This window comes from Cannabis sativa, chromosome 4, assembly GCF_029168945.1.
Source record: "Cannabis sativa cultivar Pink pepper isolate KNU-18-1 chromosome 4, ASM2916894v1, whole genome shotgun sequence".
NCBI classification, from domain to species: domain Eukaryota; kingdom Viridiplantae; phylum Streptophyta; class Magnoliopsida; order Rosales; family Cannabaceae; genus Cannabis; species Cannabis sativa.
The window spans coordinates 13,061,011-13,128,013 of NC_083604.1; the positions used below are offsets into that span (position 1 = coordinate 13,061,011).

At 32.4% G+C, this 67,003-nt stretch overlaps 4 protein-coding genes across 7 annotated transcripts; 3 read left to right on the plus strand and 1 right to left on the minus strand.

Moving 5' to 3' along the window:
* Positions 1–19,175: 19,175 nt before the first annotated feature.
* Positions 19,176–20,284, minus strand: LOC115712380 (uncharacterized). Its single transcript, XM_030640652.2, has 2 exons — positions 19,937–20,284; positions 19,176–19,856 (listed from the first exon to the last, which is right to left on the minus strand). The coding sequence occupies exons 1-2, from the start codon at positions 20,236–20,238 to the stop codon at positions 19,439–19,441; spliced, it is 720 nt and encodes a 239-aa protein (XP_030496512.2). The 5' UTR covers positions 20,239–20,284; the 3' UTR covers positions 19,176–19,438.
* A 123-nt stretch (positions 20,285–20,407) lies between these two features.
* On the plus strand, positions 20,408–23,997 carry LOC115712378 (calnexin homolog). 2 transcript variants are annotated; one of them, XM_030640646.2, is made up of 7 exons: positions 20,408–20,606; positions 20,688–20,775; positions 20,856–20,925; positions 22,015–23,144; positions 23,251–23,322; positions 23,417–23,533; positions 23,628–23,997. In XM_030640646.2, the coding sequence occupies exons 2-7, from the start codon at positions 20,698–20,700 to the stop codon at positions 23,766–23,768; spliced, it is 1,608 nt and encodes a 535-aa protein (XP_030496506.1). In that variant the 5' UTR covers positions 20,408–20,606; positions 20,688–20,697; the 3' UTR covers positions 23,769–23,997. The 2 variants fall into 2 exon arrangements, with proteins under 2 accessions (XP_030496506.1, XP_060969277.1); XM_061113294.1 differs by having other exon boundaries at positions 20,591–20,609; positions 20,686–20,775; positions 23,417–23,997.
* An 87-nt stretch (positions 23,998–24,084) lies between these two features.
* LOC115712379 (probable protein S-acyltransferase 7) lies at positions 24,085–27,349 on the plus strand. Of its 3 annotated transcripts, none has more exons than XM_030640648.2 (6): positions 24,085–25,264; positions 25,411–25,586; positions 25,676–25,855; positions 25,947–26,252; positions 26,340–26,573; positions 26,678–27,349. In XM_030640648.2, the coding sequence occupies exons 2-6, from the start codon at positions 25,491–25,493 to the stop codon at positions 27,104–27,106; spliced, it is 1,245 nt and encodes a 414-aa protein (XP_030496508.2). In that variant the 5' UTR covers positions 24,085–25,264; positions 25,411–25,490; the 3' UTR covers positions 27,107–27,349. The 3 variants fall into 3 exon arrangements, with proteins under 3 accessions (XP_030496508.2, XP_060969278.1, XP_030496511.2); XM_061113295.1 differs by having other exon boundaries at positions 25,446–25,586; XM_030640651.2 differs by having other exon boundaries at positions 24,086–25,264; positions 25,502–25,586.
* Positions 27,350–27,474: 125 nt separating this feature from the next.
* On the plus strand, positions 27,475–30,073 carry LOC115712377 (pentatricopeptide repeat-containing protein DOT4, chloroplastic). Its single transcript, XM_030640644.2, has one exon. The coding sequence runs from the start codon at positions 27,779–27,781 to the stop codon at positions 29,732–29,734; it is 1,956 nt and encodes a 651-aa protein (XP_030496504.2). The 5' UTR covers positions 27,475–27,778; the 3' UTR covers positions 29,735–30,073.
* The last annotated feature ends 36,930 nt before the right edge of the window (positions 30,074–67,003 follow it).

The window sequence follows — 67,003 nt, forward strand, 5'->3', positions numbered from 1 at the left end:
CAGTAAAATTATTCCATGGGGGTTTCTAGTATACCTGTTGTGGAAATAAGATGTATGAGGTGTTGGGTTTTATGCCCTAAATAAAACTCATTTCAATATAATCAGATTTACTTATTAATATAGATCAGAAATAACATTTAATGTTGCATGGTTCACATGATTTATTTCATGATTATATGTATATAATGTATGAATTCATCTGAAACCCTTTTCACATTGGAAAATAAACATGACTATGTGAATAAAGTTTCCTAGATTTATCAAACATAGGGTTTTACTAATATGATAATCTACAACAGAGTTTACTTGCATTTGGAGAAGTGCTATGTTCTTTCCAGAGCATTGGTTAAAGTAAAGCTCAGGTTGGATGCATGGAGTATGCATCGGAAGGGACCGATATTGAACTTTGACTTAGATTTATTAAACTTACCGTAATATCTATTCAAGTCAATATCGCCTAGTTGATCCTAGATCAAATGATCTTAATCCTGTTATGATTAGGCTCAATCTTGAGAGGCTATTCGTGTTCTTTGATTTGTTAGTTAAGCCTACTTTTAGGTCAGGGTGATACGTACATTTTGGGAACACGGTAGTGCAATTGAGTGGGAGCGCTAACATAAACATGGAATCTATAGCTTCTATCTGGCGAATAGTAAGTAAAGGATGATCTCCTTCGAGCTTGACCAAACGAAAATAAATGGTGGAGATCTCATTTCACATAAGCTGAAATATCATTTATACGGGGTTAAGTGTTTTAAGGATTAAATGTTGGGTTTTATGCCCTAAATAAAACTCATTTCAATATAATCAGATTTACTTATTAATATAGATCAGAAATAACATTTAATGTTGCATGGTTCACATGATTTATTTCATGATTGTATGTACATAATGTATAAATTCATCTGAAACCCTTTTCACATACTTGATCCTGTTTATTGTGCCGTCAACACATTGGAAAGTAAACATGACTATGTGAATAAAGTTTCCTAGATTTATCAGACATAGGGTTTTACTGATATGATAATCTACAACAGAGTTTACTTGCATTTGGAGAAGTGCTATGTTCTTTCCAGAGCATTGGTTAAAGTAAAGCTCAGGTTGGATGCATGGAGTATGCATCGGAAGGGACCGATATTGAACTTTGACTTAGATTTAATTAAACTTACCGTAAAATCTATTCAAGTCAATATCGCCTAGTTGATCCTAGATCAAATGATCTTAATCCTGTTATGATTAGGCTCAATCTTGAAAGGCTATTCGTGTTCCTTGAATTGTTAGTTAAGCCTACTTTTAGGTCAGGGCGATACGTACTTTTTGGGAACACGGTAGTGCAATTGAGTGGGAGCGCTAGCATAAACATGGAATCTATAGCTTCTATCTGGCGAATAGTAAGAAAAGGATGATCACCTTCGAGCTTGACCAAACGAAAATAAATGGTGGAGATCTCATTTCACATAAGCTGAAATATCATTTATACGAGGTCAAGTGTTTTAAGGATAAAATACATAGTAGGGTGTTACGGTAATTTAATTCCTTTACTGTGTAGATCATTCATATAGAGGATAATTGATCAAATTAGGATTATAACAATGGATAACTAATGATGTGTCTATATGGTGGAACATATAGAGCATTCTATATACTGAGAGTGCAATTCTAAGTTCTATGCGTGGATTCAACGAAGAATTAATAAGTTAGTGAATTTTAGTGCTAAATTCTTGATCTACTTATTGGAAGCTCGGTTATATAGACCCATGGTCCCCCCACTAGTTGAGATAATATTGCTTGTAAGACTCATGTAATTGGTTTTGATTAATCAATTATAATTCTCAAATTAGACTATGTCTATTTGTGAATTTTTCACTAAGTAAGGGCGAAATTGTAAAGAAAGAGTTTTAGGGGCATATTTGTTAATTATGATACTTTGTATGGTTCAATTAATTAATAAATATGATAAATGACAATATTATTTAATAATTATTTATAGTTATTAAATAGTTAGAATTGGCATTTAAATGGTTGACTTAGAAAATTGGCGTTTTTGAGAAAATCAGATGCAGAAAAGGTAAAACTGCAAAATTGTAAAAAGTGAGGCCCAAATCCACTAGTATAGGGCCAGCCACTTTTGTAGGTAATTTAAACTGATTTTTTCATTATTTTAATGCCAAATAATTCAAACCTAACCCTAGTGGAATGCTATAAATAGATAGTAAAAGCTTCAGGAAATTCACACTAAAATTTACACACTTAAATTTTCTATTTTTCCTTCAGAGAAAAACCTGAGCCTTTCTCTCTTCCTATCTTTAGCTGCCACTTCTTCTTTCTCTTCCCTCTTGAATTTCGAAATCCTTAGTGATTAGAGTAGTGCCCACACACATCAAGCAATACCTCAATCATAGTGAGGAAGATCGTGAAGAAAGATCATCAGCAAAGGAGTTTCAGCATCAAAGATTCAGAGAAAGAGATCCAGGTTCAGATATTGATAATGCTCGCTACGTAAAGGAATCAAGTGGCTAGATATACCGAACGGAAGGAGTCATTATATTCCGCTGCACCCAATGTAAGGTTTCTTAAACTTTATATGTGTTTAATTTATCGTTTTAGAAAGTTCTTATTTAGGATGTTAATAAACATACTTGTGAGTAGATCTAAGATCCTGGTAAAATAATTTCCAACATTAAATACATTGTAGGGTGTAACGGTAATTTAATCCCATTACAGTGTAGATCATTCATATAGAGGATCATTGATCAAATTAGGATTATAACAATGGATAACTAATGATGTGTCTATATGGTGGAACATATAGAGCATTCTATATACTGAGAGTGCAATTCTAAGTTCTATGCGTGGATTCAACGAAGAATTAATAAGTTAGTGAATTTTAGTAATAAATTCTTGATCTGCTTATTGGAAACTCGGTTATATAGACCCATGGTCCCCGCACTAGTTGAGACAATATTGCTTGTAAGACTGATGTAATTGGTTTTGATTAATCAATTATAATTCTTAAATTAGACTATGTCTATTTGTGAATTTTTCACTAAGGGCGAAATTGTAAAGAAAGAGTTTATAGGGGCATATTTGTTAATTATGATACTTTGTATGGTTCAATTAATAAATATGATAAATGACAATATTATTTAATAATTATTTATAGTTATTAAATAGTTAGAATTGACATTTAAATGGTTGAATTTGAAAATTGGCGTTTTTGAGAAAATCAGATGCAGAAAAGATAAAACTGCAAAATTGCAAAAAGTGAGGCTCAAATCCACATGGCATGGCCGGCCACTTTTGTAGGATTTTCCCTCTGATATTTTCATTATTTTAATGCGAAATAATTCAAACCTAACCCTAGTGGAATGCTATAAATAGATAGTGAAGGCTTTAGGAAATTTACACTAAATTTTCTACACTTCTGATTCAGAAAAAACTGAGCCTCTCTCTCTCTCCCTATCTTTAGCCGCCACTTCCCTCTTCTTTTCTTCTTCAATATTTCGAAATTCTTAGTGTGAGAATAGTGCCCACACACAGCAAGTGATACCTCAACCATAGTGAGGAAGATCGTGAAAAAAGACTTTCAGCAAGAAGGAGTTTTAACATCAAAGATTCAGAGAAAGAGATCCAGGTTCAGATATTGATAATGCTCTACTACAGAAAGGAATCAAGGGCTAGATATCTGAACGGAAGGAGTCATATTATTCCGCTGCACCCAATGTAAGGTTTCCTAAACTTTATATGTGTTTATTTCATCGTTTTAGAAAGTTCATATTTAGGGTGTTAATCAACATACTTGTGAGTAGATCTAAGATCCTGGTAAAATAATTTCCAACATGAGGGTGGTCGAATTGTATATTTTGATCACTATGGGTTTGAAGGGTTCAACAGACTGCATTTGGAAGAAATGGCTCTGAAATTGGGATACCAATTCCTATTTGGATTTCTTTTTAAGCCTAAAGGGAAACACCTAATATGGGATAATTTGTGTAAATAAATGATAAGAGTTCTATATTTGTAATAAAAGAAGTTTTCTGATATTTTTTAATTGATTATGTGATAATGATACCCATCTTTAGCATTGAAAAAATTAATTAAACAATAATAATTTATCTTCAAAAGGATTGTTAAAAACAAAAAATACTTTCAAAATTGAAAAAATAATGATAATTGTTGTGAAAATTACTTACGCAAGTGTACACAATCGTCAACAAGTAATAAAGTGATAAATCGAGTATCGTCTCCACATGGATTGAAAATTAGAAATTAATTTATAAAACTAATTACTCACAAATTGGTTTCAACAAAATAAAATAAAGTGATGAGAATATTTAAAAATTAACAAACACAAATTATGAGAAGAAAACAAGCTAGAATTATTAAATTGGCCTAAAATTACAAAGTTGATATAATAGTGTAAATGAGTATTATTGAAAATTGATAATGACAACTAGGAATTTAAAATATCATAATCTTTTTTCCAAAGTATTTATGATTTTATTCTCTAATTAATGAACATATTTCTATGCCCAATTAATTTTAAGAATACTAATTTAAGCACAATTCTTTCAAGGCATACAAGGTAAATAACATATTCCTATGCCATTTACAAATCACATTTTTCCAAAGTAATATTCATGCATCATTTAAGCAATTCTACTAATCTTATTTTTTCCAAAATCAAGATTAGTTATTACTTACTAGTCATGATCAAGCAAAAGTAAGCAATTTGCACAATAAACACTCTTGAATGAACAATATCAATTCACTAAACATAACAACAAAATACCAAATCACAATTTTTAGCCAACAAAATAATACTAGCAAAGAGGAAATTAACTCATAATAAATAGTGCAAAAATTACAAAGTTCCAAATAAAAGAAAGATGAAAAAAAAACCCCATATTGGAGTTGTTACAATACTCCAAGTTTTCTTTGTAAAAATCTCCTTTTTCTTCCTCTTAATTTTTGTCAATCTTCTCACATAAACTCTCTTTTTTCTTTTGTTTTTCTTCATTTTCCTTCTTTCTTTCTTTTTTTTTTTTTTGCTTGCTATAGGCGGCAGGAGTAGCAGCCTCTTCTTTTGCTTCTTGTTATTTCACGCATCTCCTCTCTTCTTTTTCCAATTCAAGCCTATTGGTGATATTTTATATAAAAAAAAAAAAGCCTATTGATGATATATATAGGGAAACTTACAAAAATACTATTTTTTTATCAAATGTTTTCAAAAATACTGGGACACGGCAAACTTTACATTTTCACTGTCTAAGTCCGTTTTTATTTCTTTTATACTGCCCAGGCCCAATATATTTACTTTTATACTGTAAACAGTAACAAAACATATACGACACCTCTCCTTCGTGGTTGGGGACGGACAAATCAACACCGGAATCATAGAAACACCAGGAAAAAACCATAAAATCTAGCAAAGAGAAAAATTTACTAAATCAACAACAAATCAAGAACGAACAACAATATTTACAGCAGAAAGAAACAACAGAGATAAACACACCTAAACCCACATTATTTTAAATTTTAAAAAACTAGAAAAAACACACCAAAATTTAGATCTGAACATTAAAAAAACTTAAAACAATATAATCTAAATTTGTTTAATTATACATGGCATTTTAAAAAAAAAATATTCACATATATCGTTCCTAAGAAACGATTAATAATGAACAATATAAAATCAAGATTGTTTTAAAGTTATTTTTATCTTAGTAACAGAAATTTATTGCTAATTATAGGGATAAGCCCAACAATAAAAAAAACACCAGAAAATAATTTGTGTGCATTGTTTTGTAGTGTTATTTTACTGCTGTTTTAATATGAAAAAAAAGGCCACATAAATGAAATATTGTGAAAAATGACAGGTTATGGAATCTATACCAGTTCTCATAAAGAGCAATGGACAATGGGAAAAAGAACATAATAATTTCAAGAGAAGGTGACAATGCTCGAAAACAACACAACAATACTTGAAAACAACACAGCAACAACAGAATCATACACATTGGAACACCAATTAAAAGAAGGAGGAGAGTCAAAAACAAGAGAATTTAAAAACGACAAATTCGACATAGTTGACTATGCGAATCCGGTTGCTAAAAAAATGGTAGAAAAACTTGAAATCAACTGTAAAAAACTAGATCCAGAAATCGACATCAACAACGCGAAGCTAATAACAGACAAACACCACCCAGAAGTTGAAAAAGGTCAGGCATACAAAGACAAGGAAACACTGAAGAAAGTTTACAGCTACTACGCAATCAAAAACAACTTCCAATACAGTTTTTGAAAACATATTTAATTGGGTTTCAGTAATTTTTTTTTTTTAATATCTTCAATAACAAAGTAATAATCAGAGTTTATAACTCTGGAATGGTAGTATTCCGATCGGGTATACTTAGATTTTTAATCCTATAAAAAAACATAAGAAAACACCACTAAAAAAAAAAAAAACATAAAAACAAGCATAAAAAAACTCTGGAATGGTAGTATTCCGATCGGGTGTACTTCGATTCCCAATCCTATAAAAAAATATAAGAAAACACTGCTAAAACAAAACTAAAACAAATACTAATAATAATAATAAAGAACATCAAAACACAAGCATAAAAAAACATTAAAACTAAAATAATGAAATGACACACCTCAACAACCTTTTTCCCAATTATGTCTTCAAACAGATCAGTTGATTGAACAATCTTCACTTGGTATTTACCCTTTCCCTAAGAGTTAACAAAATAAAACCAAAACAACAATAAGACACAAAGTCAAACAAACAGAAAACTATAAAATAGGACTAACAAAAAAAAAACATGCAAAAAAAAAAAAAAGAGAAATTAGAAACATAATCAACTTGAAAAAAACCCTAAAACAACACAAGATCAATAGAAAAAAACCTTATCAGATTTGGGAGACTTTGGAACTTTGGCTCAAACTCAAAATCAGAGTTGGAGTTCTCCAACACAGATTGAGGGTATTTTGATTTAGTGTTCTTCAAAGTACCAGAACCTAGTTTTCTTTTAGCAGGAACTGGGGAAGTATGGCTAGGAGGATTATCTTTCATACTCTTCTTGTCCATTGATGCTCGTACGTGTTTTATTTTTCTAGGGTTGTTTTGGGGACTTTTTGGCAACAGGGAAGGAAGATCGGTTAACAACCATTGTTAAAGAGGAAAACCAATATTTATAGAAGAATTCCAACAAAAAAAAAGTGGGAAATGTATAGGGAAGTTTAAGATGAAAAATAAAAAAACTCTACAAATTTGAAAAAAATAAAATAGAAACCACCCACTTCACAATAAGTGCCTAAAAAAAAAAACTAGAAGAAGAAGATGAATAGTAGAACATGGGGGGTTGGATTTATTTAAAAAACTAGAAGATGAAGATGAAAAAGAAGATGAATAGTGGGACATGGGGGTGGCACACGTCCCATTAGTATTTTAATCAAAAGATAATATAATAATTATTAAATATTAAAAATAATAAATAATAATTTTTAAATCCATTAAAATTAAAAACAATAAAGAACTTGTCACTTTTGTGATAGCCCACATCCCAATCAGTCAAAAAAAAAAAAAAAATTGTGTACACAAAAGGCAGTATACTGCCGAAAAAAAAAGTAAAAAAGTTAATATCCGAGTGTCACAGTATAATTGTAAGAAAATAGAAAAAAGTTAGTAATCTATGTAAATTTTCCTATATATATGTATATAAATATACTAGATAGATGTTACCTATGTTAATTTTATTTAAGTTTTTAGTTTTTTATAATATTATAATTTTAAAATTAATAATATTAAATGTAGTAATAATCATTGAAATTTGAAAGTATAATAGTGATTTAAATCAAAACAAAAATTACTATTATACTTTGTAATAGTAATTAAAAAAAAGATTATTATTCGTCCTAAATTATTTTCAGAATTAATGAAAATGCTCATCTAGTCAAATTGAATTTAAAATAATATTTAAAATTAAACTAATTCTAAATATCAAAATTTGAAAATAATTTTTAATAAAAAAATAAACAGAACAAATTTATTATTAATTGCAACACTTTAGGTGGATTAATTATATTTAGGTTTAACTAACTACCTGACCCTTTACGTGACAACATCTAATAATTTGTTATTTTTTTTAATTTTCTTAAAAAAGTCACTCAATAGTTTCTCATAAACCAAGAATTTTATTATATAAACACATTTGATATAAAATAGATATCATATGAGTAATAGTGTAATACCCTTGCAATGTCAGGTGGCCCAATTTTTTTTATTCATTCTTTGTTTTTTTATTTCTTTTAGTGAGCCCAATTCTCATTTTTTTTTTGTACAAAAGTCCAATGAAAATCATAATTAAGTCCATAAAAATACACAACATTGAAATTAACACTTATAAAATAAAAAACTAAATTAAATTAATAAAATATTACAAAATTAATTAAAATTAATCTATAAACACTAAAATTTATATTTATGTAAAACTAAATAATACCAAATAAAAGTCACTAAAATAAACTAAAAATACTTAAGAACAAAACTAATATTTAATTTCTAACATAGAGTTATCAATAATATATAAAGAGGTGATATGATACTTTATTTTCTAACATCTTATTTTTCATAATTTATGGTAATTTTAATATTTAATTTCACATTATAAATAATATGTAAATAATTGATTTGTCTTAAAATAATAACAATTTTTTTTTGATAAAAAATAATATTAATACTTTATTTAAGTAAAAAGTGAAGTTACATGATCATTTAACTTATCATAATTATTTAAAAATAGATGCAACAATATATAATATGATAATAATTCTCAAAATAATAATAATAATAATAATAATAATAATAATAATCAAAGAGGTAGCAGTATATTCTTCTTTCTCTAATCTCTCTATTTTGTGGCAATTTTAATTTTTAATCATAGATTATGAATAATGTTAATTAATTAATTTATTTAAACACTAATTAATTAAAAAATTGTATAGTAATAATTGATTTTAATATAATTACATATTGAAAGTTCAAATAAAAAATTGTGTATATTATTAGTGACTATTAATTTCTTTTTGAAAAATAGTGACTATCAATTTCTAAGAAAAAAAATACACCTCAACAACCTTTCTTAAAAGATATTTTAATAAATTAATTGCTAATTGTTAAAAAAAAAATCAATATATTTAAGACTAAGAATGATAAGATGAATCATATTTTTTTTTTCAATGCATTTTTATTATTATTATTATTTTTTTTTATGATCTAATTTTGTAAAATTTTTACATTTAAAAAATATTATAGTTTTTTATATATAAATTGTAAATAAAGTTTTTATTTGTTTAATAATTAAGTAGTTTTTCTTATACAAATTTAACATTCGTTAAAAACGTAAACTTTTTTTATTAATGTATATAGTTTAGAATTTTTTAAGACCATGCAACACCCGACTTTTATTTCCTAGTTGATTAGCAATACCGAAGAAGTTCTTCACTAGTATACATTGTAGGAAATTTAAGATAGAAATTTACTATCTTGTCCCTACACCAACAAAACAAACCAATCAGTATTTAAGGTCAATTTCGACCTTTCCCTGTTCACTTTGACTTTTCAAAGTTACCCCCCAAAACGACCTTGTTTTGTCTTTGAACAAAACTAAGGAAGGAATCGAGAACCTTCTCATTCACTCCGTCACTCTCTGAATACCCCGAAACCCTAGCAGAGAGTTTCTCTCTAAGAAACTCGAAGCTAGATTTCAATCAACCCAGAAAACTCAGATTAAACACAAATCAGAGATCAGATCTAGAATGATCTGATCTAAACACATCCACACACACAAAAACAGAAAGATTAGGTTTAGAAAACACCAAATTTTTCCGAAGTTCACCAACGAATTGGCTACGTCTCCGTTTGAGCTGCTCCTCGAATTTGAGAGCTCGATTCCACTATCAAGAGGTTTCAAACATACAACAATGAAGATTCCAAGTCACAGGTAACAATTTCAGACTGGTAATCTCTTTTTAATACATGTATTTAGTGTTTAATCCCTCTCTCTCTCTAGATCTAACTCTCTGTGTGTTTCTGTGCATGTACGAGCTTGGATTCTTCCTTCTTCAAGTCTTCTCACCCTGGATCTTGAAGAACTCACTCAACCACACAGATCTGGTTGTTGCTTGAGGTATATATAGATCTAGGGTTTTTGATTTTGCTTCTGAATGTATTAGTTAGGTAGTTACAGAAAGTAGTTAGGTGTGGATTTAACCAAATCCACTCTAACTAATTTCTGTTAGGGTTATTAGAGACCGAAGGTCAACTTAGGGATTTTGCATGTATTTCCTTTTCTGTCCTTTGTATCAAGTTGTATTTAGTCTTAATATCAGTGTAAGTGGAGGTTTAATCCAACAATTTCCACCTAAACCTTCACTGAACTGATATAGTAGTGGTCGAGTCAAATCTGAGGGTCATAGCTCTGTGATCCAAAGGATCACATTATCCTTGATCCAACCCTATTAAGTTTAAACAATGTTTAAACTTAGATAGGGTGATCACCTTAGTCCCCATGTCTGCAGGGTTTTCTTCTGTAGGCACCTTGTCAATGTTTATAAGTCCTTGTGTCACTTTGTCTCTGATGAAGTGATACTTTATCTCTATGTGTTTGGTTCTGTCATGGAACATAGGGTTTCTGCATAGGTGTACACAACTCTGGCTATCAGAGTAAAATACTGGTTTTGAGTCTAGTAATTTTAGCTCTTCTAGGACTCCTTTAACCCATATGCTTTCTTTAATAGCTTATGTAGTTGCAATGTACTCTGATTCAGTTGTGGATAATGCCACAACAGGTTGTAATTGGACTTTCCAACTTACACAATTCCCCCCTAGTAGTAGTATGTAGGCTGATGTAGATTTCCTGCTATCCCTGTCCCCAGCATAGTCTGCATCACTGAAGCATTCTATTGCTGTGCTTCCTTGTTGCTTTTTGTACTTGAGTCCTAGTTTAGTTGTTCCAATTAGGTACCTTAGTAACCATTTCATAGCAAGCCAGTGTGTCTTACCAGGATTTGTCATGAATCTGCTAAGCACACTAATAGCATAAGCAAGATCAGGTCTAGTGCTTACCATTAGGTACATAACAGATCCAATAGCATTAGCATAGGGAATTTTACTCATTTCCTCCTTCTCAGCTTTGCTCTCAGGACATTGCTTCTTAGATAGTGTAAACTGTGTAGTTATAGGTTGGCTAGCAATTTTAGATCCCTTCATTGAGAATTTCTCAATTATCTTGTGTATGTAGTCTTCCTGAGTTAGGCTAAGTGTTCCTTCTGCTCTGTTTCTCTTAATAGAGATTCCCAAAATCTTAGTAGCTTTACCTAGGTCTTTCATTTCAAACTCAGTCTTGAGTAGGCCCTTCATTGTGTTTAATCTTGCTCTTTCCTTATTGATTATAAGCATATCATCTACATACAGAAGTAGATATATTACTTTATTAATATCAGTTCCTTTGTAGTACAAACAATGGTCATAGTGTTGGGTTTTATGCCCTAAATAAAACTCATTTCATATAATCAGATTTACTTATTAATAAAGATCAGAAATAACATTTTATGTTGCATGGTTCACATGATTTATTTCATGATTATATGTATATAATGTATGAATTCTTTTTAAGTCCAGAACATATGAGTTGGTTAAAGATTATAGTGTCGTCAGCACAGTGGAATATAATCTTTATTATATGTTCAAAAGTAGATTCCCTGATTTGTCAGAACACTGGATTTAGACTGACATGGTATAATCAGCGATAGGTATTCTTACACCTTGGAAAAGTGTTATGTCCTTTCCAGGACATTGGCAAAGTTTACCAGTATCGGATGCATGGAGTATGCATTGGAATGGACCGATATTGAACTTTGAATTAGATTTTGAAACTTACCGTAATATCTATTCAATTCAATATCACCTGTTGATCCTAGATCACATGATCGAAATCCTGATATGGTTAGGCTCAATTTCAAGAGTGTTACTCGTGTTCTTTGATTTGTTAGTTAAGCCTAGTTTTGTATCAGGGTGATACGTACATTTTGGGAACACGGTAATGCAATTGAGTGGGGGAGCGCTAACATAAATATGGAATCTATAGCTTCTATTTGGCAAATAGAAGTAAAGGATGATTTCCTTCGAGCTTAACCAAACGAAGATAAATGGTGGAGATCTCATTTCACTTAGGTGAAATATCATTTATACAGGGTTAAGTGTTTTAAGGATAAAATACATTGCAGGGTGTTACGGTAATTTAATCCTGTACAATGTAAATCATCTATATAGAGGATCATTGATCACATTAGGGTTATAACAATGGATAACTAATGACGTGTCTATATCGTGGAACATATAGAGCGTTTCTATATGACTGAGAGTGCAATTCCAAGTTCTAAGTGTGGATTCAATGAGGAATTAATAAGTTAGGGAATTTACTTGGTAAATTCGGTTCGACTTATTGGAAGCTCGGTTATATAGACCCATGGTCCCCATACTAGTTGAGGCCATACTGCTTGTGAGACTCAGTTAATTGATTTTAATTAATCAATTAAAATTCTAAAAGTTAGACTATGTCTACTTTATGAATTTTCACTAAGCAAGGGCGAAATTGTAAAGAAAAGAGATTTTAGGTTTATTTATTAATTAAGATATTTTATATGTCTAAATTAATAAATATATTAATGGCAATATTATTTGATAATTATTTCCAAGTTATTAAATAATTAGAATCGACATTTAAAAGGTGAAATTGGAAAATTGGCATTTTTGAGAAAATGGGAATGGAAAATAACAAAATGGGAAAGTTGCAAAGTGAGGCCCAATACCCTTTGTATGCCCGGCACTTGCATAGGAAATTCCATTTGTAGTTTCCATTATTTTAATGCCATGCAATTCTAACCTAAACCTAGAGGGTTTTCTATAAATAAAAAGTGTTGGCTTGAGGAAACTAAGACACACATCTTTGATCACTTTGTTTCTCTCAGAAAAAGCCTCACACGCCTCTCTCTCTTTTCTTCTCTCTAAATTTCGAAACTTTGAGTGAATGAGTAGTGCCCACACACATCAAGTGGTATCTCAATCATAGTATGGAAGACTATGGAATTTCTGCATCAAAGAAGGAGAAAAGAAGATCCAGGTTCAGATCTTGGTGATGCTCTGCTACAGAAAGGAATCAAGGGCTAGAGATCTGAACGGAAGGAGTCATATTATTCCGCTGCACCCACTGTAAGGTTTTCTAACTTTATATGTGTTTATTTTCATTGTTTTAGAATTCATATTAGGTTGTTAATCCAACATACTTGTTAGTAAATCTAGATCCTGGTAAAATAATTTCCAACACATAGTAACTCCTAGAAAACCCCAGTTTTAGCATAAATCCATCAAACCTTTTATTCCATTGCCTAGGAGACTGTTTTAACCCATACAGTGACTTAACTAGCTTGCATACATAGTTTTCCTTCCCTTTTTCAATATATCCTTTAGGTTGTCTCATGTAGATCTCCTCCTCTAGTTCACCATGTAGGAAAGCAGTAGTAACATCCATTTGGTCTATTTCCAGGTTGTATTGAGTAGCTAGACTTAGCATTATCCTTATAGTCTTGTATTTTGCAACTGGTGCAAATACTTCATTAAAATCTATGCCTTCTTTCTGTGTAAATCCCTTGGCCACTAATCTGGCCTTATACCTTATAGGTTCATCCTTAGTTCTACCCTCTTTCTCCTTGAATAGCCATTTGCAATCAACTATGCGCTTATCTTTAGGTTTAGGCACCACAATCCAGGTTCTGTTTTTCTTAAGAGATTACATCTCTTCATCCATTGCACCTTTCCATTTCCTGGAATTTGGTCCTTTAATGGCCTCTTCATATGATTGAGGTTCATTATTGACCATTTCCAACTCACTCATAAAGGCATATGCAATGTCTTCATCCCATATATTAAAGCTATACTTAGGATTAGGTTTTGGTACCCTTCTGCCCCTGTCCCTGACCAATTGATAATCCCCCAAGTCCTCTTGAGTGCCTTCATCAATAATGTCAGTGTTGTCCTCATCAGGTTCCACCTGAACCTGGTTTCCAGGTTCCACCTGAACCTGATCTCCCTGGTTCTGTTCAAGTGAGTTCACTGTTTGTTCCACCTGAATAGAGCCAGTTCCTTCATTTGCAGTGTTACCTGCATTTTCTGTGTCTTTTGTACCTGCACTAGGGTTAGAAGAAATAGACAAACATGGAAAAATATCTTCCTTAAATATTACATCCCTGCTATTGATAGTTTTAAATCCTCTTTGTTCCCAAACCCAAAGTCTATATCCCTTAACTCCTTCTGGATATCCCAGAAAAACACATTTCATAGCCCTAGGTTCTAATTTCCCAACACTTTGGTGTGCATATGCTGCACAACCAAATACTCTAAGGTTAGAAAGATTAGGAGGTTTACCAGACCATTTTTCTTCAGGAGTCTTGAATCCATTTGCACTGGATGGACTTCTGTTGATTAAATAAACAGCTGTTAAAGCTGCTTCTCCCCAGAAACCTTGTGACAACCCAGATTGTAACAGCAAGCATCTCACTTTGTTGAGAATGGTTCTGTTCATTCTCTCTGCAACTCCATTCTGTTGGGGTGTTATTCTAACTGTCCTGTGTCTCTGTATGCCATGTTCTTTACAGTAATTGTTAAACTCATCATTACAAAATTCCAATCCATTGTCAGTCCTTAGAGTTTTAAGTTTTTCATTTGTTAAGTTTTCAACAAGTGTTCTCCCTTTATGTAAATTTTGTAAAAGCCTCATTTTTATGTTTTAAAAGAAAAATCCAGACTTTTCTTGAAAAATCATCAACAATAGATAGAAAATAAACACAGCCTCCATGAGTACTTGTTTTCTCTGGTCCCCACAGATCAGAGTGAACATACTCTAGTATTTTCTTAGTGTTGTGTGTGCCAGTGGAAAATTTCAGTCTATGATGTTTTCCAAGCACACAACACTCACAAAAATCAAGTTTGCATACCTTGTCTTTACCTAGTAGGTTCTGTTCACTCATTAGTTGCAGTCCTTTCTCACTTATGTGTCCTAGCCTCTTGTGCCATAGCATTGCATTTGAGTCATCATTGTTGCTGTGAGCAGTATAATTACAAGGTACAACTGGTTGTCCTTTTAAGTAGTATAAGCCTCCATCTTTGTGTCCTTTCATGATAGTTAGAGCCCCTTTACTTATTTTCATTTGGCCAGATTCAATCTTGCTAACAATGCCTTGGTCATCTAGAACACTTAGTGAAATTAGATTCCTGGCTAGGTTAGGAACATATCTAACTTCACTTAGAGTTCTGACCATTCCATCATGCATTTTAAAACTGATAGATCCAGAGCCTTGTATATCACAAGTCTGATTGTTTCCAAGTATAGCTCTGCCCCCATTTGATTTCCTGAAATCAAACATGAAAGTTTTATTATTAGTCATGTGAAAAGTGCAACCAGAGTCAAGGATCCATTCATCTTTGATGGATGGTCCAACTTGGTACACTTCACCACTTTCATAACCATCAGTAATATTAGCATCATGCATATCAGATTTAGGTTTAGAGTTAGAGTATTTAGAATCTCCCTGTCCATGTGGTTTTTGTTTGTTATTTCTTTTCAAGAAATAACAATCTCTTTTGAAATGCCCAGGTTTACCACAGTTGTAACAACCATTAGTTTCATCAGAGTTTCTAGGGTTAGAACTTGATCTGCCTCTTTAAAATCCTCCCTGTTTGTTTGAATTTCTGCCTTGACTTATGCCTCTGTTATTCCAAGGTTTTCTTGGACCTGGTCTGCCCCTACTCAGGTTGACTTCACCATTTGAATGTCCACCTTTCTCTGTTCTCATTTCTAAGTCTTTAGATTTGAGAGCAGAGATCACCTCCTCTAGGGTTATAGATGTCCTTCCATACTTAATAGCAGTCTTAACTTCTCTGTAGGATTCAGGTAGTGAATTTAGGATAATTATGGCCTGGTTTTCATCACTTAGTGCCTCATTTTCCCCAGAATTTGCAAGTTCAATGTGCATCCTTAAGAATTCATCCAAATTTTGATCAAGAGATTTGGATGAACTCATTTTAAACCCAAAAATCCTTTCCTTCAAGAAAATCTTGTTGGTTAGGGATTTCTGTTGAAACTGTTCTTCCAGTTTCTTCCAAATCTGGGCAGGGGTTTCCTCCTTGTCTATTAATCTGATTATAGCATCTGATAAATTGAATATCATGATTCCAGTTGCAGTTTCCAAGTATTCTTCTTGTTGAATCTTGGTAGTCCCTTCTGGCCATTCTATAGGATCATTAAACACTCTCAACAGTTTCTGTTGAGCCAATAGTGACTTAATTTTCCTTCTCCAAATCCTGTAATCACCAGAGTCATCAAACTTGTCAATGTCAACCTTTAAATTGCTCATAGTTAATGAATCTAAATAATGTAAAATAAAGATAAGTGTTAATAGGCAATTTAATTGTAAAGATAATTATAATGTGTCCCAGAAATCCTTTGTTAAAGATTTCAAGTTGATCTGGTTGAGTTCTTGAATTTCTTGTTTGTGTTTCTTGATTTCTTGCTTGAGTTTTCCTCCTTCCTGATGAGTTTGAATGTTGATCTTTTCCAGCTTTAACCAAGCTCTGATACCATTGTAGGAAATTTAAGATATAAATTTACTATCTTGTCCCTACACCAACAAAACAAACCAATCAGTATTTAAGGTCAATTTCGACCTTTCCCTGTTCACTTTGACTTTTCAAAGTTACCCCCCAAAACGACCTCGTTTTGTCTTTGAACAAAACTAAGGAAGGAATCGAGAACCTTCTCATTCACTCCCTCACTCTCTGAATACCTCGAAACCCTAGCAGAGAGTTTCTCTCTGAGAAACTCGAAGCTAGGTTTCAATCAACCCAGAAAACTCAGATTAAACACAAATCAGAGATCAGATCTAGAATGATCTGATCTAAACACATCCACACACACAAAAACAGAAAGATTAGGTTTAGAAAACACCAAATTTTTCTGAAGTTCACCAACGAATTGGCTACGTCTCCGTTTGAGCTGCTCCTCGAATTTGAGAGCTCGATTCCACTATCAAGAGGTTTCAAACATACAACAATGAAGATTCCAAGTCACAGGTAAGAATTTCAGACTGGTAATCTCTTTTTAATACATGTATTTAGTGTTTAATCCCTCTCTCTCTCTAGATCTAACTCTCTGTGTGTTTCTGTGCATGTACGAGCTTGGATTCTTCCTTCTTCAAGTCTTCTCACCCTGGATCTTGAAGAACTCACTCAACCACCCAGATCTGGTTGTTGCTTGAGGTATATATAGATCTAGGGTTTTTGATTTTGCTTCTAAATGTATTAGTTAGGTAGTTACAGAAAGTAGTTAGGTGTGGATTTAACCAAATCCACTCTAACTAATTTCTGTTAGGGTTATTAGAGACCGAAGGTCAACTTAGGGATTTTGCATGTATTTCCTTTTCTGTCCTTTGTATCAAGTTGTATTTAGTCTTAATATCAGTGTAAGTGGAGGTTTAATCCAACATACATGAAAATCAACTATAAATATATAACATATTTAGAATCAAAGATGCCATCAATTTGTAAAAATATAATCTTAAACTAGTGTTATCATGATAATAACACAATAATTAGCCTACTTGTTATTAATTTGACTGCATTCACACACAGCATGCGCATTTGCATAATCAACAGGACAATTTCTTTTAGAAGTAGACAATAACATTTTGTACAATGAGATTGAATACAGAGGAGTTGTACAATTGAAAAAAACACTTTCGGAATCTGAAGATGCTATATGGTCACAAATTGCATTAGATGCAATAGAATTAACTGTAGCAGCAACCTTGGCCGATCAGAGTTCATTCTTTTATTAAGAGAGGTACGACCACAAGATCCACCGATGCTCCTCCTCTCATCATTAAAATCGAAAGAATAGCGAGATCCAAACAATCGAACGACTAGTACCAAGAAAACTTGGTTCAGGATTCTCTCCAAAATCGCTAGAGATGCCTCAAATGTGATTTGGTTCGAGTCGCCACAAACTTTCTACTTCCATCTCTGGAACGCATGGGAGGTCCTGGAGACTGACGAAGGGAGATGACCGACAACATGTTTAGGTCCTAGTAGTTATGGAGGTGATGGCTTGAGGAAGAAGACGAGGGGTAGAGAGACGAGAAAAACACGAGTCTAATTGTTTTTTTTTAAAAGAAATAATTATAAATTTAATAAAACGTTAAAATGTAGTATTTAAAATAAAGTTTTACAAGAATATAGTATAAAAAAGTCCATAAAAATATATATAAAAATAAAATCAAAATCCACAACCCAAATGCATTAAAAAATATAAAAAATTACATTATATATCCATTTTACTTTATTTGTTTTAATTTTTACCTTCATCTTCATATTCTTTAAGATAAACTCACTTTTGTAGATGATATCCCCATTAGACCCATTAAGTTAGTGTAAATTATTTAATTATATGCTAGACTTAAATAGCGAGTGAGGGTATATTATGCAACCACTCATAAAAGTAGGTATATTTTAATAAAACATAATATGAAAATATTTTTGATTAATGGATACAAAAAACAAAAACAAGAGATATTCTCCACTTTATCTCTCAAAAATATGCCATATAGAATAAACACTTATCATTTTGGTGTAAATTCTACTTGTTAATGGGCGGGTTGCCTTACCCTGCTCAATCACCCATTTAATGCAGGGCAAAGCTGCCCGACCCGTTTAGTGCCGGTGTAAGCCTCCCCAATGTTCTAGACATACGAAAACGAATTATCAAATACTTCAAGTTAAAGCCTCTGATCACAGCACATGTAGTTTTGGTTACTCTCGTCATCAATCATGATAGTGTCGACATTAGTTGGTTTGCATTTATTTTTCTACATATATCCTCACCAACATTGTAATAATGCATTAAATCTAGTAATCTACACACACTTTACTGAAGAACCAAAAATAAAAATTGAATTCAATCAGTCAATTTCATTCCAATCCGAAACTCCACATACTAACTAACATCAAATAAACAATAAACGATTATACTAGGCAGGCATATGCCAAGGAATATGAAACCTTGAGGAGAATATGAATATCTTTATGTTTACTTATAATGTTACCACAAAAAGAAACAAATCTGAAATAACAATAGCTAATGTTGTGGGAACCAAAGCTTCTAACATAAAAAAGATATAAACGATTACTCTATGGATGAAGTTAAACCTTTCAAATGGAGTTGGTGACCATGAATTAAAGAAAATATCTTTATGTTATTGTAACCATGATTAGAAAATCTGTAAGAACACCCCCAACAACAATAACAATAACAATTAGCATAAGTTATTGACCTTTTTGGGAGTTTTCATCTTGAGACTGAGGTTGAGAAAGATGAGTGGTGTAGCTTTTGATTCTCAAGGAGATGAGAAGGCTTGAGAGAATTCCTAGAAGAGGGAAAACGTAAGACCAAATGGAACTAGCTTTGTTGGAGGAGGCAACGGCTGCACCGGCGAGGCTGCCAATGGATGTGTTCTGCAAAATCATAGGAACACATCCAATCACAGTAGGCAGCAAAAAATCAACAAAGAAAGATACATTGGTGGCTGCCATTGCATAGTTTATAATGTAAGACGGCATCGGTGAGAATCGCGCAAGCACCACAAATTTCCACCCATCTCGTTCCACTCCTCTCGATAGCACATGGAAGTATTTGTTCCTCTGCACCCACTCCATTGCTGAGCTCGAATTCCTCAACACTAATCTGCACAAACAAAACCATTTCATTGAAACAATATTTCTCTCATTCTCATCAGTAGTGTATTAATAGTACCTATTACGTACCTGCCGATCCAAAAGGAAAGAGAAGCCCCGAGCAGCTTGGCCGCGAAGACAAAGAGAACGGCCGGGAAGAATCCGAAAAGGATAGAAGCGGCGGCCTCGAAGAAGATTGCGTATGGCAAACAGAGAGCGATTGTGAGGGTGTGGACGAGAACGTAGAGTGGGATTGCCCAAATCCCTAGTTGCTCCGACCATTCCTTCAGCAACCTCACTCCCGCTTCCTTCTCCCACCCGTATTTCTTACTCAATTCTCTTAAGATCGCCAACACACCCACCGCTGCCGCGATTTTCCACCATTTCGCCATTTTTCATTTGCAGAAGAACAGTCTTCGATCGATCGATGGAAAGGATGAAGAAGATGCAAGGAAGAAGAGACTTCGACTTTTCTATTCACTATGGGCCTAGCCCAACTCTGTTTTCATACGGCCCATTCCCGGCCCATTTTGTTCAACTCTTATTTTAGGCGTGAAGACCAAGAGTAATCAACCACTACAGATACAGACTAATTTAATTATTAAATTAATTTTTTTTTGGGTACGAAATGCAATTGTAAGAAGTTGAGGGTCCGGAGAGAATAATAAGAAAGAAATAACAAAAAAACGTTAAAAGGGAGCAGAGACTGGAGACTTGGAGACTCAGAGAAAGAGAGAGAGAGAGAGAGAGAGAGAGAGAGGTGAGATAGATCTATCCATTGCTTTGAATCGTTTTATTGTTTTTGTTCATCTGATCTGATAATTCATTTCCTTGTGTTTAGGCTTTTGGCAATGGCGATCCAAGGGAAGACGATGATAATCGCTCTGCTTGCTTGCTTTGCCTTTCAGATCTGCTTTTCTTCTGATGCGGTAACCTATTTCTCTTTGATGTGTCTTTCGAAAATTGAAATTTCATAGAAATGAATACTCAGAACTTACTTCTTTCGCAGATCTTTTACGAATCCTTTGAGGACTCTTTCGAGGGGCGTTGGATTGTTTCTGAGAAGGATGAATACAACGGTAGACTGAATAAATATATTATAAACAAATTTACATGCCAATTGTATATCTAACATTTCTCTGTCGTGTAACTTCTATTATATGTTTGTTAATTTCCTTTGCTCATTTTTTTCGGTCTTGCTTAGATTTAGTACTAGTACCAATTTTTTTTAATTTTTTTTTAATTTCTTTAAAGGTTAAAATCTAGATACATGATTGCTAAAATCACTGTTCAAGAAATCACAAAAGAATAAATTTTAAGAAGCTTATTACAAACTGTGTATATATTTGGATAGATATGAATATACACACGTAAATAAAAAGTAATGAAGGAAAAGAATTATATTTAGAGAAAAAATAAATGGAACAAAGCTGTATAGAATCTCTAGATTTGTATTTATGTATGTATGTAAGTTTGATTCTTGTTTCTCTATTTTCTTAATGTATTTTTTCCATCTTTTTTAAAGATTTGCTAACAATTTTTAAAAAGTACAGCCGATATGTTTATGGGTTCAAAAATGCAAATTACAAAAGTGAATCTATGCTTAGCCTATAATTCTGTTTATTATTTGCATTGCTGAAAAAACATATTTTAACATTCTTACACAGGCACTTGTATCTGTTTAAATTCACTTTCTTTTCTTTTAAATGACTCCTCGTTGTGCTTCCTCTATGTTATTTCAAATTTCATTCAACCATGATATTATCACTCGCCTCACTTTTCTGCCCATGTAATAATCATTTTCCCATTGTTCCATCCACTCATGTAGTAATTTATAGTTCCAAAGCATTCCTCCGAGCACTCTAATGGTGCAACTCCACTGGAATATTGCTTTAACTTATTTTTCTCTTAGGGACTTGGGAAATCAAATTTTCTATGTGATTATTTTGGTCATATTGTACTTTCGTGACATGTTTGACAATGCTTTAAACAAGTCATCTAGTATTGCTTGATAGCTTGAGTTATTTGTTGTAAAATTTGTAGTGATTTATAACATTTGATTTATTTATTATAAATTTTTGCAATGTTACCTAGATTAGAGTGGAGATTTCTTATCCACAAATCTTGCATACATTGATTTAATGCAAAACTGTCATTTTCTTAAATAGGTGTGTGGAAGCTCTCAAAGAGTGAGGGACATGATGATCATGGGCTTTTGGTTAGCGAGAAAGCTAGGAAGTATGCCATTGTGAAAGAGCTAGATGATGTTTTGAATCTCAAGGACAAAACAATTGTCTTGCAATTTGAGGTTCGACTTCAAAATGGTCTCGAGTGTGGTGGTGCATACTTGAAGTATCTCCGACCTCAGGATGCTGGGTGGAAAGCAAAGGAATTTGACAATGATTCTCCATATGCAATAATGTTTGGGCCCGACAAATGTGGCTCCACTAATAAGGTTCACTTCATTCTCAAGCACAAGAACCCAAAGAATGGGGAGTACGTTGAGCACCATCTAAAGAGCCCTCCATCTGTTCCGTCTGACAAACTCACTCACGTATACACTGCAATATTGACTCCTGACAATGAAGTTAGGATTCTAGTAGATGGTGAGGAGAAGAAGAAAGCAAACTTCCTTTCGTCTGATGATTTTGAGCCCGCTTTGATTCCTGCAAAGACAATTCCTGACCCAAATGATAAGAAGCCAGAGGACTGGGATGAGCGAGCAAAGATTCCAGATGCAGATGCTGTGAAGCCAGATGATTGGGACGAGGATGCACCAATGGAAATTGAAGATGAGGAGGCTGTGAAACCTGAAGGGTGGTTGGATGATGAGCCAGAGGAAGTCGATGATCCTGAAGCAACAAAGCCAGAAGATTGGGATGATGAAGAGGATGGTGAATTTGAGGCACCAAAGATAGATAACCCCAAGTGTGAGACAGCTCCAGGTTGTGGTGAATGGAAGAAGCCAATGAAGAAGAACCCTGCTTATAAAGGAAAGTGGCATGCACCTCTGATTGATAACCCAAATTACAAGGGCATTTGGAAGCCTCAAGATATTCCAAATCCTGATTATTTTGAGATTGAGAAACCTGATTTTGAGCCTATTGCTGCAATTGGTATTGAGATCTGGACAATGCAGGATGGTATTTTGTTTGACAATATCCTAATTGCTGCTGATGAGAAGGTAGCAGAATCATACAGGCAAACTGCTTGGAAGCCAAAGTTTGACGTCGAGAAAGAAAAGGAGATGGCCGAGGAAGCAGCTGCTGGTTCTTCAGACGGTCTCTCTGACTTCAAGGTAATACATTTATATATGCTCTTTCCTTTGTTTTTATATTTATATGTGTGCATGTAGTTTATGCTTCCGGACCGTAGTATTATCTAATGTGAATAAACTATTGCAGAAGAAAATATTTGACCTTCTGTACAAGATAGCTGATCTGCCTTTCTTGAGTGCTTACAATCCCAAGATCATTGTGAGTGGCAGTATTATGGAACTTGTGATGATTCTCTTCTTAATCGAGCTTTCATGGTGTTTTAAAATGCTGACATATTGTATTTGTGATGTAGGAACTCATTGAAAAGGGAGAAAAACAGCCCAACATTACAATTGGCATCCTTGTTTCAGTCGTGATTGTAATCCTGACTGTGTTGTTCAGAATTGTTTTCGGTGGCAAGAAGCGACCGGTATGATAGTTTAATTTGTTTTGTAATGACTGTTTGTTTGTTGGGTGCTGTGGTATGTTAGGTGACAATTACAAATGTTTGTTGATTTTGTTAGGTGATCAATAATGCTGAAGCAACCACGGTGGCCCCAGAGTCCTCAAACAATCAAGGAAGTGGTGAAGAGAAGGAAGACGAGAAGGAGAAGGACGATGCAGCAGCTCCACCCCGAAGAAGGGTTTCCAGAAGGGATAACTGAATAAAAATAGCATTTACTGGTTCTTGAAAATTTTGATTTAGACTGACTACTTGTGAGGTTGGATTCTTTGCTTAGTTTCCATTTGATTATAGAACGTTTCAACTCTTTTGGAATTGATTGGTGGTTATAACTATTTATGTTTATCAGACGTACGACGATCCTCATTTTGAAGGTTTTGATCCCATGTGCTTCATTCCAAAATATTCTCTAATAGAAATAATCTTGGATACTTGAGTGTTTTTTAAGGTTAAGTTTTTGGTTAATTTAGTCATTAAAAAAAAAGTAAACTGCACTTCTTTCCTTTTAAAGATGTCCTCATTTTCTTAACGTGATGCATAGGCTGGCCAGTTGAAAGTTCAAAACAAAATCAGCCCTTGACACAATTTCTTGAAAATACAAATTTATGTTTTGTCATGTACAAATTTAAAATTATATTCTTCTGGTACGTAGTCTGAGATGCATGGAGACTTGTGTGCATTGACTCAATGTGCCCCATTCATTCAGTACTAAAGAGTTAAAAAGCATCAATAAAAACATAGAAACTAATCAGAATTTGAGAAACGGTTCTCTCTACAATTGAGAATGAACATGTGCCAACCTCAGGGAAATATGCGACGTGGCATAAGTTTATACTTCTTGACCAAATCGTGAGGAAGTAACACCACACAAAATGACAATGTTAATTGCATTTGCGAATTATGATCATAATTAGAAGTGAAATTAATTGTGAGTGCGTAAAATGATCTACTAAGCAAGTAATAGTAGTAATAAACTAGTATTAATGATAAATTACAGCGTATGACCCACTAAATTTCTCCATAGGAAATAGGGAAAGAATGGTGAAAATAATCAGTCAACAAATATAAATGAAAGAATAGATTGAGACCAAAGATGCATAGGAAATAGAGAAAGAGAATAACGTGTTCCTTTGGTGGCCTAAGATTCTTCCTACAATTACACTTTTTGACTCTCTTTTCTTTGTTTATTAATTAACATTATTCCCCTCTTTTGATCAGTATTCAAATATAAATTAAATATTCTTTTCAAAATTTACACCATGAACATTTTCAGAAAAAAAAAATGTAAAATGAATTTCCGTTTTATTGAAGGTATTAATTTCATTATATAAATATATATAAAAAAGAAGTCTTGAATTATGGAAGTTTTGACATTTGAGTCCAACTCCACACATATTAATAATTCATATTAACAAAATTATGGAACATGGGACAGTGGCCACTGGACAGAGGTGAAGGAAAAAAAAAAAAGCTAAAAAGGAAAAGAGAAAGCTTGAGATGGGATGAGACAGTAATGAAAATCTACGATTGTGTAAAGTGAAAAAGAAGAGTCAAGAGTATGGTGTTAGTGGTGTAACTTTAATCACAAAAAGGCAAGAAGACCAACATCAGCAAAGCTTGTTACCTCTCCAAATGGGGATCCAATTCCAGATAGCTCAACCCATCTGAAATCTCGATCTCTATCTTCCTCACTCTCGGGTATCTTCTTCTGCATTTTAGCTTCTTCTTTTCTTTTCTTTTCTTTCTTCTTTTTTTTTTTTTACAAAAAAATGTTTCTTTACTAATATGTAAATGTTCAAACAAAGCTACTTTTGTTTATTGTTTTCAATTATATGTATCTATAGTATATATTTATAAAATTATTGTGGTGGTGGGCAAGTGAGAGGATTTGTGTTTTGGGTTGAAATAAAAAACTTGAGCAACAATGTACGGCAGTAAAATGGCTTCTGACTCCAATCGACACATAATTGATTCACATGGTCCCTCCATGCGTGTTTATCAAGTTTGGAAAGGAAACAATGTAAGCTGATTTAGCACTCTGCTTGTATTCCAACAAATAAAGTTTGAGTAGTCATTAGCATATAAACTTCATAATTTATTTTTTTGCAGAGGTTTTTTCTCAAAGGAAGACTCATATTTGGTCCAGATGTGAGGTCATTGTACCTTACAATCTTCCTAATTGTGACTCCAGTCATTCTGTTTTCTGCTTTTGTTTCTCAAACACCCATTAATGGTAGACACAGTCTCGGAAATCTCATTGTTATCATATGTGTTGTCTTCACAATATATGTGAGTGAATTCTCTTTTCATGTCACATTCAATATTTGCAATGGAATTAGAATACATGAATTGATAATGGAACTATTACATTTCATTCCAGGTTATATTTCTTCTCTTCCTTACATCTGCAAGAGATCCTGGCATTATTCCTCGGAACCAGCATCCTCCAGAAGGGGAAAGAGATTGGGGGGCTGCAAGTCATGCTGATAGTAGAGGAGCTGGAGCTGGAGCTGGAGCTGGACCTCCCACAAAAGATGTCATGGTTAATGGAAGTGTTGTTAAGGTCAAGTACTGTCAAACGTGCCTGTTGTATCGCCCGCCACGATGCTCTCATTGCTCCATCTGCAACAACTGTGTTGAGCGTTTTGATCACCATTGCCCCTGGGTAGGTCAATGTATTGGGAAGGTATGTACTGTGAACACTAAACTTCAGTATCAGTAGGAGGCTTATCATAAGATGGTTGAATTGAATGGTTTCTTTTCCCATATACAGCGGAATTACAGATTCTTTTTCATGTTTGTCTCGTCAACAACCATGTTGTGTCTTTATGTTTTTGGATTCTGTTGGGTGAACATCAAAAAAATAATGGATGTCTACCACTGTAATCTGTGGAGGGCTTTCATAAAGTCACCAGTTTCAGGAATTCTGATATTGTACACATTTATAGCAGCTTGGTTTGTGGGAGGTCTCACAGTGTTTCATCTCTATCTAATAACCACCAATCAGGTTCTTGTGTCCTATTTTTTCATATATGGTTTCGTTTGGTTTGCTGTTGTGTGCTCATTATATGACTTTGAATAAAAAACGTTGTGTTTGTTATACTATTGCAGACCACCTATGAAAACTTTCGATATCGGTATGAGGGAAAAGTAAATCCATACAACCGGGGATGTGTTGGAAATTTTGTGGAAGTATTTTTGTCTAGAATTCCAAAATCTAAGAACAAGTTCAGGGAAAAGGTGAAGGGGGATTCATCTTCTGCTTTTAACAGTTGGAGATCTTTAGGCCATCCAAATCCAATGAGCCCTCCTGAGATGAACAAAACAAGCATTGACATGATGGAGATGGAGATGGAGATGGGGAAGCGACAAGCAGTGGGTGCTGAGGATTTTGAAGATATAAGGAGTCAAATAGAGAGTGTTGGTATGGAGGCAAGGCATAGAAACTGGGAAATTACACCTGATATTCAAATGTTGGCTTCTGAGTTTGGAATGGAGTATGGTTCCACGCCAAGACAGAAAATTCATGGAAGTCTTTAGCCTTCAAAGCCAAAAAAAAATAAATAAAAATGATGGGAATTAATGGGATGGCACATACATACATGCACATGTTACTTGTTATTATAGTAGACAAGACAAGGTCACATGGGGATTGAGATGCTTTGCTTGTATTGAATTAGAACTTTATGATATATATTGTATAATATACCCTTGTTAAGCTCAAGACAAGAGAAAACATTGTAAGCTTTGATTTAATTCGATTCTTTTTTCTTTGTTTGGTCAGTTAACTTTGAAGGGAGCCAAGGAGGAAAAGAAAAATCTTTCTTGTCTTCATATTAACAAATTACCCTATTTGTAGTTTGATTGGAACTGGATGAAAGGGTGAATTTTAAATAACAAGGACTAAAGTGGGGTTCAAATTCTAATTCTAAAGAAACTTAGGAGATGTACCTAACTAACTACTTTTGCTTATGTAATACCAAAAGAACCTTGTTTCCTTCTTCATCATTATCATCTTTCATTTCATTCGTTCTATAATTAGCTACATTTCCTTATTCTTACCAAATCAATTTTGGAGGTTTGGAAGACCATAACTCCAATTCCAATTCCAAAGGCGCATGCTTGTTGCTTTGGCTAGATGTGGTTGTGGATTTAGTTTCAAAGATCATTTCAAAGCAACAATGTTACGTAAGATTTAGTTTGGAGATTGAAATGGAGGTTCTTGCTCCTCAGCCGCGAATCCGTTGTGTCTTCTTCACCGACAAACCAACCCAATACAAGCAATCACGTCATCTTCCCTCGGCTATTAAAGTTGCCCACCATGCGCTCGATGAAATTCCCCTTTCAGACACCTTTGCTTGGAATAAGCTGATCCAAACCCATTTAACTACTGGGGATTCACACCGTGCTCTCTCCATTTATCACCATATGCTGCTCCGCGGTGTTCGCCCCGACAGGCATACTCTCCCTCGGGTCTTAGCTGCTTCTCGCCTCTCTGGTCATTTATCCCTCGCTAAACAACTCCATTCCCAGGCTCTCAAACTTGGTTGCTTCCAGGACCAGTATGTCTTTACCGCTCTTCTCCAAGCCTACGCCCATCTCGATCACATTAATACCGCAAAATTGCTCCTTTACAAGCCCCCTCGTATGGACTCGGTTCCTTGGACTCTGCTTGGAAGCTTGTGCATTAGTAGAAACAAACCCAGTTTGGCTATAGACTTGTTTCATGAAATGTTGGACTTGGGAGCTCAGATAGACTCAGTGGCACTGGCAACAGCCATTGAAGCTAGCGCCATGTTGAAGTCGTTGAAACATGGTAAGAATCTTCACCAGGTTGCTAGAAAATTTGAGTTGGAGTTTGATGTCTTGGTCAGTAACTCGCTCTTGAAAATGTATGTCGAGTGCGGCAGCCTCCAAATGGCTCGAGCTACTTTTGATCAAATGCCAGTAAAAGATATCATTTCCTGGACTGTAATCATCCGTGCATATGTGAAGACTGGAGGATACAATGAGGGACTTAAACTGTTTCGTTTAATGGTTATGAATGGACTGAAGCCGGATCCTCTCTCAGTGTCTAGCCTTCTCCCGGCTTGTGGGAGGATGGCCGCTAGTAAGCAAGGCAAAGAGATTCATGGTTACTTGCTAAGAAATGGGGTAGAGTTGAATGTCACAGTTCTTAATGCTGTTATGGACATGTACGTTAAGTCAGGCTGCATTGAGTCTGCTTCGCGAATTTTCAAACGGTTGAAGTACAAAGACTTGGTTTCATGGACTGTGATGATAATGGGGTATAGCTCACATGGACAAGGCCAGCTTGGTGTAGATTTGTTTCGGGAGATGGAGAAGAAATCGGGATTACAGATAGACCAAACAACATATGGAGCTGTCCTGCGTGCTTGTACTACTGCACGCAGGGTTGAGGAGGGTAAACTATACTTCAACTGTATTAAGTCGCCTAAAGTTGAACACTATGCTTTGAATGTAGCTCTTTTAGCAAACTCCGGGATGTTTATTGAGGCAATGGCTTTTATTGAAAAACAAAAGATAGGAAAGCATGCTTTGGTACAGAGAGCTCTGCTGGATGGCTGCAGGGTTCACCAGAACAAAAAATTAGGTAAGCGGGTGATGGAGAAGCTTTGTGAATTGGATTCTCTTAATGCTGAGAACTACGTGTTGTTGTCGAACTGGTATGCTGAAAACTCCAAATGGGACATGGTTGATGAGGTTAAAAGAATGGTTGGAGACATGGGTTTGAAACCTAAGAAAGCTTATAGTTGGATAGAACTGAGAAATAAAGTTCATGTGTTTGGGACTGGAGATGTGTCCCATCCAAGATCAGAAGGAATATACTGGGAGTTGCAGTGTTTAATGAAGAAAATGGAGGACGAAGGACACAAGCCTAAAGCAGATTATAGTTTTCATGATGTTGATGAAGAGAGAGAATGCATCGAGGTTGGACACAGTGAAATGTTGGCACTTTCTTTTGGGCTCATTAGTACACAAGCCGGTGCACCTATTCGTGTGACTAAGAACCTTCGTGTATGTCGGTTTTGCCATGACTCTGCCAAGGCAATATCTGGGATTGTAGGACGAGAAATCATACTCAAGGATCCGAATTGTTTCCACCATTTTCGTGATGGGTTTTGTTCATGCAGTGATTTCTGGTGATTGAGAAGGGCAACAATCAATCTAGTTCTTTTAGCACTAGACTTGAACGAACTCCATCCAATAACACTCTTTCATTGTAGTCAGCTATGACAACCTTGTGTAATTTCTCAATATTCGACTGGTATTCGTGTGAAGTTTAGCACTGAAGATCATTCTCAACAAGCTGGAAAGAAGTTAGAAAATCTAGTTGATTATCTGAGGATTCTAATAACAATACAATTTTGTAGCATGGGATCATAGATGGTGATGATAATAAAATATTAGTGTATGAGAAAGCGTAGATCATCTTTCATTAATGTGTATACATCTTAGATATTATATGGGATTTGTTTTGGTCTAGAGCAATAGTATTTTACAACACAGGCTACCAACTTGCTCCTTAAATGAGTTGTATGCATGCTAATGTAAAAGAAAGACACTATTTTTCATTTTCACAGGAATAGGAACCCTGTACTAATTAAAATTGATGTGCATCCCTAAACTATAAAAATACATTTTATTTCCCGAATTTATCTCAGTATCAGTTCACCTAAGATGATCCATTATTATTAAGTTTACACAATTAACTGATAACGAAGGTTATAGAGTTTACCATTACTGATAAGCATTAGTTTAGGGATGCACATTGATTACTTCAGCATCAAATGAAATAGGCTGCCTCAGAACACTAAGCTGAAAACAGAACTTATACATTTGTACGTACGTACCTTATTAGATTTTAAAGCAATCATAATGCGAATTTTACATAAAATACATAGAAAAGGTAGATTATAACATTTGTACTGTAACGCGTTTTTTTTTTCTACAGATATACATGTTTTTTTTACTGTATTACATATTGACAACTACTTTTAGTTTTTTTTTTTTTTTTTTTTTTTTTTTTTTTTTTTTTTATGAAAAATAAGGCATAGTTGGATGTTGTTGGATATTATTTTACCAGGATCTTAGATTACTCACAAGTATGTTGATTAACACCCTAAATATGAACTTCTAAAACGATTATAAATTAAACACATATAAAGTATGAGAAACCTTACATTGGGTGCAGCGGAATAATATGACTCCTTCCACTCAGATCTCTAACCCTTGTATCCTTTCTGTCGCAGAGTATTATCAAGATCTGAGCCGGAATGTCCTTCTTGTTGAATGTCTTTCTTCACGATCTTCCTCACTATGATTGAGGTACTACTTGCTGTGTGTGGGCACTACTCTATCACTAAGAGGTTCGAAATATTCAAGGAAGAAGAAGGAGAGGAAGGTGGCGGCTAGGTATAGAGAGGAGGCTCAGGTTTTTCTCTGAAGGAAACAAGATGTGAAAGTCTATTTTTCCTGAAGCCATCACTATCTATTTATAGCATGCCATAGGGTTAGGTTTAAATTATTTGGCATTAAAATAATGAAAATATCAAGTGATAAAACCTACAAAGGTGGCCGGCCATGGCTTAGTGGATTTGGGCCTCACTTTTGCAATTTTGCTGTTTTATCATTTCTACATCTCATTTTCTCAAAAACGCCAATTTTCAAATTCAACCATTTAAATGCCAATTCTAACTATTTAATAACTATAAATAATTATTAAATAATATTATCATTTATCATATTTATTAATTGGACCATACAAAGTATCTTAATTAACAAATATGCCCTAAAAACTCTTTCTTTACAATTTCGCCCCTGCTTAGTGAAAAATTCACAAATAGACACAGTCTAATTTGAGAATTATAATTCATTAATCAAAACCAATTAAATGAGTCTTACAAGTAATATTGTCTCAACTAGTGGGGGGACCATGGGTCTATATATCCGAGCTTCCAATAAGCTGATCAAGAATTTAAACCTAAATTCACTGACTTATTAATTCTTCGTTGAATCCACGCATAGAACTTAAAATTGCACTCTCAGTATATAAAACGCTCTATATGTTCCACCATATAGACACGTCATTAGTTATCCATTGTTATAATCCTAATTTGATCAACGATCCTCTATATAGATGATCTACACTGTAAAGGGATTAAATTACCGTGACACCCTACAATGTATTTTATCCTTAAAATACTTAACCCCGTATAAATGATATTTCAGCTAAGTGAAATGAGTACTCCACCATTTATTTTCGTTTGGTCAAGCTCGAAGGAAATCATCCTTTACTTTCTATTTGCCAGATAGAAGCTATAGATTTCATATTTATGTTAGCGCTCCCACTCAATTGCACTACCGTGTTCCCAAAATGTACGTATCACCCTGACCCAAAAGTAGGCTTAACTAACAAATCAAAGAACACGAATAACACTCTTGAGATTGAACCTAATCATATCAGGATTAAGATCATTTGATCTAGGATCAACTAGGCGATATTGACTTGAATAGATATTACGCTAAGTTTAATAAATCTATGTCAAAGTTCAATATCGGTCCCTTCCAATGCATACTCCATGCACCCAACCCAAGCTTTACTTTAACCAATGCTCTGGAAAAAACATAGTATTTTACCAAATGCAAGTAAACTCTGTTGTAGATTATCATATCAGTAAAACCCCGTGTTCTGATAAATCTAGGAATCTTTATTCACATAGTCATGTTTATTTTCCACAGTGTTGACAACACAATAAACAGGATCAAGTATGTGAAAAGGTTTGGATGAATTTATAAATCAAATACACAAGCAATTGATAACATGACTTAAAACATACAAATGAATGAAAAAAATACTTCTGTTTCTTTATTGATAATGAATAAAATGGATTACATTGAAATTGAGTTTTATTTAGGACATAAAACCCAACAGATGTCTCATCTTTTTTTTTATCTATCTAGTTGTGTATATTTGATCTTGTGTGAGTTTTTTAATATGTTTGATTAGATTTCTTGTAAAGAAACTGAAACAAGACTTCTCTTTTTTATAAAAGAAAAGTTGCACTTACTGCTTACGATTCTGTAGGTATAGAAACAAAATTTTTTGGACTGATTGAAGATCTATTTTAAGAAATTGTCTAGTGAGCTATGATCTTGTTCAGACCGTGTGTGAGCTGTCTATAAGATGTCTATTAATTATAAATACACCTTATAGCAGCTAGGTCATATACCTCTTTCATATCTTTATTTTTCACTCATATATTTAGAAAAGAGAGTCTTTGTTATGTAGTAAAAAGTATGTTCATCTCTTACTCTATTTATATATATTTTGTATTGTCTTGAGTCAGTATTCAAGTCTGTAAAAGAAGAAGAACAACAGTGCTACCTTCAGGAGAAGGTTCTACAAGCTTTCAGGAGATTGCTTTTCAACTCTTGCCTCGAGAGGAAACAAACACTCTTCAAGGAGATCGAAGGGAGCACTTAAAGTTTCAAAAAGATTTGATTAGAAGGTGGAATACATCAAACTTGCGGCATACAATAAGAGAGAGTCTATTTACGCATAAGTCAATTACTTTGTATTTTTGAGATCTATCTAATGAATCTTATCTCTGGGCGTGACCCCGTGGACTAGTAACAATCTATAAAGATTCTTGATACCACATACAAAAATCTTGTGTATTTTTATTTTTCTACACTGTTTGTTTTCTGGTTTTATTCTATAGTTACAGAATTGTATTCTGTAGTTACAGAGTAAACTGTTTTAGTATCATATTTATTATTTTGCATTTAATTAATTGATTAATTAAATAATAAATTAGTAATTTTAAATACAGAATTTCAATTGGTATTAGAGCATGTCACTAAACTCTTAGTGAGATCTTGTGATTATTTTATTCCATTAAATTTGTTTTCTGTGAGATATCGTTGTTTGCTGAAGGAAGCTCAATTACTCGACCACTTCGGTTTGTTTTCTTTAATATAGTTCTCTTCTAGAAAAGTAGCATTTGTAGAAACAAACACTTTGTTATCCTTGTGACTATAAAACAGTCCACCCCTAGTCTCTTTAGAATTCCCGACAAACATGCAAACTTCAGTTCGCGATTCCAGTTTGCCTTCTTTCTTTCTCAAGACATGAGCAGGGCACCCCCAAATTCTATAATGGCGTAAACTAGGTGCATGACCATTCCATAGTTCGACGGGTGTCTTAGGGACTGCTTTAGATGGAACAAAATTTAAAATGTCGTTTGCCATCTGTATAGCATATCCCCAAGCGACGTAGACAGAATTGAATAACTCAGCATATACCTAACCATTTCTAAAAGAGTGCGATTTCTTCTTTCTGCAACTCCATTTTGCTGTGGAGTGCCTGGGGGAGTGTATTGGGATTCACTTCCAAGTTCAATTAAATGATCTTTGAACTGCACTTTTGGGTTTTATGCCCTAAATAAAACTCTATTTCAATGTAATCCAGATTATTCAATATCAATAAAGTAACAGAAGTATTTTTCATTCATTTGTGTATGTTTTGGTTCACTTAATCAATTGTTTGTCTATTTGATTTATAAATTCATCTAAACCCCTTTCACATACTTGATCATGTTTATTGTGTTGTCAACACAGTGGAAAGTAAACATGACTATGTGAATAAATTATTCCTAGATTTATCAGAACACTGGGTTTTACTGATATGACAATCTACAACAGAGTTTACTTGCATTTGGAGAAATGTTATGTTCTTTCCAGAACATAGGTTAAAGTAAAGCTCAGATTGGATGCATGGAGTATGCATTGGAATGGACCGATATTGAACTATTGAAATAGATTTATGAAACTTACCGTAAATATCTATTCAATTCAATATCATAAGTTGATCCTAGATCACATGATCGAAATCCTGATATGGTTAGGCTCAATCTCAAGAGTGTTATTCGTGTTCTTTGATTTGTTAGTTAAGCCTAATTTTTGGTCAGGACAATACATACATTTTGGGAACACGGTAGTACGATTGAGTGGGAGCGCTAACATAAATATGGAATCTATAGCTTCTATCTGGCGAATAGTAAGCAAAGGGTGATTTCCTTCGAGCTTAACCAAACGAGATAAATGATTGATTACTCATTTCACTTAGTTGAAATATCATTTATACAGGGTTAAGTGTTTTAAAGATAAAATACATTGTAGGGTGTTACGGTAATTTAGTCCCTTTACAGTGTAAATCATCCATATAGAGGATCATTGATCACATTAGGATTATAACAATGGATAACTAATGATGTGTCTATATGGTGGAACATATAGAGCATTCTATATACTGAGAGTGCAATTTTGAGTTCTATGTGTGGATTCAACGAAGAATTAATAAGTCAGTGAATTTAAGTGGTAAATTCTAGATCTGCTTATTGGAAGCTCGGATATATAGACTCATGGTCCCCCCACTAGTTGAGATAATATTACTTGTAAGAATCATTTAATTGATTTTAGTTAATCAATTATAATTCTCAAGATAGACTGTGTCTATTTGAGAATTTATCACTTATTAAGGGCAAAACAGTAAATAGAGATTTTGAAGGGCATATTTATTAATTAGGAAACTTTAATTAGTTTCATTATTAATAAAATAAATGACAATATATTATTTGATAATTAATTTTAATTATTAAATAATTAGATTTGACATTTATGTGGTTGAACAAAGGAATTGGCAGTTTTTGACAAAACAGGAAACTATCAATGTAGGAAAAGGAAAGTTGGAAAAGTGGCAAGCCTTGTTTCTACAATGCCTAGGCCGGCCACTTAAGCTTCCTTTTCTCTTTGATTTTTTCAATTTTAAATGTCAATTAATTCAATCATAGCCCTGGGTGGTCTTCTATAAATAGAAGGCAAAGGCTTCAGTTTTCAACAACACATTCTTAACATTATTCTGACAGAATTTTCTCTCTGAAAATTCTCTCTGAGCCGCCACCCTCTCTTTCTCTATTCTTTCACTGTTTCGAAATCTATAAGTGTTAGAGTAGTGCCCACACACATCAAGTAATACCTCAATCATAGTGAGGAAGGCTGTGTAGAATTCAGAAACAACAAAGAAGGACTATCAGGCTCAGATTTTGATTATACTCTGCTACAGAAAGGAATCAAGGGTTAGAGATCTGAGTGGGAGAAGACATATATTCCGCTGCACCCAATGTAAGATTTCTGATACTTTTATGTGTTTAATTTTCCATCGTTTTAGAAGTTCATATTTAGGTTGTTAATTCAACATACTTGTGAGTAGATCTAAGTTCATGGTAAAATAATTTCCAACAACTGGCACCAGAGCCATGGTAATTGATTTGCTTGCAAGAAATTTGGACTTAAAACGATTTGTTTGTGTTTTGGATGGTATCATGTTGCTTTGTGTGTCATATTGATGTTTGATTATTGTTTGTGAATTCTGGGAAAAATAGTTACTTTTCTGTCTCTGTAATTATTTTTATTGGATAGTTTGGAAAATTCTAAGCAATTTACTTTTTTACAGAACTCGATTTCGATTTAATTTGAATTAGTTATGAATTTTTGAAAATTGGAAAAATCGGGATGATGAGCACCCTCATCACGCGCGCGGAATGGCTGCAAGCAGCCTTCCTGCGCCGTGATTCCTCGGCGTGCAACCCCTGATACGCGCGTGGATGGGCATGCCTGGCATGCCATCCGTACAGTTCATCAATTTTTCAATTTTTTTTTCTCGATTTTTCATGCTATTTCATGGAATTAAATTCCGATTTTTTGTGTAGTTTTGTATATTGATTTTTGTTTTTCAAATTTCAAATCTAATTATCAGAAATAAATTAATTTTATTTTTTAAAATTAATTTTAGATATTAGTGTAATTTGATTTTGAAAATAGGAAAAATCAAGTTTTGCTTACCTCTTTTCTTATTTCCTTTAAAATTTGATTATTTTATTTTTTTTAAGGTCAGATATTAATTTTTTTTCGTAACTTGACCTTAATTAGAATACGATCAAAATAATCATGATATTTTAAAAGAGGAAATAAGGTATTTTTGTTAACTTTTAAATTTTGTTATTTTTACTTAAATTAAATTGTAAAACAAGAAAAGGGTATGTATTTACCATTTTCTATTTTATTATTTAATTTATTAAATAACATGAAATTTAAAAAGAAAGTTAGCAATTTATTTTGAAATGACATTTAGGTTACCCAAAACCTAATTTTTCAAAATGGTAGGTTTAATTTTTAAATTTTATTTTTCGAAATATATGTTTAAAAATTAAATAAATCCTACATCCAACTATCCAAATCTAACCTTGTTGCAGGAGTATGTGTTTTAGATTGTTTGTAAGTTTTCTAAAACCTATTATTGCTTGATCTAAATTGTCATGGTTAACTTGTTGACAGATCCAATGATCTGATTTTAACCAATGGTTCAATTGATGATAGATCAAGTAAATAATTTGTAACAGGTAATTTTTACAAACTTCTTTCATCTGTGTATGACCTAGTAACATGATAGGATCCATCCAAATGTGTGTGCCTGTGTGAGCCTATATGTTTAATTCCTGTTATAGATAATATAGGTTGTTGTTGCTAAATAAAATATCATACCTGATAGATTTTATTTAGGCTCATTTAGTATTGAGCCTATTCAATTAATAACAGCTGTTCATTTTAAGGTTAAATTCCTCTCTTTTGGGCCTTGTGTGAGAGTTGGGAGCCTTAGAAGTGGGTACGACATACTGGACCCAGCCCCCCCTCACATGAACAACCCCAATTGTGAAGGCCCATTTGCCTGATTTGGATAACTGTGCTAGGTTAATTATATTAGTTTGACCTAATAAAAATTGATTAGCAACATAATTAATTTCATTCTTCCTTGAAATTAATTTAAGAAAAACATAGTTTGAATAATTATTCTGGAAAACTATATATATTTTTCTTGTATTTAATTAAATATGGAATTATAACCATGAAAATTCTTTCTGAATCTTAATTTTATAATTTCATTAAATATTCCTTTTTAAGTTGAGATTTAGTTAAATCTATCAAATCAACTTAGATTTGAATATTTTTTGAATTTCCTATTATAAATTAAGTTGAGGAATTTTAGGAATTGGTTATTAAGATTCTTTAGATATTTTTTTAAGTTGATATTTTATAAATATGGGAACTTAAAATGGAATATCTTCTAAATTAAGTGGAAACTACTTAATTGGTAATATTTAATTAAGTCATTGATTGAAGAATATTTAAGTTGGGTATTTAGATTTTTCTAAACAACTTAAATAAGATATTTTTTAAAATTATTCCATTTTTGAAATTTAATTAAAGTTTTTACTTTAATTTGTATTATTTCATTATTGAGATATGGAATATAAATGATTAAACAAAATACATATTTTTTTAAAAAATAATGAGCTTTAATCAAGAGAAATTCGATCTCCATTGTTGGTTTTACATAGCTATTGTTTTAGTGAGTAATCCTCCCTAATGGAGGAACGTTCATTAGCAAGTTAGCGCCGTTTAATCTCGAAAGATAAGTATTCTTATAAGTTTTTTATATGGTTTATGACCACCCTAATGGTGGCGACTGTATAAGACTTACAAGAGTGCGAAACAATGGTAGAAGCTCATAAGATAGAACTGCCTTGACTCTCGCCTAAACGGGACAACGCTAAATTCCAATCTTGATCGAATAAAAGGTTGCTAGAATGTTTGACATTTTAGATGAATTGACAACTCTATTCAATGGATGATGCTTTGACTCTCGCCTAAACGGGACACTGTATTTGTTCGTTGGAAACCTTGGAAAATAAACTATGTTAGATTTAGTATTTTTATAACATATGTGATTATTTGTTTTCTGAACCTGTGTATGAATTTATAGAACCAAAACCTTACTTTTGTTTATTGATATGTTGTAGTGCCAATATGAATAACCCTCATCCCGATCCACTCCTAGCTAGTATCTTTGCAAAAGAACTCAATAGTGTGAAAATGCATCCTGGTAGTTGCATTAACTCGCACCTATTGTTGATGAATCTGAAATTCCAAAAGGCAAATCTACTAGGAATTGATTTATCAAAGGAACAATGGGTAAGACTCATACTTAATAGTCTTCCTCAGGAGTAGGATAGTTTTGTTCTATATTACTTATTGAACAATCTTCACTCCTCCGACATGGACAAACTCGAGACTGAGTTGAGGGCCCATGAGCGGAATCTAATTGCAATGGGACCTCCTGGTATTGCAAACTTTAATCAGAGGAAGAAGATTAAGCATGAAGGCTCTAACAAAGCTGCTTCTTCAAGTACAATTATCAGACATCATGTTCTATGTGCGAATTGTAATGGAAAGGGACATAAAGAAGAACAATGTCCCAGGCTTCTAGACAATTCAAACGAAGGTGATGCTTTTGTCTTTGAATCATGTGTTTTAGAGAACGACAAATCCACCTGGATTGTTGATTCTGGATCTACTAACCATGTATGTTCTTCATTGCAGCTGCTTGAAACTTGGGAGAATCTTCACCCAGATGAGTTAAAGCTTAAAGTTGGAAATGGCGAGTTGGTATCAGTTAAAGCAAGAGCAACAGCCCAAATCAAGTTTAATTCTAAGAAGTTTTTACTTTTAGAGAATGTTTTATATATTCCCAATTTTAGTAGAAACTTGATTAGTGTTTCATGTTTACAGACACAATTTTATATATTGAATTTTTCGAGTTCAAATTGTTCAATTTCTCGTAATGGATTTCATATATGTGTTGCAAACATGGAACAATGGCTTAATGTTTTAAGACCTGATACTCAAATCTCACTAAATACTGAACTTTTCAATGTAGCTAAACCTAGAAGCCTTAAGAGAAAAGAGATTGATAATGATGATCAAACTTATCTATGGCATTTACGTTTAGGTCATATAGGCTTTGATAGACTCAATAGGCTAACCAAAGACAGTCCATTAAAAAATGTCGTTTTAGGAGAACTGCCAGTTTGCGAGTCTTGCCTAGAAGGAAAAATGACCAAACGTTCTTTCTATGCGAAGGGAGAGCGTGCCAAACAACCCCTAGGGTTAGTGCATTCAGATGTTTGCGGACCGCTGAATGTAAAATCCAGAGGAGGTTATGAGTATTTCGTCACTTTCATTGACGATTTCTCTAGATACAGTTTTCTTTACCTAATGCAAAAGAAATCTGAAACGTTTGAAAAGTTTCAGGAATTTCATGCTTTGGCTTAAAATCAATTAGGTAAAACATTAAAGATCTTGCGAACTGATAGGGGTGGAGAATATATGGATATGCAGTTCAAAGATCATTTAACTGAACTTGGAATTGAATCCCAATATACTGCCCCAAGCACTCCACAGCAGAATGGAGTTGCAGAAAGAAGAAATCGCACTCTCTTGGAAATGGTTAGGTCTATGCTGAGTTATTCAACTCTGTCTACGTCCTTTTGGGGATATGCTATTCAAATGGCAAACGACATTTTAAATGTTGTACCATCTAAAGCAGCCCCTAAGACACCCGTCGAACTATGGAATGGTCGTACACCTAGTTTACGCCATTATAGGATTTGGGGGTGCCCTGCTCACGTCTTGAGAAAGAAAGAAGGCAAACTGGAATCGCGAACTGAAGTTTGCATGTTTATCGGAAATTCTAAAGAGACTAGGGGTGGACTATTTTATAGTCACAAGGATAACAAAGTATTTGTTTCTACAAATGCTACTTTCCTTGAAGATTACTATATGAAAGACAACGAACCGAAGAGGAAATGCTCACAGATACTGTTCCTTCAAATGTACCATCCTCTTCTACTCAAGAAGAGGAACATCCCACTCCCTCAGTTGTAGCAACTGAGAAAACTACTACCAAAGCTCCTGTTCAGAAGGTCACCGCTCCTCGTCGTAGTGGGAGGGTTTCTACAAAACCATCTCGTTATGGTTTGGATGGTGAAATCAATATGGTCGTTGGTGACGGTATTGATGACGGCCCATTAACCTATAAACAGGCAATGGGAAGTCCGCAACGGAAGCGATGGTCAGCCGGCATGGATTCAGAAATGGATTCCATAAAAAAGAACAAAGTCTGGGAATATGTAGAACCACCTGATGATTATCGTCCAATTGGATGTAAATGGGTCTACAAGAAGAAAAGAGGTGCTGGAGGCGAAGTCGAAACTTTCAAACCTAGACTGGTCGCCAAGGGTTATATCCAAAGAGAAGGTGTGGACTATGAGGAAACTTTTAGTCCGGTTGCCATGCTCAAATCCATCCGAATTCTTCTCTCCATTGCTGCCGCTTTAGATTATGAAATTTGGCAAATGGATGTCAAGACAGCGTTTCTTAATGGGCTTCTTGAAGGAACCATCTATATGGAGCAACCAGAAGGTTATGTTCTTCCTGGGCAGGAGAATAAAGTTTGCAAATTAACTAGGTCCATATATGGACTTAAGCAAGCTTCTCGCTCATGGAATAAAAGGTTTGATGAGATCATTAAAACCTACGGCTTTCATCAGAATGAAGATGAACCTTGTGTTTACCAACTCAAGGAAAACCAAGTAGTAGTATTTCTGGTCCTTTATGTTGATGACATTTTGATCATTGGCAATAATGTTAAGAAAATGACTCACATATAGGAATGGCTTGACACTCAATTCGATATGAAAGACTTGGGTGAGGCAGCCTATGTTCTCGGTATTCAGATTATCAGAAACCGGAAGAACAGATCCCTTGCTCTCTCTCAAACAACTTACATTGACAAAGTTCTAGAGAGATTTTCCATGACTAATACCAATGGGGCAAATATGCCCTCTAGACATGGTATCCGTCTATCTAAGGAACAGTGTCCTACTGATCCTCAAGAGATAGAAGACATGGCAAAAATTCCTTATGCTTCTGCAGTTGGAAGTCTAATGTATGCTATGCTATGCACTAGACCTGACATCTGCTATGTAGTTGGAATCGTGAGCAGGTATCAGTCAAATCCAGGACGGGTACATTGGAATGCTGTTAAGTATATTTTGAAATACTTAAAGAGTACAAGAGATTATGTATTAGTCTACAAGGGTGGTGCTTTAAATCCCTTAGGCTATACAGACTCAGATTTCCAGGGATGTCTTGAAGACAGGAAATCTACATCTGGGATGGTGTTTACTCTTGGGGGTGGAGCAGTGGTTTGGAGAAGTGCCAAACAAACTGTGATTTCGGATTCTACCATGGAGGCAGAATACAAAGCTGCGGCTGAAGCAGCTAAAGAGGTTGTCTGGCTTAGGAAGTTCTTCACCAGTCTTGGTGTAGTTCCTGGAATGGAAAAGCCTCTAGTCCTGCTTTGTGATAACAATGGAGCTATAGCCAACAGTAAGGAACCTCGGAGCCACAAGAGAAGTAAGCATATAGAAAGAAAGTATCATATTATCAGAGAATATGTGGCAAGAGGGGATGTACTGGTGGAGAAAGTGGATACGCAGGACAACTTAGCTGATCCATTCACCAAAGTCTTGGCAGTAACTTCATTCGAAAAGCACCGTCAGAATTTAGGATTAATTAAAATGTACTGATTTGTTTTATATTAGTGCAAGTGGGAGTTTGTTGGGTTTTATGCCCTAAATAAAACTCTATTTCAATGTAATCCAGATTATTCAATATCAATAAAGTAACAGAAGTATTTTTCATTCATTTGTGTATGTTTTGGTTCACTTAATCAATTGTTTGTCTATTTGATTTATAAATTCATCCAAACCCCTTTTACATACTTGATCATGTTTATTGTGTTGTCAACACAGTGGAAAGTAAACATGACTATGTGAATAAAGTATTCCTAGATTTATCAGAACACTGGGTTTTACTGATATGACAATCTACAACAGAGTTTACTTGCATTTCGAGAAATGTTATGTTCTTTCCAGAACATAGGTTAAAGTAAAGCTCAGGTTGGATGCATGGAGTATGCATTGGTATGGACCGATATTGAACTATTGAAATAGATTTATGAAACTTACCGTAAATATCTATTCAATTCAATATCATAAGTTGATCCTAGATCACATGATCGAAATCCTGATATGGTTAGGCTCAATCTCAAGAGTGTTATTCGTGTTCTTTGATTTGTTAGTTAAGCCTAATTTTTGGTCAGGGCAATACATACATTTTGGGAACACGGTAGTACGATTGAGTGGGAGCGCTAACATAAAAATGGAATCTATAGCTTCTATCTGGCGAATAGTAAGCAAAGGGTGATTTCCTTCGAGCTTAACCAAACGAGATAAATGATTGAGTACTCATTTCACTTAGTTGAAATATCATTTATACAGGGTTAAGTGTTTTAAGGATAAAATACATTGTAGGGTGTTACGGTAATTTAGTCCCTTTACAGTGTAAATCATCCATATAGAAGATCATTGATCACATTAGGATTATAACAATGGATAACTAATGATGTGTCTATATGGTGGAACATATAGAACATTCTATATACTGAGAGTGCAATTCTGAGTTCTATGTGTGGATTCAACGAAGAATTAATAAGTCAGTGAATTTAAGTGGTAAATTCTAGATCTGCTTATTGGAAGCTCGGATATATAGACCCATGGTCCCCCCACTAGTTGAGAAAATATTACTTGTAAGACTCATTTAATTGATTTTAATTAATCAATTATAATTCTCAAGATAGACTGTGTCTATTTGAGAATTTATCACTTATTAAGGGCAAAACAGTAAATAGAGATTTTGAAGGGCATATTTTTTAATTAGGAAACTTTAATTAGTTTCATTATTAATAAAATAAATGACAATATATTATTTGATAATTAATTTTAATTATTAAATAATTAGATTTGACATTTATGTGGTTGAACAAAGGAATTGGCAGTTTTTGACAAAACAGGAAACTATCAATGTAGAAAAAGGAAAGTTGGAAAAGTGGCAAGCCTTGTTTCTACAATGCCTAGGCCGGCCACTTAAGCTTCCTTTTCTCTTTGATTTTTTCAATTTTAAATGTCAATTAATTCAATCAAAGCCCTGGGTGGTCTTCTATAGATAGAAGGCAAAAGCTTCAGTTTTCAACAACACATTCTTAACATTATTCTGACAGAATTTTCTCTCTGAAAATTCTCTCTGAGCCGCCACCCTCTCTCTCTCTATTCCTTCACTGTTTCGAAATCTATAAGTGTTAGAGTAGTGCCCACACACATCAAGTAATACCTCAATCATAGTGAGGAAGGCTGTGTAGAATTCAGAAACAACAAAGAAGGACTATCGGGCTCAGATCTTAATTATACTCTGCTACAGAAAGGAATCAAGGGTTAGAGATCTGAGTGGGAGGAGACATATATTCCGCTGCACCCAATGTAAGATTTTTGATACTTTTATGTGTTTAATTTTCCATCGTTTTAGAAGTTCATATTTAGGTTGTTAATTCAACATACTTGTGAGTAGATCTAAGTTCCTGGTAAAATAATTTCCAACAATATCCATATATTCTCCACCCCTATCAGTTCGCAAGATCTTTAATGTTTTACCTAATTGGTTTTGAGCTAAAGCATGAAACTCCTGAAACTTTTCAAATGTTTCAGATTTCTTTTGGATTAGGTAAAGAAAACTATATCTAGAGTAATCGTCAATGAAAGTGGCGAAATACTCATAACCACCTCGGGCTTTGACATTCAGGGGTCCGCAAACATCTGAATGCACTAACCCTAGGGGTTGTTTGGCACGCTCTCCCTTTGCAGAGAAAGAACGTTTAGTCATTTTTCCCTCTAGGCAGGACTCGCATACTGGGAATTCACTTAAGACGACATTTTTCAATGGACCGTCTTTGGTTAGCCTTTTGAGTCTATCAAAGCCTATATGACCTAAACGTAAATGCCATAGATAAGTTTGATCATCATTATCAATCTCTTTTCTTTTTAGATTTCTAAGTTTAGCTACATTGAAAAGTTTACTATTTAGTGAGATTTGTGTATTTGGTCTTAAAACATAAAGCCCTTGTTCCATGTGAGCAACACATATATGAAATCCATTACGAGAAATCGAACAATAAGAACTCGAAAAATTCAATATATAAGATTGTGTTTGTAAACATGAAACACTAATCAAGTTTCTACTAAAGTTTGGAATAAATAAAACATTTTCTAAAATTAAAAATTTTTGTTGAAACTTGATACGGGCTTTTCCTCTAGCTTTGACCGACACTAACTCGCCATTCCCAACTTTAAGCTTTAACTCTTCTGGAAGCAGATTTTCCCAAGTTTCAAGCAGCTGCAATGAAGAACATACATGGTTAGTAGACCCAGAATCAACAATCCAAGTGGATTTGTCGTTCTCTAAAACACATGATTCAAAGACAAAAGCATTACCTTCGTTTGAATTGTTTAGAAGCCGGGGACATCGTTCTTCTTGATGTCCCTTTTCATTACAATTCGAACATAGAAGATTATGTCTGATAATTGCACTTGAAGAAGCAGCTTTGTTAGAGCCTTCATGCTTAATCCTTTTCCTCTGATTAAGATTTGCAAACCCAGGAGGTCCCATTGCAATCAAATTCCGTTCATGAGCTCGTAATTCTGCTTCGAGCTTGTCCATGTCGGAGGAGTTAAAATTGTTGATCATGTAAGATACAACAAATCCATTATACTCCGGAGGAAGACTATTAAGAATGAATTGTACCCATTGTTCTTCTGATAATTCAATTCCCAGCAGATTTGCCTTTTGGAACTTCAGATTCATCATCAATAGGTGCGAGTTTATGCAACTACCAGGATGCATTTTCACACTATAGAGTTCTCTTCCTAGGATATTAACTAGGAGTGGATCGGGGTGAGGGTTATTCATATTGGCACTACAACACATCAATAAAACAGAAGTAAGGTTTTGGTTCAAATAAATTTATACACAAGTTCAGAAAATAACAAATAATCACATATGTTATAAAAATACTAAACTAACATAGTTTATTTTCCAAGGTTTTTAACAAACTGATACAGTGTCCCGTTTAGGTGAGAGTCAAAGCATCATTTATTGAATAGAGTTGTTAATTCATCTAAAATGATAATCATTCTAGCAACCTTTTATTCGATCAAGATTGGAATCCAGCGTTGTCCCGTTTAGGCGAGAGTCAAGGCTATTCTATCTTATGAGCTTCTACCATTGTTTCATATTTTGTAAGTCAAATACAATCGCCACCATTAGGGTGATCAATACCATATAAAACACTTACAAATATACTTATCTTTCGAGATTAAACAGTACTAACTTGCTAATGAACGTTCCTCCATTAGGGAGGATTACTCACTAAAACAGAAGCTATGTAAAACCAACAATGGAGATCGAATGTCTCTTGATTAAAGCTCATTATTATAAAATGTGTATTTTATTTAATCATTTATTCCATATTATAATAATGAAAAATTACAAATTAAAGTTGGTTTTAGAAAAAAAATTTTATGTTAAAAAAATATCCAACTTTAATTAAATTTCAATTATTATTTAAATTCGAAAAATAAATTCGAAATTTAAAAATAGAATAAATTTGAAATAATATCTTGTTTAAGTTGTTTAGAAGAATCTAAAAAATCAACTTAAATATCTTTCAAATTAGATTTAATTAAATATAAAAATTAAGTTGTAACCACTTAATTTGAAAATATTTCATTTTAAGTTTATATTTGAAAAAAATATCAACTTAAAAATATCTAAAGAATCTTAATAACCAATTCCTAAAATTCCTCAACTTAAGTTTGAAATTTAAAATTCAAAAGATATTCAGATTTAAGTTGATTAGTTAGAAATAACTAATTTTTCAACTTAAATAGGAATATTTAATGAAATAATTTAAATTAAGTTTCAGAAAGAATCTAGTTGGTTATAATTCTATATTTAATTAAAACAAGAAAATACATATAGTTTAGCTTTGAATATAATTCATTAAACTATGTTTTTCTTAAATTAATTCCAAAATAAATGAAATTAATTATGTTGCTAATCAATTTTATTAGGTTAAACTAATTTAATTAACCTAGTACAGTTATCCAAATCAGGCAAATGGACCTTCCCAATTGGGGTAGTTCATGTGAGGGGGAGCTGGGTTCAGTATGTCGTACCCACTTCTATTGGCCCACAACTCTTACACAAGGCCCAAAAGAGAGGAATTTAATCTTAAAATGAACAACTGTTATTAATTGAATAGGCCCAAAAACTAAATGGGCCTAAATAAAATCTATCAAAATCTATGACATTTTATTTAGCAACAACAACCTATATGCATCTATAACAAAAGTAAACATATAGGCTCACACAGGCACACATTTGGATGGATCCTATCATGTTACTAGGTCATACACAGATGAAAGAAGATTGTAAAATTTACCTGTTACAAATTATTTACTTGACCTATTGACAATTGAACCATGGGTTAAAATCACATCATTGGATCTGTCAACAAGTTAACCATGTCAATTTAGAGCAAGCAATAATAGGTTTTATAAAACTTACACACAAGCTAAAACACATACTCCTGCAACAAGATGAATTGGATAGTTGGATGTAGGAATTATTTAATTTTAAATAATAATTTTCGAAAATAATTAATAAATTAAAAAATATTTTCGGTATTTTAAAAGAAATAAAATAATAATAATAAAAAAATTAAAATTAAACCTACTATTTTTGAAAAAATAGGTTTCAACTAACCTAAATATCATTTCAAAAATAATTGCTAACCATCTTTTAAATTTTTAAAGTTATTTTATAAATTAAATATAAAAAATAAAAAAAAATTAGATTTTATAATTTAATTTAAATAAAAATAAAAAAATTTAAAAGTTAGCAAAATATCTTACTTCTATTTAAAATTACATGATTGTAGTAATCTTATTTTAAATTTAAATAAGGTCAAATTATTTTAAAAAAGAATTAATTATAAAATATTTAATATCTGACCTTTAAATTTAAAAAATAAGACAAAAATAATTAAATTTAAAAATAAGATATAAAATCAAGCAAAAAGATAGATTTTTACTTGTTTTCAAATTCAAATTACTCTAATATCTAAAATTGAATTTTAAAAAAATTCAAATTAATTTATTTCTGATACTAGTTTTGAAAATTGAAAAGTAAAAATCAAAATACAAAACTACACAAAAAATCGGAAGTTAATTCCATGAAATAGCATGAAAAATCGAAGAAATCGAAAAAATTTGCGAGCTGTACGGACAGTATGCAATCCATGGGCGTGCACGGGGTGGAGTGACCGAAAAAACCTCAGTGCAGGAGGTTTTTCAGACACAAAATCGTGTCTGTGCGCGTGTTGTCCGAGGAAATCCCCTCATCCGCGCGCATGGGGTAGTTGCACCATCCCGATATTTTTCCGATTTTCAAAAAATCATAACTAATTCAAATAAAATCGAAATTGAGTTCTGTACAACAATAAATAGCTTAATTTTTTCCAAACTATCCAATAAAAATAATTCTAGAAACAGATTTTCAATTATTTTCACGAAAACTCACAAACAGCAATCAATCATCATACAACACACAAAACAACATGATACCATCCAAATAACAAACAAATCGTTTTAAGTCCAAATTTCTTACAAGCAAATCAATTACCATGGCTCTGAGGCCAGTTGTTGGATATTATTTTACCAGGATCTTAGATCTACTCACAAGTATGTTGATTAACACCCTAAATATGAACTTCTAAAACGATTATAAATTAAACACATATAAAGAATGAGAAACCTTACATTGGGTGCAGTGGAATAATATGACTCCTTCCACTCAGATCTCTAACCCTTGTATCCTTTCTGTCGCAGAGTATTATCAAGATCTGAGCCCGAATGTCCTTCTTGTTGAATGTCTTTCTTCACGATCTTCCTCACTATGATTGAGGTACTACTTGCTGTGTGTGGGCAATACTCTATCACTAAGAGGTTCGAAATATTCAAGGAAGAAGAAGGAGAGGAAGGTGGCGGCTAGGTATAGAGAGGAGGCTCAGGTTTTTCTCTGAAGGAAACAAGATGTGAAACTCTACTTTTCCTGAAGCCATCACTATCTATTTATAGCATGCCACATAGAGTTAGGTTTGAATTATTTGGCATTAAAATAATGAAAATATCAAGTGATAAAACCTACAAAGGTGGCCGGCCATGGCTTAGTGGATTTGGGCCTCACTTTTGTAATTTTGCTATTTTATCATTTCTCCATCTCATTTTCTCAAAAACGCCAATTTTTAAATTCAACCATTTAAATGCCAATTCTAACTATTTAATAACTATAAATAATTATTAAATAATATTGTCATTTATCATATTTATTAATTGGACTACACAAAGTATCTTAATTAACAAATATGCCCTAAAAACTCTTTCTTTACAATTTCGGCCCTGCTTAGTGAAAAATTCACAAATAGACATAGTCTAATTTGAGAATTACAATTCATTAATCAAAACCAATTAAATGAGTCTTACAAGTAATATTGTCTCAACTAGTGGGGGGACCATGGGTCTATATATCCGAGCTTCCAATAAGCAGATCAAGAATTTGTAACCTAAATTCACTGACTTATTAATTCTTCGTTGAATCCACGCATAGAACTTAGAATTGCACTCTCAGTATATAGAAACGCTCTATATGTTCCACCATATAGACACGTCATTAGTTATCCATTGTTATAATCCTAATTTGATCAACGATCCTCTATATAGATGATCTACACTGTAAAGGGATTAAATTACTGTGACACCCTATAATGTATTTTATCCTTAAAACACTTAACCCCGTATAAATGATATTTCAGCTAAGTGAAATGAGTACTCCACCATTTATTTTCGTTTGGTCAAGCTCGAAGAAAATCATCCTTTACTTTCTATTTTCCAGATAGAAGCTATAGATTCCATATTTATGTTAGCGCTCCCACTCAATTGCACTACCGTGTTCCCAAAATGTACGTATCACCCTGACCCAAAAGTAGGCTTAACTAACAAATCAAAGAATACGAATAACACTCTTGAGATTGAACCTAATCATATCAGGATTAAGATCATTTGATCTAGGATCAACTAGGCGATATTGACTTGAATAGATATTACGGTAAGTTTAATAAATCTATGCCAAAGTTCAATATCGGTCCCTTCCTATGCATACTCCATGCACCCAACCCAAGCTTTACTTTAACCAATGCTCTGGAAAGAACATAGCATTTTACCAAATGCAAGTAAACTCTGTTGTAGATTATCATATAAGTAAAACCCCGTGTTCTGATAAATCTAGCAATCTTTATTCACATAGTCATGTTTATTTTCCACTGTGTTGACAACACAATAAACAGGATCAAGTATGTGAAAAGGGTTTGGATGAATTTATAAATCAAATAGACAAGCAATTGATAACATGAACCAAAACATACAAATGAATGAAAAAAATACTTCTGTTTCTTTATTGATAATGAGTAAAATGGATTACATTGAAATGAAGTTTTATTTAGGACATAAAACCCAGCAGATGTCTCATCTTTTTTTTTTTATCTATCCAGTTGTGTATATTTGATCTTGTGTGAGTTTTTTAATATGTTTGATTAGATTTCTTGTAAAGAAAACTGAAACAAGACTTCTCTTTTTTATAAAAGAAAATTTGCATTTACTGCTTACGATTTTGTAGGTACTGAAACAAAAATTTTTGGACTGATTGAAGATCTATTTTAAGAAATTGTCTAGTGAGCTATGATCTTGTTCAGACCGTGTGTGAGGTCTCAATAAGATGTATATTGATTATAAATACACCTTATAGCAGCTAGGTCATATACCTCTTTCGTATCTTTAATTTTCACTCATATATTTAGAAAAGAGAGACTTTGTTATGTAGTAAAAAGTATGTTCATCTCGTACTCTATTTATATATATTATGTATTATCTTGAGTCTGTATTCAAGTCTGTAAAAGAAGAAGAACAACAGTGCTACCTTCAGGAAAAGGTTCTACAAGCTTTCAGGAGATTGCTTTTCAACTCTTGCCTTGAGAGGAAGCAAACACTCTTCAAGGAGATCGAAGGGAGCACTTAAAGTTTCAAAAAGATTTGATTAGAAGGTGGAATACATCAAACTTGCGGCATACAATAAGAGAGAGTCTATTTACGCATAAGTCAATTACTTTGTATTTTTGAGATCTATCTAATGAATCTTATCTCTGGGCGTGACCCCGTGGACTAGTAACAATCTACAAAGATTCTTGATACCACATACAAAAATCTTGTGTGTTTTTATTTTTCTACACTGTTTGTTTTCTGGTTTTATTCTATAGTTACATAATTGTATTTTGTAGTTACAGAATAAACTGTTTTAGTATCATATTTATTATTTTTCATTTAATTAATTGATTAATTAAATAATAAATTAGTAGTTTTAAATACATAATTTCAATTGGTATTAGAGCATGTCACTAAACTCTTAGTGAGATCTTGTGATTATTTTATTTCGTTAAATTTGTTTTGTGTGAGATATCGTTGTTTGCTGAAGGAAGCTCCATTACTCGACCACTCCTGTTGAATGACTCGAATTATCCATATTAGAAGGTCAGAATGAGATCATTCATTAAGTCACAAGATGAGAAGACATGGAGGGCTATACTTGTAGGTTGGTCTCGACCTACTGAAAATGATGATGAAGGTAAAACCTGAACTTAACTAATTGGATCACTGAAGATGAAAAATTATCTGGTTATAATAATAAAGCTTTGCATGCTATTTTTAATGGTGTTGGTGAAGGCTTTATTAAATGGAATAATTACATAAAACACCATTTTTTGTAAAAAAAAAAATTATATTTTTACGTTTAAAGAATTTTATTTTTATATATATTTTTACTGATTTTCATAGAAAAACCACGTAAACAATATAAAAGTAACATGAAAATAACATCTAAATAACATCAGAAAAATAATAAAAAATAACATATAGATAACGAAAAATCAACAACAAATCAATAAGAGTACAACATAAAAAGTAGGGTTGTACATCGGTCGGTTTGGTCGGTTTATACTACATATTTTTTAACCCAACGTAAAATTCGGGTTGCAAAATTCTACGCCTAACCTGCCCAATTTTAAAAAATATATATTTTAACCCGACCGATGGGTTGGTCGGGTTAGCCCGCCCAAACCGACCTAAGAGGTTTTCTTTTTTTTTTTTTTTTCAGTTTCAACTTAAATAAAGATACTTTGGTGTGACTGTAAAATAGATAGATAGATACGAGAGAGGGTGAGAGGCTGAGATGAAGATATAGACAAAAAGAATGAGATGAGAGTAATTTTTATTTTATTTTTGCAAGTTTATATTCTTACGCCTATAATCAATTAATTTATTATATTTCCTCTTTATTACCATTTTTTTTTATTATTATTAATAATAGTTACTGCCTTAACCAAATTTTGCAGCTTAAACTAAATCCAAAAAAGGCAAACAAAACCTTCAATCTTAGCAAACATTTGCTCAAAACTTGAGCCGTTTGCAAAAGCTACCTTGAGAGGTTTTCTTTTTACCTCCCATGGCCGCTCACCACCACCACCCTCCCCCTCCTCCTCAATGCTGCAGATGCTCTTCTAGCGATGGCTGTAGCTCTAATTGTGACTGTAACACCACTCACTTCAACCAACCCCACCATTGTTACCCTCCATCGCCATCTTACATAGATTGCATCCCCTTCTTCAAGTTATTGCTTCACATGTTCTATAGTCTGAGTCTATAGCTTCTGCTCAACAGCAACAACTCTATTCTCACTACCCAAAATCACGAACCAGAAAATCCATCATCATCCATCATCAGTCTCGACACTTAAAGCAGTGACTCGTCATGGGTCATTTACTTTGGGTTTTTTTTAATATATATATTTTGAAACAGTATATATATATATTATATTATAATAATAATAAAAGACTTAAAGTAAAAAAATTGAACTTAAAAAAAAACTAAAATTCGGCTTAAATCGGTTTGATCAGTTTAATTGGGCGGATTGGGTCTATTTTCAACCCGCTCAATGAACTGATTGGGCAGTTTTGAATTTTTTTCAGGTTATTTTGGTTTGTATTTTTATCCGTTTTTCAGTTTGATTTGGGCGAATTACTCGGGTTGGGCGGTTTATAAAAATTGATGTACAACCCTAATAAAAAGATCGTATTTTATGTAAATAAAATTAAAAAAATCATAAAAAATGTTTAAAATTTCGTGAAACTATATTTTTGTAATTTTTAGTTGTTTTTGGGTATTTGTGAAATAATCCCTTATTAAATTGATCTCATCTTGTGAATCTGGAAAGAAAGCATGGGAAATCCTTCAAACTCAGTTTGAAGGTACTAGTGATATAAAAAGATCACGTTTTACTAGGTTGCAAACTAGATTTGATGATTGAGAATGTCAAAAACTGAAATTTTATCTGATTTTTATGAAAGATTATCTGATATTACTAATGAGTTTTTTGCTTTGGAAAAAAATAAAAAAATTTGTACTGGTTCAAAAAATTGTTCGTGTACTTCCTGATAGATTTGATATGTAAATACTAGCAATGGAAGAGGCAAAAAATTTCGGAAAAATGAAGTTTGAAGAGCTAGAACATTTGAGTTAAATCAACAAATCAAGAAAAAGGGTAAGTTAGATTCTTTAAATGAGAAAAGCAAAGATATTTCCTATAAAGTTTATGAAAAAAATATTCCTAATAATGATGATAATGATGAAATGACTTTATTAAGAAATTTTCAAAGATACATAATGAAGGTTGAAAATAAAAAGAATTTCTCAAAAACTCATAAAGGTAACAATACATCTAATTTTTTTTGTCTCCAAAAATAAAAAGGGTATTCAATGTAGGGAATGTGAAAAGTATGGTCATATTCAATCTGAAAGTGCTAATATCTTGAAAAAGAATAAAAAAAGATTTTAATGTTACTTTGAGTGATGATGATGTTGAAATAGTGAAGATGACAATGTTGCTTTAACAAGTGTTTTTTCAAGTGATTTATAGAAAAAAAAAAGTTTTGTGTTTAAACAATAATTTGACTAATGACAATGATAAAGAAGTTTTTTTAGAATAAGATGAGTCAGAACTTGATGAGGAATAATTGGCAGAATCATATAAGGTAATGTTTGGTAAGTAGTTGTACATTTGTGATGAAAATTGCTACTTAGTAAAAGTTTATAAAGAGTTATCTCACAACATCAAAGATAAAGAAAAATAATGTTGTGAATCTGAATTGATTTGAAGAAATTCTATAATTGTATCTTTAACCAAGGAACTTAAAAAATTGAGAAGAAATGTTAAAATTCTAAATTTAGGTTCTAACATTTTTGAAGAGGTTCAAAATTCAGGATAAACGAGTCATGCTGGTTTGGATTTTGTTAAACCTCAGTCTAAATCACATACTAAATTTGTCAAATATGAAAATTTGGTTTCTGGATGTTCTGACATTACTTTGCAGGGTTCTAATTCAGAAAAGAAAAAGGTTGGTAAGTTTGGCACTCTCAAAGGTAAAATGAATCATTTCATTCATATATGTCATTTTTGTAGAGTAAAAGGTCACATTCGACCTGGATGTATTACCATGAAAAACATGTATAATTCTAAATATTCTAGAAATAAATATGCTTCTGAAAACCATAACGGGTTGTCAAAAAAAAATATTTGGTTAGTTCTTGTGGTTTTAAATCTATTGCTTCTCAAATGCGATATTTTGACAGTAGTTGTTCTTGGCATATGACAGGTGAAAAAGATTATTTTGACAACATTAGACCAATGCAAGGTGGAGAAGTTACTTTTGGTAATGGTATAGCTACAAAAATCATAGGGAATGAAATTCTTAATTTCTAATGTCTACCCAAACTTAAGAACATAATGTTGGTTGAAAGACTAAGAGCTAATCTCCTTAGCGTTAGTCAAATTTGTGATCAGGGTTACACTGTTAATTTTGATAGGAGTCATTATTATGTTCTTAATAATCGTGATGAAATTATCTTGCAAGCATTTAGATCTAATGATAATTATTACACCATCTCAACCTTTGCCACTTGTCAATATGCTATTGATAACACCACTGATTTATGGCATGAAAAACTTGGACATATTCATTACAAAAATCTGAAAAAATTATCCGATGCAAGGATTGTTCGAGGATTACCTAAATTGGGTAAAGAACCTGTAGGAAAATATGGACTATGTTAGTTTGGAAATCAACCAAAAATATCTCACAGAAGTGTCCTTGATGTGAACACTTTTAGTGTTCTTGAACTTCTTCACATGGATCTGATGGGTCCAATTCAGGTTGAAAGTTTGAATGGTAAGAGATATTTTTGTGTGTGTAGATGATTTCTCTCGGTTTTCATGGGTAGTATTTTTGAGATAAAAATTTCATACTTTTTATACTTTTAAGTCTCTTTAATTGAATTAAAAGTTCAAAAATATTACAACGTTAGTAAGATAGTTCGATTTAAGAGTGAACATGGAAAATATTTTGAAAATACTGTGTATGATGAATTTTAAAAATCTTATGGTATTTCTCATGAATTTTTTGTGCCTAAAACTCCTCAACAAAATGGAGTGGTTGAGGATCCCCACCTTCTTGATCATGTTTATAAGTTAGATGAGACTTTGATTGGCTTGAAACAAGCACCCCGTGCTTGGTATGTGTGTCTAGCTGAGTTTTTGCTTTGTCATGATTATATAAGAGGAAATGTTGATAAAGCACTATTTATCAAAAACATTTGATTTGATGTTATTATTGCACAAATATATGTTGATGGTATTGTATTTGGATCTACTTCTAACTCTAAGTGCGAGTTTTTGTCCAACAAATACAACAAGAGTTTGAAATGAGCATGGTAGGTGAACTCACCTATTTTTGGGTCTCTAAGTTAAACAATAAATGATCCCACATTTGTTTCTCAGAGTAAGTATGCAAATAACTTGGTGAAAAATTTTGGTCTTGAAAAAGCCAAACATGATTGTTGAGTAAATTCCACTTATAACCAGTCCCTTTTACAACAAATATCCACATCAGCAAACTTACAACAGAAAATAAACAACTTGACTCAACCCTAGGTGGCTTCGCCTCTACTGTATCAAGAAATAGGAGTTAGTTACAATTGTTATTGTAACTAACTCCTAGATCTGTGATAAACCGACTCACTACAAGTATATAAACATCAAATCAAAGCAAATACAAGCAAGAGAATACAGATCAGAAGTAAGAGAGAGAGAGAGAGAGAGAGAGAGAGAGAGAGAGAGAGAGAGAGAGAGAGAGAGAGAGAGAGAGAGAGAGAGAGAGAGAGAGAGAGAGAGAGAGAGAGAGAGAGAGAGAAAGAGTAAACCCTAGTTCTCTGAAGACCTCAGCTCCAAGATCCAGAGACGAGAATGGAGTTTTCGTGGTGAGGAATCAGAGTGAAGGATGTACATGCACAACAACAAGAACTAGAGTTAGATCGAGAACAAAATCAGAAGAAAAACAAATACAGAAATTGTACAAAAGGGAATTGAGTTTACCTGGTCGTTCTTATGTGACAAGAAGCTCCAAAACTTGCAAATTGACATTGTTTGATAGTGGATATCAAGCTAATCTCTGAGACGAGCTTGACAGAGACACAGCCCTAATTTTGGGTGAAATCTGAAATATTTTCTGGTGTTTTCTTTCCTTTACTTTGTTTTTCATTTGCTAAACTCAAATCTCTGTGTGTGGGTAAGGATCCTAGGGTTTCTACTGGGATCGAGCAAGTTCTTTTGAAGAACTTGCTTTGCTAGGGTTTCTAGTTTCGAATCTGAGAGGCTGAGTATTTGAGTGTTAGGGCTTCGAGACTCTTCCCGAGAAGTCTTTAAGCCTAGGTTCAATACGACACAAAGTTTAGTGTCGTGGGGTTTAAACATTGCCGTTTTTGTCTAAACTTAAATTAGACAAAGGAAAGGTCGGTTTTCGACCTTGTATACTGATATTAAGTGTTTTGTTGGTGTAGGTCAGTTTGGTCAAAAATCCTACAGTGGTATCAGAGCCTGATTTGGCTAAGGAAGATCAAGAAAACTGAAGAAAGAATATCATGAAGGAAATTGGCAAGAAATCTTGAAAGAAAGATTAACAATCAAGAATGCACTGAAACCTGAAAGAAGATCAAATTTTTGAACAAATTCAGATCCAAAAATAGAAACATCACAAACTGAGATTTCTAAAAATTTATCTGATTTCAATTTTATTAATATGAGTAACATAAAAGTTGATATTGATAAATTTGATGGTACATGTGATTACAGAATCTGGAGAAGGAAAATTAGGTCTCTCCTAGCTCAACAAAAACTGCTAAGGGTGCTAGATGAACCTAATGAATGGCCAGAAGGAACCTCAAAGATTCAGCAGGAAGAATACTTAGAAACTGCTACTGGAATCTAATCTTCAATCTATCAGATGTAATAATTAGATTGGTAGACAAGGAAGACACTTCATCAAAGATTTGGAAAAATCTAGAAGAGCAGTTTCAACAAGAATCTTTGACAAACAATATTTATCTCAAGGAAAGGATTTTTGGTTTCAAAATGAACCAATCCAAAACCTTTGATCAAAATCTTGATGAATTCTTGAGAATGCATATTGAACTTGCAAACTCAGGGGAGAATGAGGCACTCAGTGATGAGAACCAAGCCATCATCATACTTAATGCACTGCCAGAAACTTACAGAGAAGTAAAAACAACAATTAAGTATGGAAGAACCTCTATCACTCTTGATGAGGTTATCTCTGCCTTAAAATCAAAGGACTCAGAGATGAAGTTAGAAAGGAATGGTGGCTCTAATGGTGAACTAAATCTGAGTAGAGGCAGATCTACTCAAAGAAAGCCTTGGCATGGGAAAGGAAGGAGTCAAAGTCATAGCAGGGGTCCAATCAAAGGACAAAATAAAGGAAGACCTAACTTTAAAGGGCCACAAGACACTGAAGGATGCTATAACTGTGGAAAACCTGGACATTTCAAGAAAGACTGCTATTTCTTGAACAAAAACAGAAAGAACAAATTTAATGGGCAAAGAAATGACTACAATTCAGATTCCAGAAACCCTAAAAATAAAATAGATCACCAAAATATAAATTTGAGTGACTGTTATGAAGATGGGGAAGTTTATGTTGCAAGGTCATCCTTTTAAGATGATTGGATACTTGACTCTAGTTGTACTTTTCACATGACTAATAATAGATCTATTGCAACTGATTTCAGGGACTCTACTAAAGGAAAAGTGATTCTAGGGAATGACCAAAGCTGTGAAATTAAAAGAGCAGGAACAGTGGCATTTAGAATGCATGATGGGGTCACTAGATCACTAACAGGGGTAAGATATGTACCTGATTTGTCTAGAAATCTTATTTCACTAAGTGTGCTTGATGATTTAAAAATAGAAAGCAAAATCAAAGATGGACAAATGAAAATCTGCAAAGGATTTATGACTATAATCAAAGGAGTTTAGAAGGAAGGCCTATACTACATGATAGGAGTGTAACACCCCGATTTCTCGAGATTTCAAACTTATTAGTCCATTTAAAATCATTTAAGACAAAGACAATAAAAGACTTCTTTAATGAAAAATAACTAAGAATGAGATCTCATTATTTTTAAAACAAAACATTTATTTATTCATAACCTTTAAAATATAAGACTTTACAAAAATTATTTGAATCATAATCTTTAACGAAATATTTCTAAACCAAAACATTGTGACAATCTCCTAACATGTAATCCACGACTCGAGCTCGCCATCCTCACTGTTTAGTTTTGTCTTTACCTGCACACAGAGTACCCGTGAGCTAACGCCCAGTATGAAGAGCTATGTAGGACATAACCCCCCCAACTAGATAACATAGTCATAAGTATAAGAATATCACAACATCAAATCAATTCATACCATACTTGCATACATATAACAACATGAAATATCACATATTATTCTCACATACAATATAACATCATATCACAGTATAATCTTAATGCATGCTATACTCACACACATAACACATAGTATCTTATCGCACATTGTCCTCACATACGATAATCTACTCCCACTCATGTTGATCAGACATGAAGTGTAACTTGCCCTGCCTTGTGCTGTTCTCACACTCGGCATCCAATAGGGCAATCCCTTATCACAAGTTGTACTCACCCATGATAGGATAACCTGCAAGTAAACCCATACAAGCAGCCAAAAATATATCCTGCAGTGCTATGCTCACACCAGCAGCAGAAAACCTATCCTATAAGTGCTATTCTCACACAAACAGTCAAAAGCCTTATCATTATCACATACTAACAATACTAACATAAACAACAATACATAGTATAAAATCTCATAAACACATGAACATCAAACCCACAATAAAGTCGTATGTTTCAACATACACCCTGTGCACAGATGTCCACTCTTCTTACCTCAGTTGTTAAGAACACCTTCTTGCTACTCCAAGCACCTCAATAAATTTCCTTGTTGAGAACAAGATCCTAAACATTCATTAACACAACAATACACTCAAAATACATTCAAGTATGAATCTTTGTACTCATACAGAAACTTACGTAAAAATACGTAACACATAAATCAATTTTACTTGCATGACACACCAAACACAATCATTTATCACTATAATTTACACTAACACATTTCATGTACCAATATGAATATTTTTAACGTAAAACATGAACTCATACAAATGCATTTTTACGTAAAATTTCACTAAAAAATACCTTTTATTAACAAATATACCAATATGTAATTATTTATTGAAATCAGAAGCTATCATATTTGTTAACCATTTATACAGATCATAAAACATATTCAATATGCTTAGAAATATGTGTGAAATACTATCCATGAGTATGTATAAATTTATTGTTAAAAATGAATAAAATCCTAAATAATTAACCAAAAATAGCAAAACATCTCAACATAGTCTCAAATTAATTCTAGACACTATAATTATATCTTAGCATTATATTAAAGGTTCCCCAAACAGTAAACACAATTTTTTTTGACTATTTATTATATTTAAAATCTAATTAAATAGTTAATTAGTCACAAATAATTATAATAAATACCTACAGCAACCAATAAATTATAAAAATCTTTTTATTTCGTACCATAGATAGTAAATAGCATTACAAAAATACATTTTACTGTTTTAGCATCACTTAACTATTTTTCATAATTATTTAAAGCATTAACTAAATAAATTCATGAAAAATACAAAAATAATTGAAAACCAAATCTAACCATTCTAACTCAGTTTATAGTTTGTACTAAACCCTAAATAATTAACTTTCAATTTTCTGAACAGTCTAGGTATTTTTCATAATTAAATTTATAAATAACACAAATAATTCATGAAAAATACAAAATCAACCAAAATTCTAATCTATCAATTTTGTAACAATTTATAATCCATAACCAATCATAGAATATAAACTTAAATTTTTCTGAGCAACCTAAGTATTCTTCTAATTAATTTAACAAATAAACCAAATAATTCATAATAAATCAAATAATTGCTAGAAAATTATGAAACTTTACCAAACACCCTAAAATAATATGTAGAATCTAAATCTACAAAAAAAAGGGGAAAAAAACACATCAGAACTGCCCAGAACACGGTCACCGGCGTTACGCCGGTGTAGTCGTCTTCTCCGGCGACGGCGAGTATCAAACTCCTTCTACAGCCCGTTTCGATGCGTCTTTTCAATTGGAAAATGTTCCCACGGATCCCAGAACCTCAAAGAAGCCAAATACCACTGATATTTCATCTCGAAATGGCCGGTTTTGGATTTTCTTCTCCAAACACGGTACACCGGCAAAAATGGTGTCCAAACTGTAATTTCGCGTTCTGGACTACTTCGAACCGTTTCTCTACGTCCAATCTAGTCCTTAGGGTCTCCTAAACTCAAATATGACATTCCAAGAACTCACAACACGAAGAAACCTTGTCAAATCCAAAATCGTTCAAGAACAACAAACTTGAACGGAATAATAGTGGATTTCGAAACCTACTATCTTAGCGTGTTTGGTCACGACCATTAGCTTTCTTAGATCGTGCAGAAGCTATTTAAAGTGATCAGACAAACTCAGAAATTCTCTAAGTGTTTCAAAATCAAAATCTCTCTTTCTCTCTCTCTAAGTTTCAGATAAAACTCTATCGATCTCTCTTTCAGCCTCCTCCCTTCAACTTCTTTATGCGTTTAAACCCTAAATATATCTCATAAGCATCCTATATATACTCCCAAACTCTAATCTTAACCCTAGATCAACAACTTAAAATTTTTTAAAAAAATAATAAAATATATATATAAAATAGTTACCATATTCCATAAAAATAAAAATAATAATAATAATAATATGAAATAATAATACTAATAATAATAATACTAATAATAATAATAATAATAATAATAATAATAATAATAATAATAATAATAATAATAATAATAATAATAATAATAATAATAATAATAATATGAAATAATAATACTAATAATAATAATAATAATAATAATAATAGTAATATGAAATAATAATAATAATAATAATAATAATAATAATAATAATAATAATAATAATAATAATAATAATAATAATAAACTAAATAATATGCTACAATATATTTACCCATATTATTATTATTAATATACCTATAATATTATCACTTATAATTAAACATTAAATTATCTCCAATAATTTAATTATTTATCTAACATTATACACACCCTCAAAATAAAAAAATAAAAAAAAGAAATTTTACTGTCACTAAAAAAAATCTCATACTCCACTAAACTTATAAATATTCAAAATAATAAATTTGTTGGGTCAGATTTTATATATATATATTTTTTAAATTAAATCTTTTTTAGATATTTTGACCTTATTTAAATTTAAAATAAGATATTTATAATCATGTAATTTTAAATAGATGTAAGATATTTTGCTAACTTTTAAATTTTGTTATTTTATTTATTTAAATTAAATTTAAAAAAATCTGAAAAGATATTTTATTTATCTTTTCTAATTTTTATTTTTAAAATAACATTTAATTTTTAAAAGTAGTTAGCAAATTTTGAAATGATATTTAGGTTGGTTGAAACCTAATTTTTCAAAAAGTAGGTTTAATTTTAAATATTTTTTTTTAAAAAAAAATTCGAAATTTAATTTTTTTTATTATTATTTCCGAAATTAATTTTTTTTTTAATTTTATTTTATTTTTCGAAAAATTAAATTTTTTTTTAATTATTTATTTTTCGAAATTATTTATTTAAAATTAAATAAATCCTACTTCCATCTATCCAGCTAACCTTGTTGCAGGAGTATGTGTTTTTAGCTTGTGTGTAAGTTTTAAAAACCTATTATTACTTGATTGCAAATAGCCATGGTTACTTTTTGCCAGATCTAATGATCTGATAGCTCCCTTGGTCAAGTTAATAATTTGTAACAGGTAAATTTTACAATCTTCTTTCATCTGTGTATGACCTAGCAACATGATAGGATCCATCCAAAGTGTGTCTGTGTGAGCCTATATGTTTATTTTATTATATATAGATGCATATAGGTTGTTGCTAAATAAAATGTCACACCGTGATAGATTTTATTTAGGTCCATTTAGTTTTTGGACCTATTCAATTAATAACAGTTATTCATTTTAAGGTTAAATTCCTCTCTTTTGGGCCTTGTGTGAGAGTTGGGTGCCATAGAAGTGGGTACGACATATTGAACCCAGCACCCCCTCACATGAACTACCCCAATTGTGAAGGCCCATTTGCCTGATTTGAATAACTGTACTAGGTTAATTATATTAGTTTGACCTAATAAAATTGAATTAGCAACATAATTAACTTTTAAAATATATGAAATTTATTTTCATTTTAATATTTTAAAGTTAATTTTAAGAAAAACACTTTTAGTTTAGATATTAATTCTAGACAAACTATTTGTATTTTTCTTGTATTTAATTAAATATATAATTTTAACTAACTAAGATTCTTTCTGGAGCTTATTTAATTAAATATTCCTATTTAAGTTATAAATTAGTTGTATCAACTGATTTTTCTTATCTAACTTAAATTTGAATATTTGATTTAAATTTTAAATCAAGTTGAGGAATCTTAGGCATTAGTTATTAAAGATTCTTAAGATATTTTTTAAGTTAATATCTTTTCAAATATTAACTTGAAATAGAATATCTTAGATATTTTTTTTTTGTTAATATCTTTTCAAATATTAACTTTAAAAAGATATCTTCAAATTAAGTGGTTACAACTTAATTTGTGATATTTAATTAAATCTAGATTTGAAATTATTTAAGTTTTAGATTTTTTCTATATAACTTAAATTAGATATTTTTCAAATTTTGAAAAGATACTTAGTCAAATAAGATATTTTCTAGATAGTAATTTCTAGACTACTTATTATTTCTAATATTTAAATAGGAAAATATTATACTTTTGTGAAATTAATTATTTAAATAATTAATTTTGGTACAATTTTATTAAGTATATTTTTCATAGTATTAAATAGAAATTAATAATTAAGCCTTCTCTACACTTAATTATTTATTTCTTGAATTTAATACATGTAATTAACTTGAAAAATCTAAATATCTAAGTTGATTTTCATCATGATACTTAAATATTTATTGATTTTTCATGACACTTAATTAAATAGAAAATTATTTTTAGGTTGAAATTTAATTTTTCGACTTAAATTTAAATAATTTTCAATATATATATTTTTTTTTATTTTATTAATCAATTTCAAAATTTGCATTTTAATTATGTAATATTTTTCGAATTTTTTATTTTGAAAAATAGATTGAGTTGTAAATTAATTATTTATTTTAATTAATTCTTGGACCAACTACAATCAATGATTTTTTCATTTAATTGATTAATTTAAAATAAATAAATTTAAAATATATATATATATATTATTAGAAATTGAATTAACTAGTCAAAAGAAAATCTAGATAGGTGATATTTTTGCTTGAAGTATTTCTTTTCTATTTTTTATTATTTTCGAAAATTGTATTTTTATATACTTTAAATTTTCGAACCCAATAAATATATTCTCAAAAGAAATTTTTAAGTTGCTAATTATTTAATTAATTCAACTTAAATTAATTTCCTTAATATTTATATTTAAGATTATTACTAAGATGGAAATAATTAATTTTATTTCAATCACCATCTAAGTATAATTTAAATTCTTATTTTTGAATTTTAATTCTTAAATAGAATTTAATGAGATTTATTTATTAGAATAATAAAGAAAATACATTTTAAATAATGAGCTTTATTATTATTAAGATATTCGATCTCCATTGTGGGTTTTACACCGCGTTTGTTTTAGTGAGTAATCCTCCCTAATGGAGGAACGTTCATTAGCAATTTCGCACCGTTTAATCTCGCATGATAAGTGGTTTGTAAGTGTTTTATATGGTATAGATCACCCTAATGGTGGCGACCATATTTGACTTGCAAATTGTGAAACAATGGTAGAAGCTCATGAGATAGAATAGCCTTGACTCTCGCCTAAACGGGACAACGCTGGATTCTGATCTTGATCGAATAAAAGGTTGCTAGAATGTTTAACATTTTAGATGAGCTGACAACTCTATTCAATGGATGGTAGCTTTGACTCTCGCCTAAACGGGACACTGATATCAGTTTGTTGAAAACCTTGGAAATTATTTAGGATTGAATTTTTTTTTAAGTATTTTCTCAAATCATTCCTACTTGCTATGTGCTTATAATTTCTGAATTGATTTTGTGTTAAACCATTATTTAATTTCTATTTGTTGATTTCTATTATTTTGTAGTATCCTGTTTGTCAAAATGAATCCCATGTTATCACTGCTGACTGAAAACAAGCTGAATGGATCTAACTTTAATAAATGGAATGAGAACATTAATATTGCTCTCATAGGAGAAAGTGCCTTGTTTGTTTTAACTGAGCCGTCACCTGAAGTGCCTGGGGATAATGCATCCAAAGCTGTGAAAGAAAAGTATGAGCGTTGGCAGAAAGCAAATGACAAAGCTCTATACTTTATGCTTTCTAGCATGGTTGACACCCTCAAAACTCGGTTTTCTAAAACCGAGAAATTTCTTGAAGTTATGACGAAGTTAAATGAGCTATTCGGTAAGGTATCACTTCAGTCACGCTTTGACGCGACTAAGAAGTACATTAATGCACGGATGGAACCTCATCAAAACGTGCGTGATCATGTTCTCCTCATGTCCAGTTATTTCCAAGAAGCCCAGGATCATGGTGCTGAAATGGACAGTGCTACTCAAGTTAGTCTTATCTTGAATAGCCTGACTCCAGCATTTCTACCATACACATCAAATTATGTCATGAATAAGAAGGAAATTGACTTTCATGAATTAGTCAATGACCTTCAAACTTATGAAAATTTGATTGGAGGACCCAAGAAGAAAGGGAATAAACCTCACAATCCTGGTAATGGTAATGGGACGATAAAACCTGAAGCAAATGTTGCCTCTGCTTCAAAGCCCAAATCGAAGAAGAAATGGAAGAACACCAAGAAGCGAACACAAGTCATGAAAAAGGCTGCTCCTTCTGGTGATGCTACACTTAAAGGAAAGTGTTTCCACTACAATGAAAAAGGTCATTGGAAACCCCAGTGTCCTAAACTTCTTGCAAAGAAACAAGGTATTTCCATTTATAAACTTTAAGAGTTTTAGTGAATTATTATCCAATTGGATTTATGATTCTGGACTAACTTTGTTTATTTGTTTTCTTCTTATAGGCCAAGCTACTTGAACTCAATTGAGTTGGATCAGAAAGCTGGACCAAGGGTGAAATCGTCCAGATGAAGATGAAGCTCTTCAATTTATTTTTGAATTAATTGTTTTAGTTTAAAGACAATTTGGATTTCAAATTTTAGTTAGGGATATTTATCCCCGTTTCTCTCATATTGTTGCAATATTTTTTTTTTAATATTAATAAAGTTTTATTTTCGAAATTCCCTATTGCAATTTATGAGATTGAGCTTCATTTAATTTATCTTCATCAATTATTACCACATTATATTTGTATGTTTGTATGTGTAAGTGATTTTATTATTGATGCAAATTCTATAATATTTACAACTCTTCATAGAGTTATATTATATAAACATTAGAAATTATTTCTATGTTTATCAATAATTGTTAATTCTCATACAATTATTAAAAATTTGTTTAATAAAAGGATCTTATGATCTGATAGGGGTGGAGAAAAGTTAAGAAAACTATGCAGTTCAACGATCTTTTATATCTAATGAACTCTGGATAGTATTCAACTCCACATAAACTCTATCACACTTAGAGAATCATGATCTTTACAACCTTTAGGGGTGGATCATAATCTCTATATACTTAGGGGTGGAGGTTATCCACAAGTACCCTATATGTATAATCTTAGGGGTGGAGTCTATTCCACAATTCCCTATGAAACACATATCTTGTTTAAACATAAAAGTAATATAATGAGTCAGCTATTGTCAATATAAATTCTTGATCTTGATTATATGTTCCATTTCGATTTTACTGTTGTAAGTAAAAGTATGATACCTTTGAAAGTTCTTTGTTAAAGTTTCACACTACCTTAATTGAGTGGGAGAATTTTAAAGTTCTATACCCATCTTCATTAGGTTGATAATTGTGATAGGTACTTAAGAACACTACTGAAAAGCAAATCTAACCATTCACATGGATAGATATAGCTTATCAGAATTATGAGAATAAGATAAAGAACTCTAGTTCAGTCCATTCAAATGACTTGAACCAAGAATTCTTAATCCTCATAAAATTTGATGGTATCTTAATTTTGATTACTTTATCTCTGGCATGTATTTTTCACTTCAAATACTAGTCTGCTATGTTGATGACTTAGTCTTGACTTAAAGTTTCAGACTAATACAAAAGTCACAACTAGGTAACTCTCTAAACAATCAGAGGTTAAAAGTATTATTTAACCAGACATCTGCTATTGAGTGGGAGCTATCTGAGATGTAATCAAATAGGGAACATTAGAAGATATTCAAGAAGGATTTATGAAAAGTGATCTATATGTCAGATATTAAGGAACTGTGTATCAGTTGTCTTTGTATCTCACCATCTAATTTCGATTTCTATAAGATGGTGCTTACTTTGGGGGTGGAGGAATTATTGTATAATAATTCAAGCTCTACCAGAGAAGAACTATAACTTGGTCTATTCGAAAATACCAGAAAGTTATATCACTGAAGAAAAGTCTACACTGTATTGTCTCAATTACATATTTTAAAATATGAGAGATATGTCTTCTGTTAATTCAGATGTACTTTTAACAGTAAAAGATTTCAGTATCCCTTGATGAGTAAAGCATATAGTAAAGGATGTTTCATAAGTG

Coding starts and splice junctions, on each gene's coding strand:
- LOC115712380 (XM_030640652.2), bottom strand. CDS start 20,238: ATGGCGAAATGGTGGAAAATCGCGGCAGCGGTGGGTGTGTTGGCGATC. Junction 19,857..19,936: donor CTTTCCTTTTGGATCGGCAG/GTACGTAATAGG, acceptor TTGTTTGTGCAG/ATTAGTGTTGAGGAATTCGA.
- LOC115712378 (XM_030640646.2), top strand. CDS start 20,698: ATGGCGATCCAAGGGAAGACGATGATAATCGCTCTGCTTGCTTGCTTT. Junction 20,926..22,014: donor TGAGAAGGATGAATACAACG/GTAGACTGAATA, acceptor TTTCTTAAATAG/GTGTGTGGAAGCTCTCAAAG. Junction 23,145..23,250: donor ACGGTCTCTCTGACTTCAAG/GTAATACATTTA, acceptor AAACTATTGCAG/AAGAAAATATTTGACCTTCT.
- LOC115712379 (XM_030640648.2), top strand. CDS start 25,491: ATGTACGGCAGTAAAATGGCTTCTGACTCCAATCGACACATAATTGAT. Junction 25,856..25,946: donor GTGTTGTCTTCACAATATAT/GTGAGTGAATTC, acceptor ATTTCATTCCAG/GTTATATTTCTTCTCTTCCT. Junction 26,253..26,339: donor TAGGTCAATGTATTGGGAAG/GTATGTACTGTG, acceptor TCCCATATACAG/CGGAATTACAGATTCTTTTT.
- LOC115712377 (XM_030640644.2), top strand. CDS start 27,779: ATGGAGGTTCTTGCTCCTCAGCCGCGAATCCGTTGTGTCTTCTTCACC.